Genomic DNA, 63,057 nt, shown 5'->3' on the forward strand with positions numbered 1-63,057 from the left:
TATCACATGCCCTCAGTGTGAACCTGCTCTCATCCGTGAAGAGCAACTTGCATCAATGTTAAATCTGCCAATCTTTGTGTTCTCTGGCAAATGCCAATTGTCCTGCACAATGTTGGGCTGTATGTCACAACACTCACTTGTTGACGTCAGGCTTTTAAACCACTCTCTTGGAGTCTGTTTCTGACAGTTTGAGCAGACACGTGGATGTTAGTAGAATGCTGGAGATCATATTGCAGGGCCCTGGCACTGCTCCTCCTGTATCTCCTGGCACAAAGGAAGAGGTAGCGATACTGCTGCTGGGTTGTTGCCCTCCTACGACCCCCTCCACATCTCCTTTTGGACTAGTCTGTCTCCTGTTATCTGTGTTAGAATTTGTTTAGTTTGTGACTATCTGCCATTTTCTTGTGGAGTTCTGGCTGCTGGTCTTTTTCCTCTGATGCTGGGTTTGTCTTGGGTCAGGTGTTTGTTTCACTCTTTATTAACCAGCACCTGCCTCGCAGTCCTTGCTGGACAACAGTGTTTATCTGCTTGAGCTCTAGCTTGGTGCTTTGCTTTGTCTTCTGTATGTGTTATTTGTGCAGTGCTGGTACCTCTGGTTCTGCTAGTCTTAGTTTCTGTTTTCTATTGGTTTCTGAAGCCTTCTTTTTGTTTTCTATTAGGAGGTGACCCGTTTTTGTACCCAGTCCTTAGTTCTTTTAGGGAACCCCTTCCCCTTATCTATAGGTCTTCGCTTGAGATTAACCTAGGATCGTCGGTGGGTCTATTCGCAAGGAATGGGTCGCCCACTCCATCGTAGGGTTTCAGCCTAGTCATAGTGCAGGGTCAGTTTTCCCTCTTCTACCTTAGCCCTGTGTTGCAGATCCGTAACAATCTGCTCCATGCACTGGACACTGTGGTGACAGACACAGCTACCTTTCTTGCCACATCTTGCATTGATGTGCCATCCTGGATCCGAGGATGTAAAGGCCTGGTAAGAGATCCCGAAGATTGATGTTCTTGTTGCCAAGAAGACTTCAATGTCGTTTGAGGATGCATCATGTCTCAGAGAACCTATGGACAGAAATGAAGACAGCCTGCTGAAGAGAGCTTGGGAGGCCTCAGAAGCTATAATGTCAAATATGATAATAATCTTTATTTTTATATAGCGCTAACATATTCCACAGCTCTTTACAGTTTGAACACAATATCATCGCTGTCCCTGACGGGGCTCACAATCTAAATTCCCTATCAGTATGTATTTGGAATGTGGGAGGAAACCGGAGTGCCCGTAGGAAACCCACACAAACACGGGAAGAATATACAAACTCCTTGCAGATGTTGTCCTTGGTGAGATTTGAACCCAGGACTCCAGCGCTGTAAGGCTGCAGTGCTAACCACTGAAACACCGTGATGCCCCAATATAGCTATTATTTCAGTCACTAGGTCCATGCATCTAAGGAACAATGACCTGGAAGATCATTTGAAAAATAAAACATCTAGGGAGGTTATTTTAGGGTCGCTTACATTAATTAAGTTAGTCAACGACGTTTATGACAGATGCTCCCACAGAACTGGTTGGATTTCCCGCCAGGAATAATGCCTTTCTATTGCAGCCCATTGCTCTATATCGTTAAAGACATGGTCCAGTGATAATCAATCCAAAAATAAGTTCTGCTCCTTCCCCTATCTCAGGGTTACAGGTATTTGGGCCTATGTTGGATGAGATTTTAGAGAAAGCCACAGGTAACAAGAGGGGGTTCCCAGAAGAATGATCCAAGAGGTTTGAGTCCTTTCGTAGGTCTCGCCCCTCCAAACACAAGAGTATAGACCAAAGGGGAAGTCGAGCAGATGGAGCTTCCTGAATGGAGGTATGGGTAGAGGTTCCCCAGTCGACTCAGGTTCAGGAATGGGGAGAACATGGTAGTGGTTCCTTGAAGGCTGGCAGGCAATATCACAGGATCAGTGGATTCTAAGAACCATTTCAGCTGGTTACAAGATAGAGTTTATCCAGTTCCCACAGGAAAGAGTTGTACTATATCACTACATACCTGGTTATTTGATATGACTGCCATTCATATCACATCTTCTGCAGTGAGTTCACGCATTTTTCTCTGAGTTGCTCATTTGTTTATATTTAGGTTTTGTTGTGGTTTTTATTTATAATTGTTTATTTTAATTATGATTTTAACTTACGTTTGTCGTATTGCAGTGGCCAGTCTCTTTTGGCATGAAAGAATTTTGGATGTTTCTTCATCACAGAAAGAAGCGGACACATATTTTAGTATTAATTCTAATGTCAATTACAATTTTATAAATCATTTTTTTGTATTTACACATTGTATTATTCACTGTATCCACAGGCACTTTAACCTCAATTATAATCAATTGTATGTTTGTGTAATTTTTAGTAGGTATATACTCACCCTCGGACCCGCCCTGCTTCTTTCCGGCAGCCTTCCTTCCTAAGAATGAGCGCGTGAAGGGCCTTAGATGACGTCGCGGCTTGTGATTGGTCGTGACCGCCCATGTGACCGCTCACGCGACCAATCACAAGCCGTGACGTCACCGCAGGTCATTCACGCGCTCATTCTTAGGAAGGAAGGCTGCCAGTTAGTACCAGGGCGCGTCCGAGGGTGAGTATATCAATATTTTTTATTTTGATTCTTTATTTTACACTTAAATATGGATTCCGATACCGATTCACGATATCGCAAACATATCGGAACTCGGTATCGGAATTCCGATACCAGATTCAGAAGATCGCCGACCTCATGGCCGACTGTTATGGTTCTCAATGGCAAGAGAACATAGCCCAGACAAACATAAGTACTAGCTCTTGGAAGGATGGAAACTAAACTGACCATGAACTAAACCTGCCGCACAACTAACAGTAGCCGGGTAGCGTTGCCTACGTTTTTATCCCTAGACGCCCAGCGCCGGCCGGAGGACTAACTAATCCTGGCAGAGGAAAATATAGTCCTGGCTCACCTCTAGAGAAATTTCCCCGATAGGCAGACAGAGGCCCCCACATATATTGGCGGTGATTTTAGATGAAATGACAAACGTAGTATGAAAATAAGTTTAGCAAAATTGAGGTCCGCTTACTAGATAGCAGGAAGACAGAAAGGGCACTTTCATGGTCAGCTGAAAACCCTATCAAAATACCATCCTGAAATTACTTTAAGACTCTAGTATTAACTCATAACATCAGAGTGGCAATTTCAGATCACAAGAGCTTTCCAGACACAGAAACGAAACTACAGCTGTGAACTGGAACAAAATGCAAAAACAAACGAGGACTAAAGTCCAACTTAGCTGGGAGTTGTCTAGCAGCAGGAACATGCACAGAAAGGCTTCTGATTACAATGTTGACCGGCATGGAAGTGACAGAGGAGCAAGGTTAAATAGCGACTCCCACATCCTGATGGAAACAGGTGAACAGAGGGGATAATGCACACCAGTTCAATTCCACCAGTGGCCACCGGGGGAGCCCAAAATCCAATTTCACAACAGTACCCCCCCTCAAGGAGGGGGCACCGAACCCTCACCAGAACCACCAGGGCGATCAGGATGAGCCCTATGAAAGGCACGGACCAGATCGGAGGCATGAACATCAGAGGCAGTCACCCAAGAATTATCCTCCTGACCGTATCCCTTCCATTTGACCAGATACTGGAGTTTCCGTCTGGAAACACGGGAGTCCAAGATTTTTTCCACAACGTACTCCAACTCGCCCTCAACCAACACCGGAGCAGGAGGCTCAACGGAAGGCACAACCGGTACCTCATACCTGCGCAACAACGACCGATGAAAAACATTATGAATAGAAAAAGATGCAGGGAGGTCCAAACGGAAGGACACAGGGTTAAGAATCTCCAATATCTTGTACGGCCCGATGAACCGAGGCTTAAACTTAGGAGAAGAAACCCTCATAGGGACAAAACGAGAAGACAACCACACCAAGTCCCCAACACAAAGCCGAGGACCAACCCGACGCCGGCGGTTGGCAAAAAGCTGAGTCTTCTCCTGGGACAACTTCAAATTGTCCACTACCTGCCCCCAAATCTGATGCAACCTCTCCACCACAGCATCCACTCCAGGACAATCCGAAGATTCCACCTGACCAGAAGAAAATCGAGGATGAAACCCCGAATTACAGAAAAAAGGAGACACCAAGGTGGCAGAGCTGGCCCGATTATTGAGGGCAAACTCCGCTAAAGGCAAAAAAGCAACCCAATCATCCTGATCTGCAGACACAAAACACCTCAAATATGTCTCCAAGGTCTGATTCGTCCGCTCGGTCTGGCCATTTGTCTGAGGATGGAAAGCAGACGAGAAAGACAAATCTATGCCCATCCTAGCACAGAATGCTCGCCAAAATCTAGACACGAATTGGGTTCCTCTGTCAGAAACGATATTCTCCGGAATACCATGCAAACGGACCACATTTTGAAAAAACAGAGGAACCAACTCGGAAGAAGAAGGCAACTTAGGCAGGGGAACCAAATGGACCATCTTAGAGAAACGGTCACACACCACCCAGATGACAGACATCTTCTGAGAAACAGGAAGATCCGAAATAAAATCCATCGAGATGTGCGTCCAGGGCCTCTTCGGGATAGGCAAGGGCAACAACAATCCACTAGCCCGAGAACAACAAGGCTTGGCCCGAGCACAAACGTCACAAGACTGCACAAAGCCTCGCACATCTCGAGACAGGGAAGGCCACCAGAAGGACCTTGCCACCAAATCCCTGGTACCAAAGATTCCAGGATGACCTGTCAACGCAGAAGAATGAACCTCAGAAATTACTTTACTGGTCCAATCATCAGGAACAAACAGTCTACCAGGTGGGCAACGATCAGGTCTATCCGCCTGAAACTCCTGCAAGGCCCGCCGCAGGTCTGGAGAAACGGCAGACAATATCACTCCATCCTTAAGGATACCTGTAGGTTCAGAGTTACCAGGGGAGTCAGGCTCAAAACTCCTAGAAAGGGCATCCGCCTTAACATTCTTAGAACCCGGCAGGTAGGACACCACAAAATTAAACCGAGAGAAAAACAACGACCAGCGCGCCTGTCTAGGATTCAGGCGTCTGGCGGACTCAAGATAAATTAGATTTTTGTGGTCAGTCAATACCACCACCTGATGTCTAGCCCCCTCAAGCCAATGACGCCACTCCTCAAAAGCCCACTTCATGGCCAAAAGCTCCCGATTCCCAACATCATAATTCCGCTCGGCGGGCGAAAATTTACGCGAGAAAAAGGCACAAGGTCTCATCACGGAACAATCGGAACTTCTCTGCGACAAAACTGCCCCAGCTCCGATTTCAGAAGCGTCGACCTCAACCTGAAAAGGAAGAGCAACATCAGGCTGACGCAACACAGGGGCGGAAGAAAAGCGGCGCTTAAGCTCCCGAAAGGCCTCCACAGCAGCAGGGGACCAATCAGCAACATCAGCACCCTTCTTAGTCAAATCAGTCAATGGTTTAACAACATCAGAAAAACCAGCAATAAATCGACGATAAAAGTTAGCAAAGCCCAAAAATTTCTGAAGACTCTTAAGAGAAGAGGGTTGCGTCCAATCACAAATAGCCTGAACCTTGACAGGATCCATCTCGATGGAAGAGGGGGAAAAAATATATCCCAAAAAGGAAATCTTTTGAACCCCAAAAACGCACTTAGAACCCTTCACACACAAGGAATTAGACCGCAAAACCTGAAAAACCCTCCTGACCTGCTGGACATGAGAGTCCCAGTCATCCGAAAAAATCAAAATATCATCCAGATACACAATCATAAATTTATCCAAATAATCACGGAAAATGTCATGCATAAAGGACTGAAAGACTGAAGGGGCATTTGAAAGACCAAAAGGCATCACCAAATACTCAAAGTGGCCCTCGGGCGTATTAAATGCGGTCTTCCACTCATCCCCCTGCTTAATTCGCACCAAATTATACGCCCCACGGAGATCTATCTTAGAGAACCACTTGGCCCCCTTTATGCGAGCAAACAAATCAGTCAGCAGTGGCAACGGATATTGATATTTAACCGTGATTTTATTCAAAAGCCGATAATCAATACACTGTCTCAAAGAGCCATCTTTCTTAGCCACAAAGAAAAAACCGGCTCCTAAGGGAGATGACGAAGGACGAATATGTCCCTTTTCCAAGGACTCCTTTATATATTCTCGCATAGCAGCATGTTCAGGCACAGACAGATTAAATAAACGACCCTTAGGGTATTTACTACCCGGAATCAAATCTATGGCACAATCGCACTCCCGGTGCGGAGGTAATGAACCAAGCTTAGGTTCTTCAAAAACGTCACGATATTCAGTCAAGAATTCAGGAATCTCAGAGGGAATAGATGATGAAATGGAAACCACAGGTACGTCCCCATGCGTCCCCTTACATCCCCAGCTTAACACAGACATAGCTTTCCAGTCAAGGACTGGGTTATGAGATTGCAGCCATGGCAATCCAAGCACCAACACATCATGTAGGTTATACAGCACAAGAAAGCGAATAATCTCCTGATGATCCGGATTAATCCGCATAGTTACTTGTGTCCAGTATTGTGGTTTATTACTAGCCAATGGGGTGGAGTCAATCCCCTTCAGGGGTATAGGAGTTTCAAGAGGCTCTAAATCATACCCACAGCGTTTGGCAAAGGACCAATCCATAAGACTCAAAGCGGCGCCAGAGTCGACATAGGCATCCGCGGTAATAGATGATAAAGAACAAATCAGGGTCACAGATAGAATAAACTTAGACTGTAAAGTGCCAATTGAAACAGACTTATCAAGCTTCTTAGTACGCTTAGAGCATGCTGATATAACATGAGTTGAATCACCGCAATAGAAGCACAACCCATTTTTTCGTCTTAAATTCTGCCGTTCACTTCTGGACAGAATTCTATCACATTGCATATTCTCTGGCGTCTTCTCAGTAGACACCGCCAAATGGTGCACAGGTTTGCGCTCCCGCAGACGCCTATCGATCTGGATAGCCATTGTCATGGACTCATTCAGACCCGCAGGCACAGGGAACCCCACCATAACATCCTTAATGGCATCAGAGAGACCCTCTCTGAAATTCGCCGCCAGGGCGCACTCATTCCACTGAGTAAGCACAGCCCATTTACGGAATTTCTGGCAGTATATTTCAGCTTCGTCTTGCCCCTGAGATAGGGACATCAAGGCCTTTTCCGCCTGAAGCTCTAACTGAGGTTCCTCATAAAGCAACCCCAAGGCCAGAAAAAACGCATCCACATTGAGCAACGCAGGATCCCCTGGAGCCAATGCAAAAGCCCAATCCTGAGGGTCGCCCCGGAGCAAGGAAATCACAATCCTGACCTGCTGAGCAGGATCTCCAGCAGAGCGAGATTTCAGGGACAAAAACAACTTGCAATTATTTTTGAAATTTTGAAAGCAAGATCTATTCCCCGAGAAAAATTCAGGCAAAGGAATTCTAGGTTCAGATATAGGAACATGAACAACAAAATCTTGTAAATTTTGAACTTTCGTGGTGAGATTATTCAAACCTGCAGCTAAACTCTGAATATCCATTTTAAACAGGTGAACACAGAGCCATTCCAGGATTAGAAGGAGAGAGAGAGAGAGAAAGGCTGCAATATAGGCAGACTTGCAAGAGATTCAATTACAAGCACACTCAGAACTGAAGGGAAGGGAAAAAAAAAAAAAAAAAAATCTTCAGCAGACTTCTCTTTTCTCTCCTTTCTCTGTCAATAAATTTAACCCTTTTTGGGCCGGTCAAACTGTTATGGTTCTCAATGGCAAGAGAACATAGCCCAGACAAACATAAGTACTAGCTCTTGGAAGGATGGAAACTAAACTGACCATGAACTAAACCTGCCGCACAACTAACAGTAGCCGGGTAGCGTTGCCTACGTTTTTATCCCTAGACGCCCAGCGCCGGCCGGAGGACTAACTAATCCTGGCAGAGGAAAATATAGTCCTGGCTCACCTCTAGAGAAATTTCCCCGATAGGCAGACAGAGGCCCCCACATATATTGGCGGTGATTTTAGATGAAATGACAAACGTAGTATGAAAATAAGTTTAGCAAAATTGAGGTCCGCTTACTAGATAGCAGGAAGACAGAAAGGGCACTTTCATGGTCAGCTGAAAACCCTATCAAAATACCATCCTGAAATTACTTTAAGACTCTAGTATTAACTCATAACATCAGAGTGGCAATTTCAGATCACAAGAGCTTTCCAGACACAGAAACGAAACTACAGCTGTGAACTGGAACAAAATGCAAAAACAAACGAGGACTAAAGTCCAACTTAGCTGGGAGTTGTCTAGCAGCAGGAACATGCACAGAAAGGCTTCTGATTACAATGTTGACCGGCATGGAAGTGACAGAGGAGCAAGGTTAAATAGCGACTCCCACATCCTGATGGAAACAGGTGAACAGAGGGGATAATGCACACCAGTTCAATTCCACCAGTGGCCACCGGGGGAGCCCAAAATCCAATTTCACAACAGCCGACCCCACACAGGGGTCGGGTCGGGTTTCATGAAACCCGACTTTGCCAAAAGTCGGCGACTTCTGAAAATGGCCGACCCGTTTCGCTCAACCCTAGTCACCACTCATCAAGAGAGTACCTCAAGATGTATGCGACCATGTCACTGAATCAATTGCCATCATATGTGGAGCTGCTCTGTGTCGCTTCCGGTTCGAGGATGCGTCATTTCCGGCCTTTGGACCACAAGCCATTATGGGTTTCCGGTCGATGGACCACAGTGGAATGCAAGCATTATTTTCTGAGCATGCTGTGAGATAGCGCTAACTGAGTGGGTTGGGGGACACTTGCTTGGCAACGTGATTAAAGCACTCAGGCACGGTTTCTCACAAAAACAGTCTATTTGGTTTATTTAGGCATCTTAAACCACACCGTAGGTCATGTTACACATCACAGGCCTACACAAAGACCATAGCACTTTAACTCGCCGAACAGTTCATTAACTAACGTCCACAGAACACAGCAAGCAACAACAGATTGCTCCAAAGGCAGCTACTTCTCTGCCCGTAACCCCTTTATCTGAAGTTACCTTACAGGAGCTCCAGCTCCACACACTGACTCCTGTCAGCTGCAGAACTGGGATCACTGTCCTTGTGACCAGGGCACTTTAGATAGTCCAGACCCACAGACGGAACTGTAGCTTCCCCAACACAGTAACCATCACAGGCTCTGCAGGTACGGCCTCTCTGTGCGCTATTCAGGAAGTCCAGTCCCAGGCACTTCTAACACATAGACCATCAGTCCATAGCCTCACCAGGTGCTTCCAGGAATCCAGTCCACTCCAGGACATTCCAACACACAGGCCATCCAGGACTTCACACTCTGACCATTCAGGTCCATACACTCTGAACATGTGACCCAAAACCTGGTCACATTATGTACTGTAACCATCCTCATAGGTGGGAGGTGTTTGGTTAGTCAGTCCCGCCCAGCTCTCCGACTAAACCTACAAGCCTCCCTTTTAACTATACAAATACTTGTGGGACTACAGGTCCCAGAACAACAATATTACTGGCTTACAACGCAGACACCCTCTGCGACACATACCGGCCATTTACAATCATGCCGGGCACTGTTTCATTATCACCATTACAGATACGCCTCCATGCATATCGTGAGGAGCACTTACAGCGCTCCCTGGCTGTAACATGGGTCATCACTATGCACATTCAAATTGAGATACCGTCCTCATACTTCCGCTCAAACAGACTGCAGAGCTTATAACTCCGCCCTCAGGTACGGACCTCCTATCCTCTAACAATGCACATCTATGGAGTCCTAACATAGTGCACCATCTTAACGGGCATTCAAGGATGCTATATAACAATCCTCGTTAATATACGAGGGACCATACTATCATGTGAAGGTACCTAATCACGCATGATTTATAAAACGGGACATCTATAAGGGGCGTAATCGGATGAACAAACACTCAAAAAGAGAACACCCCCATCCATAATTCATCAAATCATACAGGAAAAATGGAAGGATAAGGAAGTATACATTTCTCCTGTTGCCAAGCGAGTATTCCCAAACCCGCTAGTGATCGCGGCATCACAATATATATATATATAGAGAGAGAGAGAGAGAGAGAGAGAACTCATACATGCGGACACAGGCCCAAACCCCCAGGAGATCGGGTCCATGTATAAAAGAATGAAGAAAGAAAGAGGTGACTATTTTTGAGGGGGTTGGTTTAGTAATTCTCTTTTGTTATTCCTTTTTAATATATGTAATTGTATATAGCGTATTGTTTTGTTCCCATTTTGTATCATCTTTGTATATTTTTTGTAAACACAGCCTACCTTTACAGATTAAATACATAAAATGTAATAACTCAATTTCTCTTGCTATGTAAACCGCACCCTTGAAGCTATACGCTACCTGAAATGGGTGTTCAATTGGCCTGTATAAGCGATTGGTGGTGGCAGCTAGTAGTTTCTTTTGGTTATTAAGAAGCTGGCAGTGACCTACATGGGTATGTATATACTTCATATTCCTATGTGTTGGAATCGGAGGTGCATATACTGTACGTTCACTGTGAGTTCTCTTACTAGTGGAAGAAGCCGCGGCCTCTTCTATCACTAGTAAATCAATTAATTGTTCTGATGATTGGATGCAGCGAAGCTGTCTATCCCTGACAAACTGGTGAAGGTGGTGGGATCTGCGTGATGTCTCCAGTGTGTAACCTGCCCATTCTTATCCGTGACACTGGTAATTGTCATTCTTAAGTTTGTCATTGTAAGTTTAAACTACCGGAATACAATATAACCAACCATTATTCCGATGCCTCTACCTTGTACCAGTCATTACACTGGTTACCCATCCACTCCAGAATCCAGTACAAACTTACTACCCTCATTCACAAAGCGCTCCATGGCTCAGCACCACCCTACATCTCCTCCCTGGTCTCAGTCTACCACCCTACCCGTGCTCTCCGTTCTGCTAATGACCTGAGGTTAGCATCCTCAATAATCAGAACCTCCCACTCCCGTCTCCAAGACTTTACACGTGCTGCGCTGTTGTGAACTCTATTCTTGGGCTCCCTCTTGTGGTCACGAGTGGTACTGAGTGAGTGCTGTCTTTGGGCTCCCTCTGGTGGCTCTTTTTGTCATTCTGCGGGTTTGTGGCTTGCTCAGCTGTCTCGTCATCTGCTAGTTGGTTCCCTATTTAGCTCACCTGGACTTTCAGTTGTTGCCTGCTGTCAATGTATTCAGTTCTATTCTGATTTCCCCCTGACTACATTCGTTACCAGTCTCTCCAAGAGAAGCTAAGTTTCTGTTTGTTCATTTTTTGCTCATCTGTGTTTAATGTGTTTCTTGTTTATGATTAGTTCTGTCCAGCTTGCTAATATGTGATTTCCTCGCTTGCTGGTAGCTCTAGGGGGCTGAGTTTCTCCCCTCACACCGTTAGTTGGTGCGGGGGTTCTTGAACTCTCAGCGTGGATATTTTGATATATTTTTTACTGACCGCACAGTTTCCTATCTATCTTCTGCTATCTAGTGATTAGCGGGCCTCATTTGCTAAATCTGTTTCATTTCTACGTTTGTAATTAATTTTGCTACGGTTAATTACCTATTGTTTATGGGCATTATGTATCCATCAATTTCCCCCCCCCCCTCCTCCCTCCTCCCTCCCCCTCTCTCCCCCCCTTTTTTATCCCCGTGATACGATACATGCTGTATACATATCTTACTGGCGTGGACATCCCCAGCTGATGGGGGATTTAAACTAACAACATATGAGGGTTTTACAATAAGCGTTGTGGCGATGTAAGGCTTTGAAGGCATGTACCGTTAAAACGTAGGGTTACAGCCACGTTTTATCAATGAGAGGATTACTAGGACGCACACACTGTCATGTTATGGTGTGCGTCCCACGTCTGGAACGCATGCAATTATCGGCGCACCGGAAGTTGTCGGTCCAATATGGCGCCGGTACTTCCGGCGCTGGATACAAGCGACGGCCTGGTCTGTGTCATCTGAAGGAGCCGGCGTGCGTTCCACGAATATGGAACGCAGCGAGGCGCTTGGAGCGACTGAGCTATGGCGCACATAGGGGGTTTACTTTTACTCCTATTGTTCCAGTATGGTACCGGCATTTCCGGTTATCGGGCGCGCTCAGTGTGAGCGGCGACCGGATGTGGGCTATTCATATTAGCCGATATACGCGCCAGGGATGTGGTGCACAGTCAGGTATGGGGGATGACCGAGGTTTGGTGTACAGGGGGGGGCGTATACTTCTGGGGGATATTGCCCATTACCTTTATAAACAGGTAACAGGTGCCATTTCTGGTTCACTCACCGGTTGTGGCAGACGGCCACACAGAAATCTTTCTGGGACCAGAGGACACATAGCCATTGCTGGTGTCTTCAGAATTATATACCTGAGCAAAATTGAGCTCACGGACTTTTGAAACTCCCCTGATGAATCTCTGCGAGTGGAGAAGAAACGCGTTGGGAGGCGTTACTTTCTAACATACTTGGTGGGGGGTGTCCAGTATAGGGCTCATCTGGGCCTGTCCTTGTAAGGACAGGAGTCAATGCTGGGGCACGACAGGGGAGTAGATAATGGTTCCCCATCCCTGAACACATTGCTCCATATTTTTCTTTATTGCTGGACCCTCCCGGAGACCCCTAATTCATCTATATGGTACTCCAGTCTGCAATTGGTGAGATACAACCAGTTTTTTAACTGCACTGTTATCGACGTGAGCACCTTTGTTTATTATTTGTTTGTTCATTTTAATCATCATGAGTAAAAGTTATGTTTTATATATAGGGGTTACACTCTTCTAGCTGACTACTATTGCTCTCCCTAAGAGTTGTGCAACAGCTTGGGTTCTTCAAGCTGCAGCTGTATTTCTATCTCTTTAGTTTTGTAATGGCTGGTTTTTTGGCGGCAGGGCCTGACACTAATTTGTGGCTGACGGAAGCCAAGGACATTTTTTCGGAAAAAACCTTCGTTCAAAAAAAATATACACCCACCTATAGTACGGTCTTTAAAGATCTTACCAGAACCTATAAAGAGCAGATAGTCTCATGGTGGGAGCTACAAAGCCTTGAGAACTATATAGCCAATAATATTGTCCCTAGGGGGCTCCGGATCTCACTATTACCAGCTTTGCGGTGTAGAACACCACAACTTATGAGCCTGTGGGAAAAAGAGGCTACCTCCAGCTCCCTTAGACCCATGCAAATATTGGTGAGAGAGGAAAAAAACAACCTGGAAAGACTTAATCTTAAACTACAAGAACAAATTGAGACCACTAAGAAATTTAGTGCAGAAAGCGACTTCTCTACTAAAGAGAGTCAGCTACAGAATACAATTGAAAAGTTTCAATATAATCTTAAGGAAAGGAAACACAAACAATATCTGAGAGACTCACAAGACTTTAAAGACAATAAAATATATCAGGTGGTGAGTGAACGACAGGAGAGGGTTGAGAGGGAAACAGACTTCTCGTCCACAGAGACTGACGCATCCGACACGGAGGGCAGGGGTGGACCTTCTAGAGGACGGCAACGAGGGAGGAATAGGGGCTACCAAAGAGGAGGAAGGTATCACTCGACTACACCCAGGCCTGGTTTTTTAGACCGTCCCTACCAACTAAGGAGTCACAATACGTACAGCAGGGATTAGCACCACAGGTCATTAATCTGTCTAGTAGGAGCCTTGACGACATAGAAATGTCAGTTCTATCTAAAGGACTTTCTTATATACCAACTACTGACTTTGCTTTATTTGATATGGTGAAGGATCTGCATCTGTTTGTTAGGAGACTAAGGTGGCACAAACTTTTCAAACAGAAAGATAAAAAAACGGCAGCAGATCTGGGGATTCCGGTTGATATGATACAGGATGTTCAATTACTGGCAGGTCTTGAATCTCTACCTCAGACATCTAGAGGGTTAGGTCCATTCACACAATTGAGGAACCCAAGTAAGAGGATGGCACCAGTGGGGGCAGACGTGTCAGCCATTGATGTATTTCTGAATCTGGCCACTAGGGACATTAAACAGCTGGCTGGCGTTAGAGCAAGGCACAACCTGTGTAAAGCGCAGATTACAGCACTCCATAATTTAGAGACAGATGATACTGTCATCTTTAAGCCCTCGGATAAAGGGGGCAACGTGGTAGTTATGGATGTGGAACAATATAAGGGTATGTGTCTTGCTCTACTGAATGACCGGACCACCTATGCTCGAGTTACGCAGAACCCGACAGCAAAGTGTATGAGAGACCTTGAAAATATCTTACTAAAAGCTAAAGCTGATAACCTTATAAGCCAAGAGGAATATCTCTTTCTCCTCCCTCAGCACCCGATCACGGCCACGTTTTACGCTCTCCCAAAGGTTCACAAAGGCACAATACCCCTGAAGGGGAGACCGATCGTGTCAGGGATAGGCAGTATCTGCCAGAATATCGGTACCTATATTGACCAGATTTTAAGACCATTTGTGACATCCCTCCCTTCGTATATCAGGGACACTATGGACCTGTTACGTAGATTGGAGGGGATTTCTATTGAACCTGGGTCATTTTTGGCAAGCATTGATGTGGAGTCATTGTACTCCTCGATCCCACATGATTGTGGGATGCGGGGGGTACGGTACTTCCTTAGCACTAGGGGACAACAATTTGCTTCTCACAATGAGTTCTTGCTTACCCTTCTTGAGTATGTTCTTAATAACAACTACTTCCTTTTTGATAGGGAGGTCCTCCACCAGCTCAGGGGCACGGCTATGGGTAGCTCTTGTGCACCTAGCTACGCCAACCTGTTCCTGGGCTGGTGGGAGGACACTATCGTATTTTCAGAGGCAAACGAACATTTCACCGTCTATATTGACCTTTGGGTCCGTTATATAGACGATGTATTTGTTTTGTGGAGGGGTACCAGAGAAACCTTCCACGAATTCATGTCAACACTTAACCTTAACAATCTTGGTCTTAGGTTTACATCTGAGCTGGAGGAGAGGAGTCTCCCATTCCTCGATATCTTGATATCCAAAAACAGTTGGGATGGTCTCGATACCACAATCTTTAGAAAACCGACCTCCACTAATTCGGTATTAAGGTGGGATAGCAACCATCCATATTCCCTTAAAAAAGGCATACCCAAGGGCCAATACCTCCGCCTGAGAAGGAACTGTTCTGATGAGGCGGACTTTAGGACTAAAGCGAGGGACCTTAGATCCAGGTTTTTGGAGAGGGGGTACCCTGATCGGGTGCTGAGGGAGACATACCAGCATGCTAGAACCCGGGCCAGAAGTGATTTGTTGACACCATGTGGTAGGGAGAACAATGGTCCCAACGCCATCAGAATGATCTGTGCATATGATAATGGGGCTCCACAAGTGAGAGCGGTCCTAAATAAATATTGGGGCATTCTTGCAATGGATGAGGACCTTAAGGAGGTAGTGGGTACGGCACCCCAGGTAACCTACAGAAAATGTAGAACATTAGGAGACCGACTGGTTCACAGTCATCTTACAACACCGGTTCAATCCACATGGCTGCCCAAGAGACCTTGGGGCTGCTTTAGGTGTGGAGGGTGTGTCGCATGCGAATCAATACAGGTGGCCAAAGAATTCCATAATGCTCGCACACAGAAAATATATACCATCAAGCAATTTATTAATTGTAAGTCTAAAGGTGTGGTCTATCGGGCCGTGTGCATTTGTGGCATCTCTTATATTGGCAAAACTACCCGTGAACTGAGGAGACGGGTAGGGGAACATCTGGGGGACATCCGTAATCAGAGGGATACCCCCATTGCCAGACATGTAAATACCGAGCATGGTGGAGATGTCAAAGCGGTTGCATTTATGGGGATTGATAAAGTGTCTCTACCACCCAGGGGAGGCGACTTTGATAAGATCCTATTGCAAAGAGAGGCAAGATGGATATTCCTGTTGGACACCTGCCAACCGCATGGGCTGAATGAACAGCTAAATTTTGGCTGTTTTTTGTAGGTTCGGTAGCTGCCGTATACCCCTCCTGTTTGCAGTATCCCCCTATATATTAATCCATCTCCCCGAAGCTTACCCCCTCCCTCTTCTACTTGTGTCTAATGCACGGTATAATTTTGTCTATATCCACTATCACTGAGTTGGCATATACTAGTGTGTGGACCTGTCCTTGAAGACAGCCATATCAAACAAAACATTTACATTATATATGGGGCAGTATCACCATTCTGCCTTTTTCCCCTGATGGGAATGAATCTGGCACTGATGGGTCACAAATCTTGTAAATTATACCGTGATCCCCTCCAGTAATCAGGGATGGATATTTTAATTTTGGACAAATGTTAATTAATTTTGCTACGGTTAATTACCTATTGTTTATGGGCATTATGTATCCATCAATTCCCCCCCCCTCCTCCCTCCTCCCTCCCCCTCTCTCCCCCCCTTTTTTATCCCCCTGATACGATACATGCTGTATACATATCTTACTGGCGTGGACATCCCCAGCTGATGGGGGATTTAAACTAACAACATATGAGGGTTTTACAATAAGCGTTGTGGCGATGTAAGGCTTTGAAGGCATGTACCGTTAAAACGTAGGGTTACAGCCACGTTTTATCAATGAGAGGATTACTAGGAAGCACACACTGTCATGTTATGGTGTGCGTCCCACGTCTGGAACGCATGCAATTATCGGCGCACCGGAAGTTGTCGGTCCAATATGGCGCCGGTACTTCCGGCGCTGGATACAAGCGACGGCCTGGTCTGTGTCATCTGAAGGAGCCGGCGTGCGTTCCACGAATATGGAACGCAGCGAGGCGCTTGGAGCGACTGAGCTATGGCGCACATAGGGGGTTTACTTTTACTCCTATTGTTCCAGTATGGTACCGGCATTTCCGGTTATCGGGCGCGCTAAGTGTGAGCGGCGACCGGATGTGGGCTATTCATATTAGCCGATATACGCACCAGGGATGTGGTGCACAGTCAGGTATGGGGGATGACCGAGGTTTGGTGTACAGGGGGGGGCGTATACTTCTGGGGGATATTGCCCATTACCTTTATAAACAGGTAACAGGTGCCATTTCTGGTTCACTCACCGGTTGTGGCAGACGGCCACACAGAAATCTTTCTGGGACCAGAGGACACATAGCCATTGCTGGTGTCTTCAGAATTATATACCTGAGCAAAATTGAGCTCACGGACTTTTGAAACTCCCCTGATGAATCTCTGCGAGTGGAGAAGAAACGCGTTGGGAGGCGTTACTTTCTAACATACTTGGTGGGGGGTGTCCAGTATAGGGCTCATCTGGGCCTGTCCTTGTAAGGACAGGAGTCAATGCTGGGGCACGACAGGGGAGTAGATAACGGTTCCCCATCCCTGAACACATTGCTCCATATTTTTCTTTATTGCTGGACCCTCCCGGAGACCCCTAATTCATCTATATGGTACTCCAGTCTGCAATTGGTGAGATACAACCAGTTTTTTAACTGCACTGTTATCGACGTGAGCACCTTTGTTTATTATTTGTTTGTTCATTTTAATCATCATGAGTAAAAGTTATGTTTTATATATAGGGGTTACACTCTTCTAGCTGACTACTACGTTTGTATTTTCCCCTTATCTCACCGTTATTATTTGTGAGGGGCTTTCTATATCTTTGGGTTATTTTCTCTGAGGCAAGTGAGGTCTTTGCTTTCTCTCTTTAGGGGTAGTTAGTTTCTCAGGCCGTGACGAGACGTCTAGGATTTCAGGTAACGTTCCATGGCTACTTTTAGTGTGTATTGGATAGGATCAGGATTGCGGTCAGTCCAGTTACCACCTCCCTAGAGCTCGTCCTATGTTCAGTTACTTAGCTGGTCAGATCTGTGATCCTCAGCCACTAAGGATCATAACAGTACAGCAGGCCCAAAAAGTGTTTAATGCATCGCAGAAGCGGGATAAGAGAAGTCCGGAGTGCATTTTTTTTTCCTTTGCTGCAGTTTGTCCAGCTTCTCTCTTCCCCTTAATCTCTGGGTGGCTAGGTCCTTCTGGTGGCCTTCCTTGTCGTGGGATGTGCGTTCCTTTGTGCAGTCCTGTGGGATTTGTGCTCGGGCTAAGCCTTGCTGTTCTCGTGCCAGTGGATTGCTTTTGCCTTTGCCTGTCCCGAAGAGGCCTTGGACGCACATTTCCATGGATTTTATTTCGGATCTTCCAGTCTCTCAGAAAATGTCTGTCATTTGGGTGGTGTGTGATCGTTTTTCTAAAATGGTCCATTTGGTGCCCTTGCCTAAGTTGCCTTCCTCCTCTGATTTGGTTCCTTTGTTTTTTTCAGAATGTGGTTCGTTTACACGGCATCCCTGAAAACATTGTGTCTGACAGAGGATCCCAGTTTGTGTCCAGATTTTGGCGGTCCTTCTGTGCTAAGATGGGCATTGATTTGTCTTTTTCATCGGCTTTCCACCCTCAGACGAATGGCCAAACCGAGCGAACCAATCAGACCTTGGAAACTTATTTGAGATGTTTTGTTTCTGCTGATCAGGATGATTGGGTTACTTTTTTACCATTGGCCGAATTTGCCCTTAATAATCGGGCTAGTTCTGCTACTTTGGTTTCGCCGTTTTTTTGTAATTCTGGGTTTCATCCTCGTTTTTCCTCGGGTCAGGTGGAGTCTTCTGACTGTCCTGGGGTGGATTCTGTGGTGGATAGGTTGCAGCAGATTTGGAACCATGTGGTGGACAATTTGAAGTTGTCACAGGAGAAGGCTCAGCGCTTTGCCAACCGCCGTCGCTGTGTGGGTCCCCGACTTCGTGTTGGGGATTTGGTGTGGCTGTCTTCTCGTCATGTTCCTATGAAGGTCTCCTCTCCTAAGTTCAAGCCTCATTTCATCGGTCCTTATAAGATTTTGGAAATCCTTAACCCTGTGTCATTTAGTTTGGACCTCCCAGCATCGTTTACCATTCATAATGTGTTCCATAGGTCTTTGTTGCGGAGGTATGTGGTGCCCGTGGTTCCTTCTGTTGAGCCTCCTGCTCCGGTGCTGGTTGAGGGAGAATTGGAGTATGTGGTGGAGAAGATCTTGGATTCTCGTATTTCTAGACGGAAGCTTCAGTATTTGGTTAAGTGGAAGGGCTATGGTCAGGAGGATAATTCCTGGGTGGTCGCCTCTGATGTTCATGCGGCCGATTTGGTTCATGCCTTCCATGTGGCTCATCCTGATCGCCCTGGGGGTTTTGATGAGGGTTCGGTGACCCCTCCTCAAGGGGGGGTACTGTTGTGAACTCTGTTCTTGGGCTCCCTCTTGTGGTCACGAGTGGTACTGAGTGAGTGCTGTCTTTGGGCTCCCTCTGGTGGCTCTTTTTGTCATTCTGCGGGTCTGTGGCTTGCTCAGCTGTCTCATCATCTGCTAGTTGGTTCCCTATTTAGCTCACCTGGACTTTCAGTTGTTGCCTGCTGTCAATGTATTCAGTGCTATTCTGATTTCCCCCTGACTACATTCGTTACCAGTCTCTCCAAGAGAAGCTAAGTTTCTGTTTGTTCATTTTTTGCTCATCTGTGTTTAATGTGTTTCTTGTTTATGATTAGTTCTTTCCAGCTTGCTAATATGTGATTTCCTCGCTTGCTGGTAGCTCTAGGGGGCTGAGTTTCTCCCCTCACACCGTTAGTTGGTGCGGGGGTTCTTGAACTCTCAGCGTGGATATTTTGATAGGGTTTTTTACTGACCGCACAGTTTCCTATCTATCTTCTGCTATCTAGTGATTAGCGGGCCTCATTTGCTAAATCTGTTTCATTTCTACGTTTGTATTTTCCCCTTATCTCACCGTTATTATTTGTGGGGGGCTTTCTATATCTTTGGGGTATTTTCTCTGAGGCAAGTGAGGTCTTTGCTTTCTCTCTTTAGGGGTAGTTAGTTTCTCAGGCCGTGACGAGACGTCTAGGATTTCAGGTAACGTTCCACGGCTACTTTTAGTGTGTATTGGATAGGATCAGGATTGCGGTCAGTCCAGTTACCACCTCCCTAGAGCTCGTCCTATGTTCAGTTACTTAGCTGGTCAGATCTGTGATCCTCAGCCACTAAGGATCATAACACTGCACCAATTCTTTGGAATGCACTACCCAGGTTCATACGATTAATCCCCACAGTTTTAAGCATGCCCTAAAAACTCATTTGTTCAGACTGGTCTACCGCCTAAAAGCATTAACCTAACTATCCCTGTGTGGCTGTTCAAAAAACTTAAGCCACAATCAGGTTCCTCGCATCATGTTCTCATACGCTTTATGCAGCTAATAGCCCTCTGTGTCTGTACTGTTACGTACTAAGGCTGTTAACTGGTTCATGCAGCTTTACATGAACACCCGAGCCTTACACGATGGCTGGTCAGAACAACGAAAGCAATTGTTACCATCCACCTCTCGTGTCTCCCTTTTTCCTATAGATTATAAGCTTGTGAGCAGGGCCCTCACTCCTCTTGGTATGTTTTGATCTGTGTTTATTGTTATGCAGTAATGTCTATTGTCTGTACAAACCCCTCTATAACGTAAAGTGCTGCGGAATATGTTGGCGCTATATAAATAAAAAAAAATTATTATTAGTAGTAGTATGTTTCTTGCTTGTATTCAAGAGATGAAAACTCTGAAAGCTACACTGCAAATGATGCATGTTTTCAATCTACCTAGTCCTAGTACAGAGAAAAAAAAACAAAAAACACAAAAATTGAGCTTAACTTGAGTTGGTACACATGCAGAGGTTAAACGCATGTTCACATTGGCCACAAAACATTAAAACCTACAAGAGAAAAAAAGTAAGCAAAAACCCTGATATAACTGAGTAAAAATCCCAAAAGTGCATTTAAATAACAGAGTTTTTAGTGATACTGTTTTTTTTTTATCAAAAAATAACACAAAAGCCATCCCACCTCATCAAGGTAACTCTGATCGGGACAGTCCTACACTGTCTAATATTAAAACCTTACCATGTGTCAATGTTGACCTCAGTGTGAATAAGGGAAGACAAAAGGACTGGGCCCAACCAGTGAAACACTAGACTAGTCCCGATCAGACTTACCTTGACAAGGTGGGATGGCTTTTGTGCTATTTTTTGATAAAAAAAAACCAGTATTACTAAAAACTCTGTGTTATTTAAATACACTTTTGTTTTTTTACTTAGTTATATCAGGGTTTTTGCTTACTTTTTTTCTCTTGTAGGTTTTAATGTTTTGTGGCCAATGTGAACATGCGTTTAACCTCTGCATGTGTACCAACTCAAGTTAAGCTCAATTTTTGTGTTTTTTTTCTCCGTATTGTTGCATTCTGTGCAAGCCAGGGTGTGGCCTCCCTGTTTCTGAGCTTGAGATTATATATAAGGCTTCCACAGTCTAGTGTTTCACTGGATGGGCCCAATCCTTTTGTCTGCCTTATTCACACTGAGGTCAACATTGACACATGGTAAGGTTTTAATATTAGACAGTGTAGGACTGTTCCGATCAAAGTTACCTTGACGAGGTGGGATGGCTTTTGTGCTATTTTTTTTTATCAAAAAACAGTATTACTAAAAACTCTGTGTTATTTAAATGCACTTTTGCTTTTTTAGTTAGTTATATCAGGGTTTTTGCTTACTTTTTTCTCTTGTAGGTTCTAGTCCTAGTACAGCTGCCTATCTGATCTTAAGGCTGGGACTATTTGGCAACATGTTGCATAACATGAAGAACATGATTTTGCTTGTGAAACTGCATCTAATGTTAGTCAATAGATCTCAAAGGCAATGTGACAGTGTCAAAAATCCTAAATTAATAGATTTTAGCTTGTATGTTTCTAATTGCATATAACTTTGCTCCCATCATAGTCAGTACAAGTTCTGTGGATGTTGATTACTTTTCAAGTAAGCAAGTCACAGCTTCAAAAATTCACGTGACAACAAGTGGGTGTAAACTTGCACAAATGCTGTTATTCTTTGTGAAAAGAGCTTCTCAGAATTGCAGTTGTGTGACTCATGCCGTCATGTGGTCCAAGTCTTCAGTGCATCTTTTGTTCAGAGGAAATACCATTGAATGCTGCCTCTGGCAGTAATGCATAGTCTTGGCATTGATATTTTGGAGTGATCTCTGTGGATTATTGCAAGTTAAAACAAGCTTATGTTGTGGATCGGAAACACAATGGCCCAAGGGAAATAGGTTGGAAACCTGTGGAAATCACTAAAAAGGATGTCCATACTTAAATCTTTAACGTAATAGGATAAATTATAATTGCCTTTCTGCTCCCTCGACGCTCTTTTTCTTGTCTGGCCAGAGATTCTCACCAGTTTCTGTACTTAACTTTCGTCCATAATAAAATATGACCATTGTAGTCACTTACTGATGGTAGAGGTGGCCAGCACAATTTTGCTGTGGCCAGTGATTTGTCTGCAGCAATAATATGTGGCAATTGTGCCTATTTAGCTTTTCCATTAAAAATATGTTGAGAATTTTTTTTAAATACAATGAAATCCATGTAATAAAAAAATACAAAAAAAAATTGTATCAACCAGTCACTGAGTAGAATTTAGAGGGAAACTATAACTCAACTGGATAGTTATCTGTATTAATCTCCTCCTAATATGGGTCAGATCTTCACCCTGCAGCAAATCTTGTAAAAGTCACAGACAGATGGAGAAATCACATATATGATCAGCTCTAATCCTGCTATCTCCACCGTTCTCATTACACAAGTATAAAACCTATAATACTGGTGGATAAAACAAGACTGAACACAAGACCTTCACAGCCGTCTACACATCATAGGGGAGATCTCATGATACCTTTTCTCCATCTACCTGATCATCCTAAGGAACATTGGGATCTCTCTGGTGTTGTCCTCTTCCTGGATAGAACTGCAGGAAACACATATAGAAACTGAATTCATTCTTTACATACAGATAATTATAGGCCGTGTGTTAGAATCTGTTTTGACCATCTGCCATCTTGATGTGGTCTTCTGGTTGCTGGTCCTTTTCCCCTGGTGCTGGGTTGTCTTGATCAGGTGATTTTATCACCCTTTATTACCCAGCACCTGCCTCTCATTCCTTGCTGGACAACAGTGTTAATCCGCTAGAGTTCTGGCTAGGTGCTTAGATAGCTTTCTGTGTTTGATATTTTGCAGTTCTGGGATCTCTGGTTCTGCTATCTTTTGTTTCTATTTTCAGTTTGTTCCTGCAGCCTTCTCTGTGTTTCCTATTAGGAGATTACCTTTTTTTTTTGTACCCAGTCCTTAGATCTTTTAGGGACCTCCTTCTCCTTATTTATACTGTAGGTCTTCGCTGAGTTTAGACTAGGATCGTCGGTGGGTCTATTGGCAAGGAATGGGTCGCCCACTCCATCGTAGGGTTTCAGCCTAGTCTTAATGCAGGGTCACATTTCCCCCATCTCTCCTAATTCTGTGCTGCAGTTTCGTAACAGTTTGTTCAGCCACACATATAAAAAAAAAAATAAAAAAATTCCCGGATTCTTTCAATATGTGCAGCGACCAGGAACTTGCTCAACGCTTGCAAGGGTTAACTTTGGAAGGAACCAACCTTCAACAGCACATGAGTAATTGCTCTGGAGCATGCCCTGAAGAACCTAAGGTAGGATTGCCTGAGTTTTTTTCTGGTAAACAGCAGGAATTTTTTACGTTTAAAAATGCATGTTTACTATATTTTCGGCTTAGACCCATTCAGGTAGTGAATTACAGCGTGTGGGGATTATTATATCTTTATTGTGAGGTGAACCCCAAATCTGTATGCTCAAAGGGCGGAGGGCACCATCCATGCAAAATAGCACATATAAAATAGGGGGTCAACCCAAGCTTGATTTGACCAGTACAACCAACAAAAGAGAGAAAAGTATCAAGCTATATAGCAGGGACCACCACTAAAATTCAAATGAATATAATTTTATTTGTCAGCAAAAACACAAAAAAACAAAAAAAACAAATAAAATTATATTCATTTGAATTTTAGTGGTGGTCCCTGCTATATAGCTTGATACTTTTCTCTCTTTTGTTGGGTGAACCCCAAATCTGGGCGTTTTCATTACATCCTGAAGATCCTTGTTTGACATCAGTAGAAGCATTTTTTTCTGCTATGGGGTTGTTATGATGATCCTGATCGAGTCACATCAGCTGAGGCAGAGCTCAGACGGCTTAAACAGGGCTCTGTGGATGCTGAGAGGTATTGCACCCTGTTCAGACGATGGCCCGCAGAGGTCAGGTGGAATGACCCAGTGCTCAAGAGTCAGTTTTTAGCAGGTTTGAGTGAAAGAGGTAAAGATTTGCTCATTGCGTATCCTGCACCTGATACTTTGGAAACTGCTATGCAGTTAGCTACCGTATGGATAGAAGATTAAGAGACAGGCGGAGTGAAGAGAAGACTCTTATAATAATGCTGGACCCAGTCTCTCAGGATAGCCCCGTCGACAGCAGGGAACTGAGGGAGAAGAGGTTCGCTGAAGGGCTATGCTTGTATTGTGGTAAGGCTGACCATTTTATTAAGCAATGTGAGGTTCACATAAGGAAAGAAAAAAAAGGTCAGTAGGAGTAACACTCCATTTCATATTGTGTTTTTATGATCAGCAGGAGTTTTTTTTTTCTGGTAATACCACATATCATGGTCATTCCATTGATTTTCAGGTAATGGTGGATTGTGGTTCTGCTCTTAATTTGATTGATCAACAATTCCTAGACAAATATAAGTTTGATTCTGAACCATTGTCATCTCCTATTCCTTTTGTGGCTATTGATAACACTCCTCTGGAACATGCGTGTATTTCTAGGTTCTAGGTTCCCACTTATTGTATAGACTTGTTTGTTCTTGCTAAATTACCTTGCCCAGTCGTCCTGGGTTTACCCTGGTTAAAAATGCACAATCCTTTGCTGGACTGGTCGTCTAGTACTATAAGGTCCTGGGGTCAGGGGTGTTCTGGTAATGTCGCGCCTTGCGCAGGCGTGTACTATGGAGGACCGAGAATGAACTTCAATCCAATATTGCAGCCAGCATGCAGCCAGCGGGTAAGGAAAGGGTGAATCAAACACCCGAAAACCCCGCCAATATGACTGAAAATTGTTCCCTCCAAACTCAGGTGACAGAGTCCCTTTAAACACATGTGATAATTGGTTTTCCAGGTGATTCTAATTAAAGGAAAACTACTTAAAAATGATGTTCCACATTATTAATCAGGTCACAGTTTTCAAGTAACATGGGAAAGAAAAAGGATCTCTCTGCTGCTGAAAAACATCAAATAGTGCAATGCCTTGGTGAAGGGATGAAAACATTAGACATTTTCCAAAAACATAAGCGTGATCATCGTACTGTTAAGAGATTTGTGGCTGTATCTGAGCACAAATGTGTTTGTGCTGATAAAGGCATAATGAGGAAGATTTCTGCCAGGCAAGTTCATCGGATTAAGAGAGCAGCTGCTAAAAAGCCATTACAAAGCAGCAAACAGATATTTGAAGCTGCTGGTGCCTCTGGAGTCCCTCAAACCTCAAGGTGTAGGCTCCTTCAAAGGTTTGCTGTGGTGCATAAACCTACTATTCGGCCACCCTTAAACAGTGTTCACAAGCAGAAATGGTTGTATTGGGCCCACACATACATGAAGACTAATTTCCAAACAGTCTTGTTTACTGATAAGTGTTGAGCAACCCTGGATGGTCCAGATGGATGGAGTAGTGGATGGTTGGTGGATGGCCACCATGTCCCAACAAGGCTGCAACGTCAGCGAGGAGGTGGAGGAGTCATGTTTTGGGCCAGAATCATGGGAAACAGCTGGTAAGGCCCTTTAAGGTTCCTGAAGGTGTGAAAATGACCTCTGCAAAGTATATAGAGTTTCTGACTGACAACTTTCTTCTATGGTCTAAAAAGCAGAAACGTGCCTTCAGGAGCAAAATCATCTTCATGCTGACAATGCCCCATCTCATGCTGCAAAGAATACCTCTGAGTCATGGGCTGCTATGGGCATAAAAGGAGATAAACTCATGGTGTGGCCACCATCTTCCCCTGACCTCAACCCTATAGAGAACCTTTAGATTATCATCAAGCAAAAGATCTATGAGGGTGGGAGGCAGTTCACATCAAAACAGCAGCTCTGGAAGGCTATTCCAACTTCATGCAAAGAAATACAAGCAGAAACTCTCCAAAAACTCACAAGTTCAATGGATGCAAGAATTGCGAAGGTGACATCAAAGAAGGGTCCTCTGTTAACATGTAACTTGGCCTGTTGGGATGTTTTGGCGTTAAATAGCTTTTTTGTTCAGTGAATGTGACCTCCTAATGCTGCAAATTCCACAAATGAGCATTTTCAGTTCTTTAAAACATATCAAATGTTTAGAAATTCTACTGTGCATAATAATTTGGAACAGTGCATTTTGAGTTTTTATTCATTTTGGAGATTATACTGTTATCATTGGGAGGTTTCTTCAATAAAATTCGATGTATAATCTAATGGGTGATGACTTTTATTAGACTGACTGTCATTTGCACCGACCATTTAGGAAAATCTGATAAAAATGTAATTTGCATAATAATTTGGAACATAGTGTAAGTCTTTGCTGAGTTTAGACTAGGATCGTCGGTGGGTCTATTGGCAAGGAATGGGTCGCCCACTCCATCGTAGGGTTTCAGCCTAGTCTTAGTGCAGGGTCAGCTTTCCCCCATCTCTCCTAGTTCTGTGCTGCAATTTCGTAACACCGTGTGTATTTAGTCCTGTGTATTACCTGGTGATGTGAGGGGCTGGGGAACCTCCATCATGACGTCCTTGTACAAATCTTTGTGTCCTTCTGAATACTCCCACTCCTATCTGGAAAAATAGACTGTGACATCCTGACACCTTATAGGAACCTGACACATACAATGATACCATCATCCCTAATCCCTTCATAGCGTTACTGTATAATGTCCCAGCATTCCCAGCAGTGTCACCTCTCCAGTCAGCAGCTCAATCATTTTATAGAGTTCTAGGATCTTCTGGTCATTGATGTCCTCATGTACAGTGGATACAGAAAGTATTCAGACCCTTTACATTTTCACTACTTGTTTCATTGCAGCCATTTGGTAAATTCAAAAAAAGTTAATTTTTTCCACATTAATGTACACTCTGCACCCCATCTTGACTGAACAAAACCCTCATATTTAAGTCACATGCTGTCCATTTCCTTGTGATCCTCCTTGAGATGGTTCTACTCCTTCATTGGAGTCCAGCTTTGTTTAATTAAACCAATAGGACTTGATTTGGAAAGGCAGACAACTGTCTATATAAGACCTCACAGCTCACAGTGCATGTCAGACCAAATGAGAATCATGAGGTCAAAGGAACTGGCCAAGGAGGTCAGAGACAACATTGTGGCAAGGCACAGATCTGGCCAAGTTTACAACAGAATTTCTGCAATACTCAAGGTTCCTAGGAGCACAGTGGCCTCCATAATCCTTAAATGGAAGAAATTTGGGACCACCAGAAGTCTTCCTATACCTTGCCGTCCAGGCAAACTGAGCAATTGTGGGAGAAGAGCCTTGGTGAGAGAGGTAAAGAAGAAGCCGAAGATCACTGTGGCTGTGCTCCAGAGATGTAGTAGGGAGATGGGAGAAAGTTCCACAAAGTCAACTATCACTGCAGCCCTCCACCAGTCAGGCCTTTATGGCAGAGTGGCCTGACGGAAGCCTCTCCTCAGTGAGAGATATGAAAGCCCGCATAGAGTTTGCTAAAAACACATAAAGGACTCCCAGACTGTGAGAAATAAGATTCTCTGGTCTGATGAGACGAAGATAGACCTTTTTGGTGATCACTGATCAGTCTAAGCAGTATGTTTGAAGAAAACCAGGCACTGTTCATCGCCTGCCCAATACAATCCCAACAATGACAAACATGGTGGTGGCAGCATCATGCTATGGGGGTGTTTTTCAGCTGCAGGGACAGGTGGATGACTTATTATCATTGCAGGAAACATGAATGCGGCTAAGTACAGAGATATCCTGGATGAAAACCTCTTCCAGAGTGCTCTGGACCTCAGACTTGGCCGAAGGTTCACCTCCCAACAAGACAATGACCCTAAGCACACAGCTAAAATAACAAAGGAGTGGCTTCAGAACAACTCTGTGACCATTCTTGATTGGCCCAGCCAGAGCCCTGAGCTAAACCCAATTGAGCATCTCTGGAGAGACCTGAAAATGGCTGTCCACCAACGTTCACCATCCAACCTGATGGAACTGGAGAGGATCTGCAAGGAAGAATGGCAGAGGATCCCCAAGTCCAGGTGTGAAAAACTTGTTGCATCATTCCCAAGAAGACTCATGGCTGTAGTAGCTTAAAAGGTGCTTCTACTCAATACTGAGCAAAGGGACTGAATACTTATTACCATGTGAGATTTCAGTTTTCTTTTTTAATAAATTTACAAAAATTTCTACATTTCTTTTTTTTTTTTGTCAAGATGGGGTGCAGAGTGTACATTAACGTGATAAAAATGAACTTTTTTGAATTTACCAAATGGCTGCAATGAAACAAAGAATGAAAAATTTAAAGGGGTCTGAATAATTTCCGTACCCACTTTAACTCTGCTGCGTACACACACATGGCTCTGCTCCGAACACATCGTACAAACATGCCCCTGCATTGTACCCAAATATATCTGCTCCATACACCTCGTACACACAGGGTTGCGCAGTGCGCACACCTTGTACACACATAGCTCCACTCTGTACACCTCATACGCACTCGGCTCCGCTCCATACACCTCATACGCACTCGGCTCTGGTCCATACACCTCGTACGCACTCGGCTCTGCTCCATACATCTCGTACGCACTCGGCTCCGCTCTGTACACCTCGTATGCACTCGGCTCCGCTCCATACATCTCGTACACACGCGGCTCCGCTCTGTACACCTCGTACGCACTCGGCTCCACTCCGTACACCTCCTACACACGTGCCTCCACTCCGTACAACTCGTACGCACTCGGCTCCGCTCCGTACACCCCGTACACACACGGCTCTGCTACATCCACACTGTAAACCCCTCCTGACCCCACACATAAACTTCCTCTCATCCAGCACCATGACAACCAGCAGAGCAGAATCCTGCATACACAGAGCCCCCCCATCATCTGACCCCTGACTCCTCCCCTCCTGTGACCTCATCACAGGCCCTGTGCGCACAGAACAGCCATATATGTGGAGTGCGGCTCTGCAGGTGGAGGTAGGTGCTGGAGATTCCCCATTACTGGGCGTAGGGGACAATAACTCCTTCAGCAGTGTGTAGAAGGCCCAGCTTTAGACTGACACCAGGGCGACTATAGATAGTGGAGCACAGGGATTGGCTGTTACTGCGCCCCCTGCTGTACAGAGGGAACAAATGCAGGACTCAGTACAGCAGCGAGTCCCTGATACGGAGGCCGGAACATCTCAGTGTTTTCCCCACACACACAACGTCCTGTTCTCACTCTGCAGACTGATAACTGTGGGAATAACTGCGGAGGAAACGCTCTGACACCGGCCGCACCGGACAGTATTGTGACGTCAGTGCTCAGTGTGTAGCACAGAATGGAGGCGGCTCAGTCTCTCTCTTTCTCTCTCTTAGGCCGGGGTCACACTTGCGAGTGTGATGCGAGTCTCCCGCATCAATACTCGGGACCAGAGCGTTCAGCTGCAGGTATTTCTATGTAGCCACACACTCTGGTCCCGAGACTCGCATCACACTCGCAAGTGTGACCCCGGCCTTATTCTCTTTTGCATTCTCTCTCGTATTCTCTCTCCTTCTGGTTCACATATAAGGCTAGGTTCACATTGCGTTAGGGCAATCCGTTTAGCGCTAGCGGATTGCGCTAACGCAATGTTTATTTAGGGGCCGCGTTCAGGGGTCGCGTTAACGTCCCCGCTCTCGCAGATCCCCGATCTGCGAGAGTGGGGAACGGACCTCGGGCGCGCCACGGATGCTGCAAGCAGCGTCCGAGGCGCGTCACAGAAGAACGGCACATCACTAGCGCGAGCCGAAAAAGGCACGCGCTAGTGATGTGCTGCAGGCGAAATTTACATTGCTGTCAATGGGTGCGCTAACGGACCCGTTGCACGGCGTTAATTGCGACATTTTCGCCGTGCAACGCTGTCCGTTAGCGATCACCCACTAACGCAATGTGAACCTAGCCTAATGGAGGAGGTTCCCTCTCGGTCTTTCTCGGAAGCAACAGAGGACACAGAAAGATGAATATAGTGAATCCTTTCTTCTCTCTCCTTATCTTCCTGACAGGACTCACTTTCTTTCCTCCCGTCTTCATCTCATTACAGTTCTAGTTTTGGATTTTGAAGTTTTCTTCTTTATGAAGGTTTCCTTTAAGTTCATGTAGAGACACGGGGGGTCAGCAGGTGCCCTGCTCCGCTAGCCTGAAACCTCATGGATCAGGTCTCATCCCACCGAACACCCACTCTCCTTTTACTGTGGGCATAGTGCTACTCAGACTACACAGAATGAGGGTAAAACAGTGTAGCAAAATTTTTTTGAACCACAAAACAGACAACTAACACATAGAACAGTCACAGCAAAATACCCAAGATGGTGCAAAATTACAGTCTCACCCTTCCAGTGTCTCGCCGGGATAAGAGCAGCTGTGACTTCAGAGCTTCCAAGGCTGACTAACCTACCTGTGCCATGCACAGAGAGGAGGTAATGACAAGCTTAGGAAGATGGTAGTCCATTGAGGTACAAGGCCAGTTGTCCTGAGGGTCACAACCTGGCTTCTCCGAACATCTCCATGGAGCCAGGTGACCAGTGGGTCCCATTCCTGGCTTTCCCAAATGTATCAGTGGGTCTCAGGTGAACACTGGGTTTAAATCCTGAATACCCCAAACATATCCAGTGGTTCAGTTATGGTCAATGGAGCAGATCTGTATTCTTCCAGCCTGGGCCGTGGTCCTCTAAGCTGGCATCCTGTAGAGTTTCAAATCTGTGTCCCTCGTGATGGAGCCATGATGTCTCGGCTGCTGTCTTATAAAGAGCCACTGGTTCTTTTAAATCTGTGGATCTCTTGGCTGTCTGGAGGTATATCTGTATCTGCAGGTATCTGTTTCAGAGGCTCATATATCCTCTTTTTTTATTTAACAACTGTCCTTTAAGCCAGCATCCAGACGTGAAGGGGAAGAACGGTGACGAGAGCAACTCTCATTGTTTAATTATTTGATCTATTTGCATAGTTTTTCCTCCTATATTTTGCAAGTTAACAAACTGGCTGGCATGAACAATGTGTAATCAACATATCATCAAACATCATTTGTTCAATGACTCTGTATCACTGTCTTGCAAAGATAGCAGACAATAAGTTGTAGGAGCTGATATAAGATGCAAACATTAGTCATTCATACATTTAGAAATATCAATTTAACCTACAAGAATAGTAAACATTTCAGACTATTGACCAACAAGAAAGAAACACAAATTCAGGTGAATCTCAAGGTTTGGTTGCCGGTTGCTATTAGGGCTTTAAACAATTAAAAGAGTATTTCGTGTCTCCTCTTGTTCTAATACAAACCGATCTCCAAAAACCATTCATTGTGAAGGTGGATGCTTCAGAGGTTGGGGTAGTGGCCATTTTATCACAGAGATCCAAAACTCTGGCTAACCCGTGTCCATGTGGTTTTAAAAAAAAAAAAATTCTCATCTCCGGAATGAAATTATGATGTTGGGAATCGTGAGTTGCTTACTGTTAAATTACTGTTTAAGTTGCTATTAAAAGAATTTGTCCCTTTGGCAGTATCTACCTCATCCCTGCCTCCTCCGGTTTCAGTCGATTGGTGGCTTGGAGTATGAGGTTCAGAGAATTGTGGATTCCCATACAGTCCAAAATTTCCTCCAATACCTCATTAACTGGAGAGGACGCAGACCTGAAGAGAGATCCTGGGTTCCAGCTTGAGATGTGAATGCTGAGCAGTTAGTTAGGGCCTTCTATCTGAGATTTCCTGGGAAATTGTACGCACTCGGTTCCGCTCCGTACACCTCTTACACACGCGGCTCCGCTCTGTACACCTCGTACGCTCTTGGCTCCGTTCTGTACAGCTCGTACGCCCTCGGCTCCGCTCCATACACCTCGTGTACACCTCGTACGCACTCGGCTTCGCTCTGTACACCTCGTACGCACTCGGCTCTGCTCCGTACACCTTGTACGCACACATCTCCACTCCGTACACCTCGTACGCACACATCTCCACTCCGTACACCTCGTACACACACGGCTCTGCTCTGTACACCTCGTACGCACACATCTCCACTCCGTACACCTCGTACACACACGGCTCCGCTCCGTACACCTCGTACACACACGGCTCTGCTCCGTACACCTCGTATACACACGGCTCGGCTACATCCACACTGTAAACCCCTCCTGACCCCACACATAAACTTCCCCTCATCCAGCACCATGACAATCAGCAGAGCAGAGCCCTGCATACACTGAGGCCTCTGATCATGTGACCCCTGACTCCTCCCCTCCTGTGACCTCATCACAGGTCCTGTACGCACAGAACAGCCATATATGTGGTGTGCGGCTCTGCAGGTGGAGGTAGGTGCTGGAGACTCCCTATTACTGGGGACATTAACCCCTTCAGCAGTGTGTAGAAGGCCCAGCTTTAGACTGACACCAGGGTGACAATAGAGGAGCACAGGGATTGGCTGTTACTGCGCCCCCTGCTGTACAGAGGGAACAAATGCAGGACTCAGTAGAGCAGCGAGTCCCTGATACGGAGGCCGGAACATCTCAGTGTTTTCCCCACTCACACAACGTCCTGTTCTCACTGAGCAGACTGATAACTGTGTGCATAACTCAGGAGGAAACGGTCTGACACCGGCCGCACCGGACAGTATTGTGACGTCAGTACTCAGTGTGTAGCACAGAATGGAGGCGGCTCAGTCTCTCTCTTTCTCTCTCTTCTAGACCGGGGTCACACTTGCGAGTGTGATGCGAGTCTCCCGCATCAATACCCGGCACTCGGGACCAGAGCTGTCATGGTTCTCAATGGCAAGAGACCGTAGTAAAGCATACAAAAAGGACTAGCTCTTGGAAGATGGGAACTCGAGCTGACTGTGAGCTAAACCTACCGCACAACTAACAGTGGCCGGGTAGCGTGCCTACGTTTTATCCCTAGACGCCCAGCGCCAGCCGGAGAACTGACTGACCCTAGCAGAGGAAAATACAGACCTGGCTTACCTCTAGAGAAATTTTCCCCAAAAGGCAGACAGTAGCCCCCACATATAATGTCGGTGATTTTAGAGGAAATTGACATACGAAGTATGAAGATAGGTTTAGCAAATTGAGGTCCGCTTACTAGATAGTAGGAAGACAGAAAAGGGAACTACACAGTCAGCTGAAAACCCTTTCAAAACACCATCCTGAAATTACTTTAAGACTCTAATATCAACTCATGACACCAGAGTGGCAATTTCAGCTCACAAGAGCTTCCAGCCTCAGAAATATTCAAACACAGAGAACTGGAACAAAAATGCAAAACAAACTTAGGACTACAAGTCCAACTTAGCTGATAGTAGTCTAGGAGCAGGAACATGCAACAGAAAGGCTTCTGGTAACATTGTTGGCCGGCATAGAAATGACTGAGGAGCAAGGCTAAATAGAAAACTCCCACATCCTGATGGAAACAGGTGAACAGAGGCGATGAAGCACACAAGTTCAGTACCACCAGTGACCACCGGGGGAGCCCAGAAACCAAATTCACAACAGTACCCCCCCCTCAAGGAGGGGGCACCGAACCCTCACCAGAACCACCAGGGCGATCAGGATGAGCCCTATGAAAGGCACGGACCAAATCGGAGGCATGAACATCAGAGGCTGTCACCCAAGAATTATCCTCCTGACCGTAGCCCTTCCACTTGACCAGATACTGAAGTCTCCGTCTGGAAACACGGGAGTCCAAGATCTTCTCGACAACGTACTCCAACTCACCCTCAACCAACACCGGAGCAGGAGGCTCAACGGAAGGCACAACCGGTACCTCATACCTGCGCAACAATGACCGATGGAAGACATTATGAATAGAAAAAGATGCAGGGAGGTCCAAACGAAAGGACACAGGGTTAAGAATCTCCAATATCTTGTACGGGCCGATGAACTGAGGCTTAAACTTAGGAGAAGAAACCTTCATAGGGACAAAACGAGAAGACAACCACACCAAGTCCCCAACACAAAGACGAGGACCAACACGACGACGGCGGTTGGCAAAATGCTGAGTCTTCTCCTGGGACAACTTCAAATTGTCCACCACATGCCCCCAAATCTGATGCAACCTCTCCACCACAGCATCCACTCCAGGACAATCCGAAGACTCCACCTGACCGGAAGAGAAACGAGGATGAAACCCCGAATTACAGAAGAAAGGAGAAACCAAGGTGGCAGAACTAGCCCGATTATTGAGGGCAAACTCCGCCAAGGGCAAAAAGGCAACCCAATCATCCTGATCCGCAGACACAAAACACCTCAAATAAGTCTCCAAGGTCTGATTAGTTCGCTCGGTCTGGCCATTAGTCTGAGGATGGAAAGCAGACGAAAAAGACAAATCAATGCCCATCCTAGCACAGAACGCTCGCCAAAATCTAGACACGAATTGGGTTCCCCTGTCAGACACGATATTCTCCGGAATACCATGCAAGCGAACCACATTTTGAAAAAACAGAGGAACCAGCTCGGATGAGGAAGGCAATTTAGGCAAGGGAACCAAATGGACCATCTTAGAGAAACGGTCACACACCACCCAGATGACAGACATCTTCTGAGAAACAGGGAGATCAGAAATAAAATCCATGGAGATGTGAGTCCAAGGCCTCTTCGGAATAGGCAAAGATAACAACAATCCACTAGCCCGAGAACAACAAGGCTTGGCCCGAGCACAAACATCACAAGACTGCACAAAACCTCGCACATCTCGCGACAGGGAAGGCCACCAGAAGGACCTAGCCACCAAATCCCTGGTACCAAAGATTCCAGGATGACCAGCTAACGCAGAAGAATGGACCTCCGAGATGACTCTACTGGTCCAATCATCCGGAACAAACATTCTACCAGGCGGGCAACGATCAGGTCTATCCGCCTGAAACTCCTGCAAGACCCGTCGCAAGTCTGGGGAAACAGCAGATAATATCACTCCATCCTTAAGGATACCTGTAGGTTCAGAATTACCAGGGGAATCAGGCTCAAAACTCCTAGAAAGGGCATCCGCCTTCACATTTTTAGAACCCGGTAGGTAAGAAACCACAAAATTAAACCGAGAGAAAAATAACGACCAGCGCGCCTGTCTAGGATTCAGGCGCCTGGCAGACTCAAGATAAATCAAATTCCTGTGGTCGGTCAACACCACCACCTGATGTCTAGCCCCCTCAAGCCAATGACGCCACTCCTCAAAAGCCCACTTCATAGCCAAGAGCTCCCGATTACCAATATCATAATTTCGCTCAGCGGGCGAAAATTTACGAGAAAAGAACGCGCAAGGTCTCATCACGGAGCAGTCGGAACTTTTCTGCGACAAAACCGCCCCAGCTCCGATTTCTGAAGCGTCGACCTCAACCTGAAAAGGAAGAGTAACATCAGGCTGACGCAATACAGGGGCGGAAGAAAAGCGGCGCTTAAGCTCCCGAAAGGCCTCCACAGCAGCAGGGGACCAATCAGCAACATCAGCACCCTTCTTAGTCAAATCAGTCAACGGTTTAGCAACATCAGAAAAAACAGTTATAAATCGACGATAAAAATTAGCAAAGCCCAAAAACTTCTGAAGGCTCTTAAGAGAAGAGGGTTGCGTCCAATCACAAATAGCCTGAACCTTGACAGGGTCCATCTCAATGGAAGAGGGGGAAAAAATGTACCCCAAAAACGAAATCTTTTGAACCCCAAAAACGCACTTAGAACCCTTTACACGCAAGGAATTAGAGCGCAAAACCTGAAAAACCCTCCTGACCTGTTGGACATGAGAGTCCCAGTCGTCCGAAAAAATCAAAATATCATCCAGATACACAATCATAAATTTATCCAAATACTCACGGAAAATGTCATGCATAAAAGACTGAAAGACTGAAGGGGCATTTGAAAGACCAAAAGGCATTACTAAATACTCAAAATGGCCCTCAGGCGTATTAAATGCGGTTTTCCACTCATCCCCCTGCTTAATTCGCACTAAATTATACGCCCCACGAAGATCAATCTTAGAGAACCACTTGGCCCCCTTTATTCGAGCAAACAAATCAGTAAGCAGTGGCAAAGGATACTGATATTTAACCGTGATTTTATTCAAAAGCCGATAATCAATACACGGCCTCAAAGAGCCATCTTTTTTAGATACAAAGAAAAAAACGGCTTCTAAGGGAGATGACGAAGGACGAATATGTCCCTTTTCCAAGGACTCCTTAATATATTCCCGCATAGCAGCATGTTCAGGCACAGATAGATTAAATAAACGACCCTTTGGAAACTTACTGCCTGGAATCAGATCTATTGTACAATCGCAATCTCTGTGCGGAGGTAGTGAACCAAGTTTAGGCTCCTCAAAAACGTCACGATAATCAGATAAAAATTCCGGAATCTCAGAGGGAATAGATGACGAAATGGAAACCAAAGGTACGTCCCCATGAGTCCCCTGACATCCCCAGCTTAACACAGACATTGCTTTCCAGTCGAGGACTGGGTTATGAGATTGCAGCCATGGCAATCCAAGCACCAACACATCATGTAGATTATACAACACAAGGAAGCGAATAATCTCCTGGTGATCCGGATTAATACGCATAGTTACTTGTGTCCAGTATTGTGGTTTATTACTAGCCAATGGCGTGGAGTCAATACCCTTCAGAGGTATAGGAACCTCCAGAGGCTCTAAATTAAACCCACAGCGTTTGGCAAAGGACCAATCCATAAGACTCAAAGCGGCGCCAGAGTCGACATAGGCGTCCGCGGTAATAGACGATAAAGAGCAAATCAGGGTCACAGACAGAATAAACTTGGACTGTAAAGTACCAATTGAAACAGACTTATCAACCTTCTTAGTACGTTTAGAGCATGCTGATATAACATGAGTTGAATCGCCACAATAGAAGCATAACCCATTTTTTCGCCTAAAATTCTGTCGTTCGCTTCTGGACAGAATTCTATCACATTGCATAATCTCTGGCGCCTTCTCAGTAGACACCGCCAAATGGTGCACAGGTTTGCGCTCCCGCAAACGCCGATCAATCTGAATAGCCATTGTCATGGACTCATTCAGACCTGCAGGCACAGGGAACCCCACCATAACATCTTTAATGGCATCAGAGAGACCCTCTCTGAAATTCGCCGCCAGGGCGCACTCATTCCACTGAGTAAGCACAGACCACTTACGAAATTTTTGGCAGTATATTTCAGCCTCATCTTGCCCTTGAGACAGGGCCATCAAGGCTTTTTCAGCCTGAATCTCTAAATGAGGTTCCTCATAAAGCAACCCCAAAGCCAGGAAAAACGCATCCACATTGAGCAACGCAGGATCCCCTGGTGCCAAAGCAAATGCCCAATCCTGAGGGTCGCCCCGGAGCAAGGAAATTACAATCCTGACCTGCTGTGCAGGATCTCCAGCGGAACGAGATCTCAGAGACAAAAATAATTTACAATTATGTTTGAAATTCTGGAAGCGAGATCTATCCCCGGAGAAAAATTCAGGCAAAGGTACTCTAGGTTCAGATATAGGAGCATGAATTACAAAATCCTGTAAACTTTGAACCTTCATAGCGAGATTATTCAAACCTGTAGCTAAACTCTGAGGATCCATTTTCATCAGGTGAAATCAGAACCATTCAAGGATTAGAAGGAGAGAGAGACGAAGGCTGCAGTAAGCAGAGATGCTAGTGAATCAACTAATGAGCAAACTCAGGAAAAAATAAAAAATAAAAAAATTCTCTGCAGACTTCTTTTCTCTCCTTTCTTCTGCCAATTATTTTAACCCTTGGCCGGCCAAACTGTCGTGGTTCTCAATGGCAAGAGACCGTAGTAAAGCATACAAAAAGGACTAGCTCTTGGAAGATGGGAACTCGAGCTGACTGTGAGCTAAACCTACCGCACAACTAACAGTGGCCGGGTAGCGTGCCTACGTTTTATCCCTAGACGCCCAGCGCCAGCCGGAGAACTGACTGACCCTAGCAGAGGAAAATACAGACCTGGCTTACCTCTAGAGAAATTTTCCCCAAAAGGCAGACAGTAGCCCCCACATATAATGTCGGTGATTTTAGAGGAAATTGACATACGAAGTATGAAGATAGGTTTAGCAAATTGAGGTCCGCTTACTAGATAGTAGGAAGACAGAAAAGGGAACTACACAGTCAGCTGAAAACCCTTTCAAAACACCATCCTGAAATTACTTTAAGACTCTAATATCAACTCATGACACCAGAGTGGCAATTTCAGCTCACAAGAGCTTCCAGCCTCAGAAATATTCAAACACAGAGAACTGGAACAAAAATGCAAAACAAACTTAGGACTACAAGTCCAACTTAGCTGATAGTAGTCTAGGAGCAGGAACATGCAACAGAAAGGCTTCTGGTAACATTGTTGGCCGGCATAGAAATGACTGAGGAGCAAGGCTAAATAGAAAACTCCCACATCCTGATGGAAACAGGTGAACAGAGGCGATGAAGCACACAAGTTCAGTACCACCAGTGACCACCGGGGGAGCCCAGAAACCAAATTCACAACACAGAGCGTTCAGCTGCAGGTATTTGTATGTAGCCACACACTCTGGTCCCGAGACTCGCATCACACTCGCAAGTGTGACCCCTGTTGTGAACTATATTTCTTTGCTCCCTCTTGTGGTCATTAGCGGTATGGCACTTGGAGTGTCTTTCCCCAGGTTGGCACTCACCTGCTTCGTTTGGCCTGGGTGTGCCTATATAAACTTCCTGGATACTCTGTATTGTGCCTGGATTCGTTGTTATCAGACCATGTCTGTTTTCTCCTGTCTCCTGGTCTCCTGATTTTGCAAGATAAGCTAAGTCCTGCTTTCTTATTTTTGTGCATTTGAATTTTCCTTATTTTGTTCCAGCTTTGTTTAAAATGTGATTCCTGATTTTGCTGGAAGCTCTAGGGGGGCTGTTATTCTCCCCCCACACCGTTAGTCGGTGCGGGGGTTCTTGGATATTCAGTGTGGATATTTTGTAGGGTTTTTTGCTGACCGTATAAGTTATCTTTCTATTTTCTGCTATTAGTCAGTGGGCCTCTCTTTGCTAAATCTAGTTTATTCTTACGTTTGTCATTTCTTCTTACCTCACCGTTATTATTTGTGGGGGGCTTGTATTAACTTTGGGGTCTTTCCTCTTGAGGCAAGAGAGGTCTTATTTTCTCTGAAAGGGTTAGTTAGTTCTCCGGCTGGCGCGAGACGTCTAGAACCAACGTAGGTACGTTCCCCGGCTGCTGCTAGTTGTTTGTGTTAGGATCAGGTATACGGTCAGCCTAGTTACCACTTCCCTATGAGCTGGTTTTTTGTGTTTGCAGACTTAGCTGGTACTCCTGAGATCCTCTGCCATTAGGATCATAACAGTATTCCAGGCCGAATAAGTGCATTGCTGAAGCGGGATTATTAGAAAAGAAGTCTGAGGTTTTTTTTTTGTTTGTTTTTTTTCTTCCTCCCCTTTATCTCTGAGTGGCTTGAAGCTCTGCTGCAGACATGAATGTTCAGACTCTGATTACTAGTGTGGATCAGCTTGCTGCACGTGTGCAGGGCATTCAGGATTTTGTTATTAACAGTCCTATGTCAGAACCTAAGATACCTATTCCTGAGCTGTTCTCTGGAGATCGATTTAAATTTGGGAATTTTAGGAATAATTGTAAATTGTTTCTATCTTTGAGACCTCGTTCGTCTGGAGACTCAGCTCAACAAGTTAAAATTGTTATCTCCTTCTTGCGTGGCGACCCTCAGGATTGGGCTTTCTCATTGGCGCCAGGAGATCCGGCATTGGCAAATATTGATGCGTTTTTTCTGGCGCTCGGATTGCTTTATGAGGAGCCCAATCTTGAAATACAGGCAGAAAAAGCATTGCTGGCTATCTCTCAGGGCCAGGATGAAGCTGAGGTGTACTGCCAAAAATTTCGGAAATGGTCCGTGCTTACTCAATGGAATGAGTGTGCTCTGGCCGCAAATTTTAGAAATGGCCTTTCTGAAGCCATTAAGAATGTGATGGTGGGTTTTCCCATTCCTACAAGTCTGAATGATTCTATGGCTCTGGCCATCCAGGTTGATCGGCGTTTGCGGGAGCGCAAAACTGCTAATCCTCTGGCGGTGTTGTCTGAACGGACGCCTGACTCAATGCAATGTGATAGAATCCTGACTAGAACCGAATGGCAAAATCATAGGCGTCAGAATGGGTTGTGTTCTTACTGTGGTGATTCTACACATGTTATCTCGGCATGCTCTAAACGGCCATCAAAGGTTGTTAGTCCTGTCGCCATTGGTAATTTGCAGCCTAAGTTCATTTTGTCTGTGACTTTGATTTGCTCATTATCTTCCTACCCTGTTATGGCATTTGTGAATTCAGGTGCTGCCCTGAGTCTTATGGATTTATCGTTTGCCAAGCGCTGTGGTTTTGTCCTAGAGCCTTTAGAAAATCCTATTCCTCTTAGAGGAATTGATGCTACGCCATTGGCGGAGAATAAGCCGCAGTATTGGACACAAGTGACCATGTGCATGTCTCCTGAACATCGGGAGGTGATTTGTTTTCTTGTTTTGCATAAAATGCAGGATTTGGTCGTTCTGGGTCTGCCATGGTTACAGATCCATAATCCAGTTTTGGATTGGAAGGCAATGTCCGTGTCAAGTTGGGGTTGTCAGGGAATTCATTGCGATTCCTCGTCGGTGTCTATTGCTTCTTCTACTCCTTCTGAAGTCCCTGAGTACTTGTTGGACTATCAGGATGTATTCAGTGAGTCCAGGTCCAGTGCCCTTCCTCCTCATAGGGACTGTGACTGCGCTATAGATTTGATTCCTGGTAGTAAATTTCCTAAGGGACGACTATTTAATCTGTCTGTACCTGAGCATGCCGCGATGCGTGCTTATATTAAGGAGTCTTTGGAGAAGGGACATATTCGTCCATCCTCTTCCCCTCTTGGTGCGGGATTCTTTTTTGTGGCCAAGAAAGACGGGTCTTTGAGACCGTGTATAGACTAGGCTTTTGAATAAAATCACTGTCAAATTTCAGTATCCTTTGCCACTATTGTCGGACTTGTTTGCCCGGATTAAGGGTGCCAAGTGGTTCACCAAGATAGATCTTCGCGGTGCGTACAACCTTGTGCGCATTAAGCAGGGAGATGAATGGAAAACTGCGTTCAATACGCCCGAAGGTCATTTTGAGTACTTGGTGATGCCTTTTGGGCTTTCTAATGCCCCCTCAGTGTTTCAGTCCTTTATGCATGACATTTTCCGGAAGTATCTGGATAAATTTATGATTGTTTATCTGGATGATATTCTGGTTTTCTCTGATGATTGGGATTCTCATGTAAAGCAGGTCAGGATGGTGTTTCAGGTTTTGCATGATAATGCTTTGTTTGTGAAGGGCTCAAAGTGTCTCTTTGGAGTGCAGAAGGTTTCCTTTTTGGGTTTTATTTTCGCCCCTTCTACTGTGGAGATGGACCCAGTCAAGGTCCGAGCTATTCATGATTGGACTCAACCCACGTCCGTTAAGAGTCTTCAGAAGTTCTTGGGTTTTGCTAATTTCTACCGTCGTTTTATTGCTAATTTTTCTAGCGTTGTAAAACCTTTGACGGATATGACCAAGAAAGGTTCTGATGTTGCTAATTGGGCTCCTGCGGCCGTGGAGGCCTTCCGGGAGTTGAAGCGCCGGTTTACTTCGGCGCCTGTTTTGTGCCAGCCTGATGTCTCACTTCCCTTTCAGGTTGAAGTAGACGCTTCTGAGATCGGTGCAGGGGCTGTTTTGTCGCAGAAAGGCTCTGGTTGCTCTGTTATGAGACCATGTGCTTTTTTTTCTAGGAAGTTTTCGCCTGCTGAGCGGAACTATGATGTTGGTAATCGGGAGTTGTTGGCTATGAAGTGGGCATTTGAGGAGTGGCGTCATTGGCTCGAGGGAGCTAAGCATCGTGTGGTGGTCTTGACTGATCACAAAAATCTGATGTACCTCGAGTCCGCTAAGCGCCTGAATCCTAGACAGGCTCGTTGGTCGTTGTTTTTCTCCCATTTTGACTTTGTGGTCTCGTACCTGCCTGGTTCAAAGAATGTGAAGGCTGATGCTCTTTCTAGGAGTTTTGTGCCTGACTCTCCTGGAGTCTCAGAGCCAGCGGGTATTCTTAAAGAGGGAGTAATCTTGTCGGCCATTTCTCCTGATTTGCGACGTGTGTTGCAGAGATTTCAGGCTGGTAGACCTGACTCTTGCCCACCTGACAGACTGTTTGTTCCTGATAAGTGGACCAGTAGAGTTATTTCCGAGGTTCATTCCTCAGTGTTGGCAGGGCATCCTGGGATTTTTGGTACCAGAGATTTGGTGGCTAGGTCCTTTTGGTGGCCGTCCCTGTCGCGGGATGTGCGATCTTTTGTGCAGTCCTGTGGGATTTGTGCTCGGGCTAAGCCTTGCTGTTCTCGTGCCAGCGGGTTACTTTTGCCCTTGCCCATCCCGAAGAGGCCTTGGACGCACATTTCCATGGATTTCATTTCAGATCTTCCGGTGTTTCAAGGAATGTCTGTCATCTGGGTGGTCTGTGATCGTTTTTCCAAGATGGTCCATTTGGTGCCCTTGCCTAAGTTGCCTTCCTCTTCCGATTTGGTTTCTTTGTTCCTTCAGAATGAGGTTCGTTTGCACGGCATTCCTGAGAATATCGTGTCTGACAGAGGATCCCAGTTTGTGTCCAGATTCTGGCGATCCTTTTGTGCTAGGATGGGCATCGATTTGTCATTTTCATCTGCCTTTCATCCTCAAACTAATGTCCAAACGGAGCGAACTAATCAGACGCTGGAGGCTTATTTGAGATGTTTTGTTTCTGCGGATCAGGATGATTGGGTGACCTTCCTGCCATTGGCTGAGTTTGCCCTTAATAATCGGGCAAGTTCCGCTACTTTGGTTTCGCCATTTTTCTGCAACTCTGGTTTTCATCCGCGGTTTTCCTCGGGTCATGTTGAACCTTCTGACTGTCCTGGGGTGGATTCCGTGGTGGATAGGTTGCAGCGGATTTGGAATCTTGTGGTGGACAACTTGAATTTGTCACAGGAGAAGGCTCAGCGCTTTGCCAACCGCCGCCGCGTTGTGGGTCCCCGACTTCGTGTTGGGGATTTGGTTTGGTTGTCTTCTCGGTATGTCCCTCTGAAGGTTTCCTCTCCTAAGTTTAAGCCTCGCTTTATTGGTCCTTATAAAATTTTGGAAGTCCTTAATCCGGTGTCGTTTCGTTTGGATCTTCCGGTGTCGTTTGCCATTCACAATGTGTTCCATAGGTCTTTGTTACGGCGGTACGTGGTGCCTATGTGTTGTGAATTTGCTTTTTGCTCCCTCTAGTGGTTACTAGTTTTTTGACTCTGGTTTTTCTGTCATTCCTTTTATCCGCACCTGGGTCGTTAGTTAGGGGTGTTGCTATATAAGCTCCCTGGACCTTCAGTTCAATGCCTGGCAACGTAGTTATCAGAGCTAGTCTGCTGTGCTCTTGTCTACTGATCCTGGTTCCAGTTATATCAGCTAAGTCTGCCTTTTGCTTTTTGCTATTTGTTTTGGTTTTGTATTTTTGTCCAGCTTGTTCCAAATCTATATCCTGACCTTTGCTGGAAGCTCTAGGGGGCTGGTGTTCTCCCCCCGGACCGTTAGACGGTTCGGGGGTTCTTGAATTTCCAGTGTGGATTTTGATAGGGTTTTTGTTGACCATATAAGTTACCTTTCTTTATTCTGCTATCAGTAAGCGGGCCTCTCTGTGCTAAACCTGGTTCATTTCTGTGTTTGTCATTTCCTCTTACCTCACCGTCATTATTTGTGGGGGGCTTCTATCCAGCTTTGGGGTCCCCTTCTCTGGAGGCAAGAAAGGTCTTTGTTTTCCTCTACTAGGGGTAGCTAGATTCTCCGGCTGGCGCGTGTCATCTAGAATCAACGTAGGAATGATCCCCGGCTACTTCTAGTGTGGCGTTAGGAGTAGATATATGGTCAACCCAGTTACCACTGCCCTATGAGCTGGATTTTTGTATTCTGCAGACTTCCACGTTCCTCTGAGACCCTCGCCATTGGGGTCATAACAGTTTGCCAGGCCAGTATTAAATGTTTAATGCATTGCAGAAGAGGGATTATAAGAAAGAAGATTCTGAGTTTTTTTTTTTTTTTTTCTTTCTTCTTCCCCTTTACCTCAGAGTGGCTATGCTTGCTGCAGACATGAATGTCCAGACCTTGATTACAAGTGTGGACCAGCTGGCTACTCGTGTGCAGGGCATACAAGACTATGTTATCAGAAATCCTAGGTCAGAACCTAAAATACCGATTCCTGAACTGTTTTCCGGAGACAGGTTTAAGTTTAGGAATTTCGTGAATAATTGTAAATTGTTTTTGTCCCTGAGACCCTGTTCATCTGGAGATTCTGCTCAGCAAGTAAAAATTGTTATTTCGTTCTTACGGGGCGACCCTCAGGATTGGGCTTTTTCGCTGGCGCCAGGAGATCCGGCATTGGCTGATCTTGATGCGTTTTTTCTGGCGCTTGGTTTACTTTATGAGGAACCCAATCTTGAGATTCAGGCAGAAAAGGCCTTGCTGGCTATGTCTCAGGGGCAGGACGAGGCTGAAGTATATTGCCAAAAATTTCGGAAATGGTCCGTGCTGACACATTGGAACGAGTGTGCACTGACCGCTAATTTTAGAAATGGCCTTTCTGAAGCCATTAAGAATGTTATGGTGGGTTTTCCCATTCCCACAGGTCTGAATGATACTATGGCACTGGCTATTCAAATTGACCGGCGGTTGCGGGAGCGCAAAACCGCAAATTCCCTCATGGTGTTGTCTGAACAGACACCTAATTCGGTGCAATGTGATAGAAAAACCGCAAATTCCCTCATGGTGTTGTCTGAACAGACACCTGATTTAATGCAATGTGATAGAATCCTGACTAGAAATGAGCGGAAAATTCATAGACGCCGGAATGGCTTGTGCTACTACTGTGGTGATTCTACACATGTTATCTCAGCATGCTCTAAACGTATAGCTAAGGTTGTTAGTCCTGTCACCGTTGGTAATTTGCAACCTAAATTTATTCTGTCTGTAACTTTGATTTGCTCACTGTCATCTTATCCTGTCATGGCGTTTGTAGATTCAGGTGCTGCCCTGAGTCTCATGGATCTCTCATTTGCTAAGCGCTGTGGTTTTAATCTTGAACCATTAGAAAATCCTATTCCTCTTAGGGGTATTGATGCTACACCATTGGCAGCAAATAAACCGCAGTATTGGACACAGGTTACCATGTGCATGACTCCTGAACACCGCGAGGTGATACGTTTCCTGGTTTTACATAAAATGCATGATTTGGTTGTTTTAGGGCTGCCATGGTTACAGACCCATAATCCAGTCCTGGACTGGAAGGCTATGTCAGTCTCAAGTTGGGGCTGTCGTGGTATTCATGGGGATTCCCTGCCTGTGTCTATTGCTTCTTCTACGCCTTCGGAAGTTCCGGAGTATTTGTCTGATTATCAGGATGTCTTCAGTGAGTCTGAGTCCAGTGCACTGCCTCCTCATAGGGACTGTGACTGTGCTATAGATTTGATCCCAGGCAGTAAATTTCCTAAGGGAAGACTGTTTAATCTGTCGGTACCTGAACATACCGCTATGCGTTCATATATCAAGGAGTCTCTGGAGAAAGGACATATTCGTCCGTCTTCTTCCCCTCTTGGTGCGGGATTCTTTTTTGTGGCAAAAAAGGACGGATCTTTGAGACCTTGTATTGATTATCGGCTTTTAAATAAGATCACTGTCAAATTTCAGTATCCTTTACCGCTGTTGTCTGACTTGTTTGCCCGGATTAAGGGTGCCAAGTGGTTCACCAAGATAGACCTTCGTGGTGCGTACAACCTTGTGCGCATTAAGCAAGGTGATGAATGGAAAACCGCATTCAATACGCCCGAAGGTCATTTTGAGTACTTGGTGATGCCTTTTGGGCTCTCCAATGCGCCTTCAGTTTTTCAGTCCTTTATGCATGACATTTTCCGGAAGTATCTGGATAAATTTTTGATTGTTTATCTGGATGATATTTTGTTTTTTTCTGATAATTGGGATTCGCATGTGGAGCAGGTCAGGTTGGTCTTTAAAATTTTGCGTGAAAATTCTTTGTTTGTCAAGGGCTCAAAGTGTCTCTTTGGTGTACAGAAGGTTCCCTTTTTGGGGTTCATTTTTTCCCCTTCTGCTGTGGAGATGGACCCAGTCAAGGTCCGAGCTATTCTTGATTGGACTCAGCCCTCGTCAGTTAAGAGTCTTCAGAAGTTCTTGGGCTTCGCTAACTTCTACCGTCGTTTTATCGCTAATTTTTCTAGCATTGTGAAACCTTTGACGGATATGACCAAGAAGGGCTCCGATGTGGCTAACTGGGCTCCTGCTGCCGTGGAGGCTTTCCAGGAGTTGAAACGCCGGTTTACTTCGGCGCCTGTTTTGTGCCAGCCTGACGTCTCACTTCCCTTTCAGGTTGAGGTGGATGCTTCGGAGATTGGGGCAGGGGCCGTTTTGTCGCAGAGAGGCCCTGGTTGCTCTGTTATGAAACCTTGTGCCTTTTTCTCTAGGAAGTTTTCGCCTGCCGAGCGAAATTATGATGTGGGCAATCGGGAGTTGTTGGCTATGAAATGGGCATTTGAGGAGTGGCGTCATTGGCTCGAGGGTGCTAAGCATCGTGTGGTGGTCTTGACTGATCACAAAAATCTGATGTATCTCGAGTCTGCTAAACGCCTTAATCCGAGACAGGCCCGCTGGTCATTGTTTTTCTCCCGCTTTGATTTTGTTGTCTCGTATTTACCAGGTTCAAAGAATGTGAAGGCCGATGCTCTTTCTAGGAGCTTTGTGCCTGATGCTCCTGGAGTCGCTGATCCTGTTGGTATTCTTAAAGATGGAGTTATCTTGTCAGCTATTTCTCCGGATCTGCGACGTGTGTTGCAGAGATTTCAGGCTGATAGGCCTGAGTCTTGTCCACCTGACAGACTGTTTGTCCCGGATAAGTGGACCAGCAGAGTCATTTCCGAGGTTCATTCCTCGGTGTTGGCAGGTCACCCGGGAATTTTTGGCACCAGAGATCTGGTGGCCAGGTCCTTTTGGTGGCCTTCCTTGTCAAGGGATGTGCGGTCATTTGTGCAGTCCTGTGGGACTTGTGCTCGAGCTAAGCCTTGCTGTTCTCGTGCCAGCGGTTTGCTCTTGCCCTTGCCTGTCCCGAAGAGACCTTGGACACATATCTCCATGGATTTCATTTCTGATCTTCCGCTATCTCAGGGCATGTCCGTTATCTGGGTGATATGTGATCGCTTCTCCAAGATGGTCCATTTGGTTCCTTTGCCTAAGCTGCCTTCCTCTTCCGATCTGGTTCCTGTGTTTTTCCAGAACGTGGTTCGTTTGCACGGCATCCCTGAGAATATTGTGTCTGACAGAGGATCCCAGTTCGTTTCCAGGTTCTGGCGATCCTTTTGTAGTAGGATGGGCATTGATTTGTCGTTTTCGTCTGCTTTCCATCCTCAGACTAATGGACAGACGGAGCGAACCAATCAGACTTTGGAGGCTTATTTGAGGTGTTTTGTCTCTGCTGATCAGGACGATTGGGTGACATTCTTGCCGTTGGCTGAGTTTGCCCTTAATAATCGGGCTAGTTCCGCCACCTTGGTTTCGCCTTTTTTCTGCAACTCTGGTTTCCATCCTCGCTTTTCTTCGGGTCATGTGGAGCCTTCTGACTGTCCTGGGGTGGATTCTGTGGTGGATAGGTTGCAGCGGATCTGGAGTCATGTGGTGGACAACTTGAAGTTGTCACAGGAGAAGGCTCAGCGCTTTGCCAACCGCCGCCGCGGTGTTGGTCCCCGACTACGCGTTGGGGATTTGGTGTGGCTTTCTTCCCGCTTTGTTCCTATGAAGGTCTCCTCTCCCAAATTTAAACCTCGTTTTATTGGGCCTTACAAGATATTGGAAATCCTTAATCCTGTATCTTTTCGTCTGGATCTTCCTGTGTCGTTTGCTATTCACAATGTATTTCATAGGTCCTTGTTGCGGCGGTACATTGTGCCTGTAGTTCCTTCTGGTGAGCCTCCTGCTCCGGTGTTGGTTGAGGGCGAGTTGGAGTACGTGGTGGAGAAGATCTTGGATTCTCGCCTCTCCAGGCGGAGGCTTCAGTACCTGGTCAAGTGGAAGGGCTATGGTCAGGAGGATAATTCCTGGGTGGTCGCCTCTGATGTTCATGCGGCCGATTTAGTTCGTGCCTTTCATGCCGCTCATCCTGATCGCCCTGGTGGTCGTGGTGAGGGTTCGGTGACCCCTCACTAAGGGGGGGGTACTGTTGTGAATTTGCTTTTTGCTCCCTCTAGTGGATACTAGTTTTTTGACTCTGGTTTTTCTGTCATTCCTTTTATCCGCACCTGGGTCGTTAGTTAGGGGTGTTGCTATATAAGCTCCCTGGACCTTCAGTTCAATGCCTGGCAACGTAGTTATCAGAGCTAGTCTGCTGTGCTCTTGTCTACTGATCCTGGTTCCAGTTATATCAGCTAAGTCTGCCTTTTGCTTTTTGCTATTTGTTTTGGTTTTGTATTTTTGTCCAGCTTGTTCCAAATCTATATCCTGACCTTTGCTGGAAGCTCTAGGGGGCTGGTGTTCTCCCCCCGGACCGTTAGACGGTTCGGGGGTTCTTGAATTTCCAGTGTGGATTTTGATAGGGTTTTTGTTGACCATATAAGTTACCTTTCTTTATTCTGCTATCAGTAAGCGGGCCTCTCTGTGCTAAACCTGGTTCATTTCTGTGTTTGTCATTTCCTCTTACCTCACCGTCATTATTTGTGGGGGGCTTCTATCCAGCTTTGGGGTCCCCTTCTCTGGAGGCAAGAAAGGTCTTTGTTTTCCTCTACTAGGGGTAGCTAGATTCTCCGGCTGGCGCGTGTCATCTAGAATCAACGTAGGAATGATCCCCGGCTACTTCTAGTGTGGCGTTAGGAGTAGATATATGGTCAACCCAGTTACCACTGCCCTATGAGCTGGATTTTTGTATTCTGCAGACTTCCACGTTCCTCTGAGACCCTCGCCATTGGGGTCATAACACCTATGGTTCCTGCTGCTGAGCCTCCTGCTCCGGTGTTGGTTGAGGGCGAGTTGGAGTATGTGGTGGAGAAGATCTTGGACTCTCGTCTCTCTAGATGGAGGCTTCAGTATCTGGTCAAATGGAAGGGCTATGGTCAGGAGGACAATTCCTGGGTGGTCGCCTCTGATGTTCATGCGGCCGATTTGGTTCGTGCCTTTCACGCTGCTCATCCTGATCGCCCTGGTGGTCTTGGTGAGGGTTCGGTGACCCCTCCTTAAAGGGGGGGTACTGTTGTGAACTATATTTCTTTGCTCCCTCTTGTGGTCATTAGCGGTATGGCACTTGGAGTGTCTTTCCCCAGGTTGGCACCCACCTGATTCGTTTGGCCTTGGGTGTGCCTATATAAACTTCCTGGATACTTTGTATTGTGCCTGGAATCGTTGTTATCAGACCATGTCTGTTTTCTCCTGTCTCCTGGTCTCCTGATTTTGCAAGATAAGCTAAGTCCTGCTTTCTTATTTCTGTGCATTTGAATTTTCCTTATTTTGTTCCAGCTTTGTTTAAAATGTGATTCCTGATTTTGCTGGAAGCTCAAGGGGGGCTGTTATTCTCCCCCCACACCGTTAGTCGGTGCGGGGGTTCTTGGATACTCTGCGTGGATATTTTGTAGGGTTTTTTGCTGACCGTATAAGTTATCTTTCTATTTTCTGCTATTAGTCAGTGGGCCTCTCTTTGCTAAATCTAGATTATTCTTACGTTTGTCATTTCTTCTTACCTCACCGTTATTATTTGTGGGGGGCTTGTATTAACTTTGGGGTCTTTCCACTTGAGGCAAGAGAGGTCTTATTTTCTCTGAAAGGGTTAGTTAGTTCTCCGGCTGGCGCGAGACGTCTAGAACCAACGTAGGTACGTTCCCCGGCTGCTGCTAGTTGTTTGTGTTAGGATCAGGTATACGGTCAGCCTAGTTACCACTTCCCTATGAGCTGGTTTTTTGTGTTTGCAGACTTAGCTGGTACTCCTGAGATCCTCTGCCATTAGGATCATAACAGACCCCGGCCTTATTCTCTTTTGCATTCTCTCTCGTATTCTCTCTCCTTCTGGTTCACATATAATGGAGGAGGTTCCCTCTCGGTCTTTCTCGGAAGCAACAGAGGACACAGAAAGATGAATATAGTGAATCCTTTCTTCTCTCTCCTTATCTTCCTGACAGGACTCACTTTCTTTCCTCCCATCTTCATCTCATTACAGTTCTAGTTTTGGATTTTGAAGTTTTCTTCTCTATGAAGGTTTTCTTTAAGTTCATGTAGAGACACGGGGGGTCAGCAGGTGCCCTGCTCCGCTAGCCTGAAACCTTATGGATCAGGTCTCATCCCACCGAACACGCACTCTCCTTTTACCGTGGGCATAGTGCTACTCAGACAACACAGAATGAGGGTAAAACAGTGTAGCAATATTTTTTTGAACCACAAAACAGAGAACTAACACATAGAACAGTCACAGCAAAATACCCAAGATGGTGCAAAATTACAGTCTCACCCTTCCAGTGTCTCGCCTGGATAAGAGCAGCTGTGACTTCAGAGCTTCCAAGGCTGACTAACCTACCTGTGGCATGCACAGAGAGGAAGTAATGACAAGCTTAAGAAGATGGTAGTCCATTGAGGTACAAGGCCAGTTGTCCAGAGGGAAACAACCTGGCTTCTCCGAACATTTGCATGGAGCCAGGCGACCAGTGGGTCCCATTCCTGGCTTTCCCAAATGTATCCATGGGTCTCAGGTGAACACTGGGTTTAAATCCAGAGTACCCCAAACATGTCCATCGGTTCAGTAATGGTCAATGGAGCAGAACTGTATTCTTCCAGTCGGGGCCGTGGTCCTCTAAATTGGCATCCTGTAGAGCAGTGTTCCCCAACTCCGGTCCTCGAGCCACCAATAGGTCATGTTTTCAGGATTTCCTTAGTATTGCCCAGGTGATAATTGCATCACCTGTGAAATACTAAGGAAATCCTGAAAACATGACCTGTTGGTGGCTCTTGAGGACTGGAGTTGGGAAAAACTGCTGTAGAATGACAAATCTGTCTCTCGTGATGAAGCCATGATGTCTTGGCTGCTGTCTTATAAAGAGCCTTGGGTTCTTTTAAATCCGTGGCTCTCTTGGCTGTCTGGAGGTATCTGTTTCAGAGGCTCATATATCCTCTTTTTTTATTCAACAACTGTCCTTTAAGCCAGCATCCAGACGTAAAGGGGTAGAACGGTGACGAGAGCAACTCTCATTGTTTAATTATTTAATCTATTTGCATAGTTTTTCCTCTATTTTGCAAGTTAACAAACTGGCTGGCATGAACAATGTGTAATCAACATATCATCAAACATCATTGTTCAATGACCCTTTATCACTGTCTTGCAAAGATAGCAGACAATAAGTTGTAGGAGCTGATATAAGATGCAAACATTAGTCATTCATACATTTAGAAATATCAATTTAACCTACAAGAATAGTAAACATTTCAAACTATTGACCAACGAGAAAGAAACACAAATTCAGGTGAATCTCAAGGTTTGGTTGCCGGTTGCTATTAGGGCTTTAAGCAATTAAAAGAGTATTTCATGTCTCCTCCTGTTCTAATCCAAACCAATCTCCAAAAACCATTCATTGTGAAGGTGGATGCTTCAGAGGTTGGTGTAGTGGCCATTTTATCATAGAGATCCAAAACTCTGGCTAACCTGTGTCCATATACTTTAAAAAAAAAAATTCTCATCTCCGGAATGAAATTATGATGTTGGGAATCGTGAGTTGCTTACTGTTAAATTACTGTTTAAGTTTCTATTAAAAGAATTTGTCCCTTTGGCAGTACCTACCTCATCCCTGCCTCCTTTGGTTTCAGTCGATTGGTGGCTTGGAGTATGAGGTTCAGAGAATTGTGGATTCCTATACAGTCCAAAATTTCCTCCAATACCTCATTAACTGGAGAGGACGCAGACCTGAAGAGAGATCCTGGGTTCCAGCTTGAGATGTGAATGCTGAGCAGTTAGTTAGGGCCTTCTATCTGAGATTTCCTGGGAAACCTGGGGGGTCCGGTGGCCCCCTTTTGAGGAGGGGGTGCTGTCACGATACCACTCCTCAATATGTCTTTGACGCAGTTATTGACAGCGTAGCTGTCCAATATGGTGCAGGGGTGTGCTGAAGCTGTCAGTACTTTGACAGCTCAGTCGTTCACTCTCGTGCTGGCCAGCTTGAGACTGTCAGTAATTTGACAGCCCTATACAACAACAGTCGCACACAAGGAAAAGATTTTCAGATTTTTGTTTAAGTTGAAAAGTGTGGTTTTCTTTATTACAAACACTAAACTGAAGATATCACCACAGTGTTTCAAGGTAGGTAACGTTTCGACCCACAGGGTCTTTCTCAAACCTTACATAAAGTGGGAGAAACAGGGCGAAGGGCACAAATCCCTGGAGGGGTGTGGGAGTCCCGTTAGGGGCTATAGCGGTGACACCGCCGCAGACACCAGCAGTTCCTTTGCTATAGCCCCTAACGGGACTCCCACACCCCTCCAGGGATTTGTGCCCTTCGCCCTGTTTCTACCACTTTAAGTAAGGTTTGAGAAAGACCCTGTGCGTCGAAACGTTACCTACCTTGAAACACTGCGGTGATATCTTCAGTTTGGTGTTTGTAATAAAGAAAACCACGCTTTTCAACTTAAGCAAAAATCTGAAAATCTTTTCCTTGTGTGCGACTGTTGTTGTATAGGACTATATTCTGGAGTATCCCTCCACGTTCAGTCTGCACTACCATTAGTGAGAGTGCACGTCTTTTTCTTTACGATAGTAATTTGACAGCTTCGTTGTTCAGTCTGGTACAGGGGCGTGCTGAGCTTAGGTGTTTTCATTGACAGCTCAGCTGACCAATCTGCGACTGGGAGGTTCTGGATTGCCTTCAGGTATTCCCTATCCCAGGTCATTGCCCAGCTACTTAGCTGGGCTGTCAGACCCAGGTCTCTGTCAGACGTACATTCAGCTCTGTGTGGTTTCTCTCCTTGCCTTGTATTCTGCTCTTGGATTTTTTTGCTGCCTGACCTTGGACCTCATTCTGACCATCCATTTTGCCGGTTCCCCTTTCTCTGACCCTCTTTCTTCCCGGTATTGTGACCTCAGACTGTTACCTGACTGCGCCTCTGTTTATTCCCTCTGTTTGCGACGTACCCTCCTGTTTTTTTACCTCGGGCTCCTTGACTAATCTGACTCTCTGCTTGTACACAAGAAGTGACTCATTGTCACACTAAAGCTTTAGTTTGTGTCAGCATTTTCTGAGACCATAACTTTTTTTATTATTATTATTTTTCAATAGTTGGAGCTGTATCAAGGATTATTTTTTTGTTTGTTTGCTGAGTAGCTTTACTGGTACCATTTTGGGGTATATATGACATTTTGAACACTTTACATTGCAGTTTGCAATTGTGCAGTGACCCCCAAAAATGTCAATTGTGTTGTTTCAACCTTTTGTGTTTTTGGAGCTTACCATATAGGTCAGGCACCAATTCCTGATAATTGGTTTTACTACATACTGTAATTTTTCAGTATGTAGTAAAAACGCAATCTTCTGTGATAATGAATCGGACAGTGATATAAAGTTTCCAGTAATTGTAATATTTCATGGGTTTCTTTATTATTTTACATTGGCTCATTGTCTCCCCTTTTAGGTCCCTACAATATCGGATCCTCTCAGTGGAGATCTTCTATAAAAGATAATTTTTGCTGATTGACCCTTCAAAGATGGATACGGATAGGGCCAAGATGGTGGAGAAGATATTACACCTCACCATAGAGATCCTCTTCCGGCTTACTGGAGAGGTGAGAAGAGTGATGTAATATGACGTCATCAGAATCTATCTATGGGAATAACAGATGGACAGAACTAGATAGGTAAGGACTCTGGAAATATCTGTAGTGAGATTTATTAATGTGTGTCTCCATAACTAGGATTACACAATAGTGAAGAAGACCTCTAATGAGTCCTGGGGAAGATCCCTGAAAACAGGCCCCCCACCTCACCCCCTGATGCATGAGGACATCAATTACCAGAAGATCCTAGAAATCACCTGCAAGATGATTGAGCTGTTGACTTTAGAGGTGAAACTGCTGGTAATGCTTGGACAGAGTATACAGTAATGCTATTAAGGGATTGGGGAGATGACTGTATCTTTGTATGTGTCAGGTTCCTATAAGGTGCCAGGACATCGCTGTCTACTTCTCCATGGAGGAGTGGGAGTATTTAGAAGAACACAAAGATCTGTACAAGGACGTGATGATTGAGGTTCCCCAGCCCCTTACATCACCAGGTAATAGGACTAAATATTCACTGCCTATATCTATATGTAAAGTATGAATTCAGTCCCTGTATCTGTTTCCTCCAGTTCTATCCAGTAAGAGGACAACACCAGAGAGATGTCCTAGTCATCTTCCACAGAACTGTAAACCAGAAAATCCCAATGATCTTCAGGATTATCAGGTAGGTGGAGAGAAAGTGTCATGAGGTCCCCCCCATTTGATGTGTAGATGGCTGTGAAGGTCTTGTGTTCAGTCTTGTTTTAGCCACCAGTATATTATGTTTTATACTTGTGTAATAAGAATGGTGGAGATGGCAGCATGAATTAATCCTGATGATAGACCTTAGATGTTCTCTGGATCTCCTCACAATTTTCTGGCTGTGGGCACTGTTGTTTGGAGTAAGGAACCAACAGGTTGGTTCCATAACTACCGCTGTTGTGATATTTCTGGTCATAATTGTAAATTATGCTGTGGCTTATACACTATTTCAGGATGAATTTCTGGACAATATTAACACTACAGAGACATATGTGAGTGGTGATGATTGGTATAAAGTGGAGATTCCTACAGATAACTACCCAGGTGAGTTGTAGTCTCTATATATGTATATATTTTTAGTGGGGGTTTAGTTTTCTGGTTTGTTATATCGTGGCCCAAACTGTTCCATTTCTATGTATCTGTAACAACTCATGCTGGCATCACAGCATGGCCTCTCATCTCTTACACTATATTACCCACTGCTCCAGGTCATGATGTGGTTTCTGTTTCTTGCCAGCTCCATATTCTGTGCCTCTGCTCACTGCATGCTTCCTGGCTGTGTGCATAGGGGGCCGGCGCCTGAACTCTCTGGTTCTTATAGGAATCAGGTGCACCAGTCTAATCTGTTCCTGACCAATTACCTAGAGGCCTCCAGTATTTAGTGCAGCTCTACCCAGTGGATTGGGCCAGTGCAATGTGTTAGCTCAGTTTGTGTTTAGCTTCTGAGTTGCCAGGCCTTGCTCTGTGTTACTCCGTCTCTAGAGGCTTTTCTCTTGCCTTGCCTTGATCTTGCTTGTTTGCCCACCAGGAGGCTGTATATCCTGGTCCCTGTCTCTTTGTTCTTTTTCCTTGTCTTGTTCCATTATCTTGTCTGTACTTAGGGTACCGTCACACATTGAAATTTCCATCGCTACGACGTTACGATTCGTGACGTTCTAGCGATATCGTTACGATATCGCAGTGTCTGACACGCAGCAGCGATCAGGGATCCTGCTGAGAATCGTACGTCGTAGCAGATCGTATGGAACTTTCTTTCGTCGCTTGATCACCCGCTGACATCGCTGGATCGTTGTGTGTGACAGCGATCCAGCGATGTCTTCGCTTGTAACCAGGGTAAACATCGGGTAACTAAGCGCAGGGCCGCGCTTAGTAACCCGATGTTTACCCTGGTTACAAGCGTAAACGTAAAAAAACAAACCGTACATGCTCACCCGTCGGTGTCCTTCAGGTCCCTTGCCGTCTGCTTCCTGCTCTGAGTGCCGGCCGGAAAGTGAGAGCAGATCACAGCGGTGCTGCGATCTGCTCTCACTGTACGGCTGCACTCAGAGCAGGAAGCAGACGGCAAGGGACCTGAAGGACACCGACGGGTGAGTATGTACTGTTTGTTTTTTTACGTTTACGCTGGTAACCAGGGTAAACATCGGGTTACTAAGCGCGGCCCTGCGCTTAGTTACCCGATGTTTACCCTGGTTACCCGGGGACTTCGGCATCGCTCCAGCGCCGTGATTGCAACGTGTGACCGCAGTCTACGACGCTGGAGCGATATTCATACGATCGCTGCGACGTCACGGATCGTGCCGTCGCAGCGATGAAAATTTCAATGTGTGACGGTACCCTTAGTCCTATCTCTGTCTCTTTGTCTGTGGCCCCCGTCCCCGCTGTGTCTTTCCTTGTGTTCTCAGTCTGCTTATGCTCCGCACTCTTGCGGCTCTGCCTGCTCTGAACCCTTGTGACTTTGCCAGGGCTACGCTCTCTTGCAGCTTTGCCTCTGCTCCGCACTCCTGCAGTTCTGCTCCGTTCTACTCTGCTCTGCTGCTGCTGAGACCTCTTGCTGCAGCTCCTCTCCGCATTCCTTGCGGTTCCGCTCTGCTTAGCTTTTGCTGCTGCAGAAACTTCTTGCTGCAGCTCCTCTCCGCATTCCTCGCAGTTCCGCTCTGCTTAGTTTCTGTTGCTGCTCCATCTCCTGCTGCTCTACCATTCCTATTCGCAGCCTTGCGGTTCTCTTCCTGTGTGAACAGGTCCCAAACCTGTTCCTTCACACTCCATTCCTTCCTGCTTGTTTCCATACCTGCATCTCCTGTGTGAACAGGTCCCAACCTGTTCCTTCATACTTCATTCCTTCCTGCTTGTTTCTTTACCTTCACCTCCTGTGTGAACAGGTCCCTACCTGTTCCTTCATACACCACACCAACCTGCCCTGTGTCTCTGCCGTTGCCTGCCAGCCCTGTGTCTCTGCCATGTCTGCCAGCCCTGTGTCTCTGCCGTGCCTGCCAGCCTTGTGTCTCTGCCAGCTCTGTGTCTCAGCCGTGCCAGCCTACTCGTCTGAGTTTCATCTGTGCTCATCTGCTAGTCCTGCCTGATGCCCGCACCAATCCTGGTGTTCCTGTTTCTCAAGTGGGATCAGCAGCCACAGCTTGACACCACCCTGGAGTAGCACCTGGCAGCTGCCTGCCCCACAAGCCTGACCTCACCATCAGAGGCTCAAGTGAAGACCAAGGCAGCTGTCATAGTCACGCTCCTTCCAGGGTAGTCTGGTTTGTGGCACAGTGGGGCCACAAACCCCCCGAGCTCACGCCCAAAAGTCAGGGAGTGAGCGTGACAGTATCTTTTGAAAATCTTTAATCAAATGATAAAAACAGCATCAGTATCAGTAATATCAACTAGATTTGAGCAAAGTAGATTTTTGGGTTGATAGCAAGGAGCCCACTAAAATAAGTTACTGATTCGTTGTAATCCGCACGGTTCCCAAAACATTTTTAATTTTTTTACAAATAAATATAGTTGCCACTGGCTTCTGAAATAAGCCATTAGTTCATCTTTATCATCATCATTTTTGGTGCTAGCAAGAAGAGAAATGTAGCAATCCCTTTACTATCAACGCTCCCACCCCCTCAAAATAAATATTTAGTCAAAAGACCACAGCTAAAATTTTCATGAGCTGTTGCTTTTTCATTAGCCTTGGTGCTTCCCCATTACTTATTCACTTTACATACCCCAACCTGTTGTTACTCCACATAAAGGAGTAATCAACAATTTTTGATGGCTAAAATAGACCAAACCATTGCTTCTTTGACTTTCAAATATCAGAGCTGTTTCTCCCCCAAAAAGGGATAATTTTTCAACCACTGTTTGTTAAAAAGCCATGGCTTCTTCCATATAATCATGATGTGTTTAAACACTGAAACAGCAGGCATCTGTCTCCCAAAAGCGCTAATTTTTGGAAAAAAAAATTTAATTTTTAAAATGTCCGCAGCATGGTTAAACAGACTGTTAGTTACCATCCATTTCCAAATGTTGAGGTCACCTTAGGATCGCTAACCCTGTCTTTGCATTAAAGAGCTAGGAGTGGGTTGGATGCTGTCCTAGGAGACAACAGAATGTCCTACAACATGTCTTTTTCAGGGCAATATGTGGCATTGTAGTACTTTATATTTGCCATGTGTCAAATTTCTTGACAAATTTGATCAAGCCGATAAATTCAAATTCCAAATAATTTGTTCATCTTTAATGTATACATTTTTCATTTCTTGGCAGAAGACTGTACTAGGACGTCACATGGACATCGGAATTTTTCTGTTTTTAAAGCTGATAATGTTATCAAACCAGAAATATATGAAGAGCATACCAGTTTCCTACATATATCACCAGCGTTTCACAGCAAACATGTATCATCTAAACTTTTTCAACATGGCCTATATTCTGATTCATCACGGACTTTTAAAAAAAGTAACGAAAAAATAGATGCACCACATCTAAAAGCTTATACAGGTGAAAAAACATTTTCATGTTCAGAATGTGGGAAATGTTTTGGGATTAAATCAAAACTCGTTAGACATCGGAGAAGTCACACAGGGGACAAGCCATTTTCGTGTTCAGAATGTGGGAAATGTTTTAATGACAAACCAAATCTTGCTGCACATCAGAGAATTCATACAGGGGAGAAGCCTTTTTCATGTTTAGAATGCGGAAAATGTTTTACCTACAAATCGGATCTTATTATACATGAGAGAAATCACACAGGGGAAAAGCCGTTTTCGTGCTCAGAATGTGGGAAGTGTTATAGTGTTAAATCAAGACTTGTTAGTCATCAGAGAAGCCACACTGGGGAAAAACCATTTACATGTTCTGAATGTGGGAAATGCTTTAATCGGAAACCTAATCTTGCTGCACATCAGTTAATTCACACAGGAGAAAAGCCATTTTCATGTCTAGAATGTGGAAAATGTTTTACATACAAATCGGATCTTGTTAGACATCAGAGAAGTCACACAGGGGAGAAGCCATTTTCATGTGCTGAATGTGGGAAAGGTTTTAATGACAAACCAAATCTTACTGCACATCAGAGAATTCACACAGGGGAGAAGCCATTTTCATGTAGAGAATGTGGGAAATGTTTTACTTATAAAGCAGAACTTGCTACACATGAGAGAGCTCACACAGGTGCAAGGCCATTTTCATGTTCAGAATGTGGGAAATGTTATAGCATTAAATCAAGACTTGTTAGACATCAATCAACGCATAGAGGGGAGAAGCCATTTTCATGCTTAGAATGTGGGAAAAGCTTTAACCAAAAGTCAAATCTTTCTGCACATCAGAGAATTCACACAGGTGAGAAACCATTTCCATGTCCAGAATGTGGGAAATGTTTTACCCACAAAGCAGATGTTGTTAAACATAAGAGAATTCATACAGGGGATAAACCATATTTATGTTCAGAATGTGGGAAGTGTTATAGCATGAAATCAAGACTTGTTAGACATTTGACAACTCACACAGGTAAGAAACCATTTTCATGTTTAGTATGTGGGAAATGCTTTAATCAGAAAGCAAATCTTTCTGCTCATGAGAGAATTCACACAGGAGAGAAACCATATTCATGTTCAGAATGTGGAAAATGTTTTATCTATAAAGCAAATCTTGTTAAACATGAGAGAAGTCACACAAGGGAGAAGCAATTTTCATGTTGATAATGAGGAAAATGCTTTACAAAGAAGTATATCTTTAAAAAAAATAAAAAAATCAATCAGCCTTTTTAATTTATTTTTTTATAATTCTATTGTCAAATTGTAAAAGAATAGTTACTTATACAGTGGGGGAAATAAGTATTTGATCCCTTGCTAATTTTGTAAGTTTTCCAACTGACAAAGACATGAACAGTCTATAATATTAAGGGTTGGTTAATTTTAAGATTGAGAGATAGGATATCAAAAATAAAATCCAGAAAATCACATTGTATAAATTATATAAATTTATTTGCATTTTGCAGTGAGAAATAAGTATTTGATCTCTCTGGCAAACAAGACAATACTTGGTGGCAAAACACTTGTTGGAAAGCACAGCAGTCTGACGTTTTTTGTAGTTCATGATGAGGTTTGCGCACATGTCTGGAGGAATTTTCATCCGCTCCTCTTTGCAGATCATCTCTAAATCGTTAAGATTTTGAGGCTGTCGCTCAGGATTTTACGGTACATGACTCCATCCATTCTCCCATTGATACAGTGAAGTAGTCCTGTGCCTTTAGCAGGGATACACCCCCAAAACATAATGTTTCCACCTCCATGCATGACAGTGGGGACGGTGTTCTTTGGGTCATAGGCAGCATTTCTCTTCCTCCAAACACGGCTAGTTGAGATAATGCCAAATAGCTTAATTTTTCTCTCATCCGACCACAGCACCTTCTCCCAAGCACTCACAGAATCATCCAGGTGTTCATTGGCAAACTTCAGACAGGCCTGCACATGTGCTTCCTTGAGCAGGGGAACCTTGCAGGCACTGCAGGATTTTAAACCTTTATGGCGTAATGTGTTTTCTTGGTGACAGTGGTCCTAGCTGCCTTTACATCATTAACAAGTTCCCCCAGTGTAGTTTTAGGCTGATCTCTCACCTTCTTCATGATCAAGGAGACTCCACGAGGTGAGATTTTGCATGGTGCCCCAGATCGATGTCTATTGACAGTCATCTTGTATTTCTTCCATTTTCTTACTATTGCACCAACAGTTGTCTCCTCACCCAGCGTCTTACGTATGGTTTTGTAGCCCATTCCAGCTTTGTGCAGGTCTATGATCTTGCCCCTGACATCCTTATAAAGCTCTTTGGTCTTGCCCATCTTGTAGAGAGGTTAGAGTCTGACTGATTATTTGAGTCTGTGAACAGGAGTCTTTTATAAAGGTGACTATGTAAGACAGTTGTCTTTAATGCAGGTAACGAGTTGATTAGGAGGGTCTAACTGGTCTGTAGGAGCCAGAACTCTTAATGGTTGGTAACGGATCAAATACTTATTTCTCACTGCAAAATGCAAATACACTTATATAATTTATACAATGTGATTTTCTGGATTTTATTTTATATTCTATCTCTCAATGTTAAAATTAGTCTACCCTTAAAATTATAGACTGTTCATGTCCTTGTCAACTGGCTAACTTACAAAATCATCAAGCGATGAAACACTTATTTCCCCCACTGTAAGTTACAGTCAAAGTTAAAGAGACACATCTAAATGTAAAAGAGAATGCAATTTGTTTCACTAAATGATGAAGAATGGGAAATGTATCCATCTACCAATTAACATAAAAATATAACCCAGAAAACAATATTTCACCATGTATATAGAACACTTTATATGTATATAAACTCTACAGCTGCATATAAAAAGGACGACTGGCACTTCTCTGATATATAGGGACAGTTGACTAGTAAATCATCTAACTCCCCAACTTGTCACATCTAATAATTAGGTTGTCCTATTAATTTGATGAGACCAACTGCCCCCTGGAAGGTTAACTCTTCCACTGTCCTGATCAAGTACAGCAGCATACACCCAACACCTGATGTCAGATCATCTTTAATAGATGTTGGATAATGCCTTTACTACGTTTAAAGATTCGTACACATGTGCTTTGATTGCTAATATTTTTCTATTTTGTATGGTTTTTTTTGTATGCTAAGATATTGTCTTAGAACCTATAGAGTTGTGGTAGAGCTGGTAGGCATTTAATAAAGAAACTAGATGTTTCCATCCAGCTAACGCTCGGCATTCTCATTGCTATCTAATTAACGCTGCTGGTGATTAAACTAAAGTAAATAATGACAACATTCAATAGCGCTTACGCAGGTGGTAAATTAACTTAAAATGAAGTTAATAACAATAGTGTGGTGATGTGTTGGGGGTGGGATTATGTGTGGTGATGTGGTGGGGGCGGGATTATGTGTGGTGATGAGTTGGGCGGGATTATGTGTGGTGATATGGTGGGGGCGGGATTATGTGTGGTAATGGGGTGGGGGCGGGATTATGTGTGGTGATGTGGTGGGGGTGGAGCTACTTTGAAGTGGGCGGGATTAGCGAGTAATCACTATGCCTCTGATATATATATAGATAGTGAAGTGAGAATTACACTGTGGCTCTCAGATTTCTTTACATTTTTTTTTTTAAATGATCTTTTTATAGGAAAAAACATGTATTACACATCTACGATATTGTGATGTCATTTGAGAGGTAGAATTAATGTGCATTGTATAGTTAACTAGTTTTATTGTTATCTGTAGAGGAAACAGTGAAATTGGATCCAGGAACCTCTCCTCATTCTACTTTCTAAGGGACGGGATTGGGGTTCTCCCTCTACTGTAGAATTTGCAACATAATCCTCTTTATATGTGGCATATTGTGATATCAGGTCTTATTTTTCCTTTACCAATTATCCTTTGTGTCAAAGTAAAAGCAAAGTTTAGTTATGATTTAAGTGTTTCCACTTTATTGGAGCAAGTGCGATTCTAGGTAAATTTGTAATTGGTCAGAAATACAATCCAGTTTACAAAAAATAACAACCTGAAGGGATGAACTCTCCATTTCCATTGTCAAGAGGATAGAGAATTTCAGTTCTGGCCACAATGAGAAATGATCAGATACAAAACACAGTAAATAATAACCCATTGTAGAGGAAACAAACATTTCTCTGAAGAGTAAAAGATATAGTCAAAACTGTTGAAGGTACACCTGTGCAGCGAGTCGTAAAAGAAGGTGTAGATGCAGGGCCGGCTTTAGGTTCTTGTGGGCCCCGGGTGAAAGAGTCTCAGTGGACCCCTTTAACACCTACCACGATTCATGATTTACAGATGAGGCAGAGAAATATAGGTATGGTACAATGCCAAAGATTTCACTTACTACATACATTACATGAGTGATTTCAATTGAAAATTCTACAATAGCTCAGAAACCAGACAGTATAGTCCTCCACACAGTAGCACCACATAGTGCTCCATACAGAATAATGAGCCCCATAACAGTTGTGGCCAAAAGTAT

General features: G+C 44.9%; 1 protein-coding gene across 2 annotated transcripts; it reads left to right on the forward strand.

Annotated features, from left to right (window-relative positions):
• The first annotated feature begins 29,134 nt into the window (after positions 1-29,134).
• Positions 29,135-59,939, forward strand: LOC143766272 (uncharacterized). 2 transcript variants are annotated; one of them, XM_077253817.1, is made up of 7 exons: positions 29,135-29,170; positions 53,876-54,026; positions 54,156-54,305; positions 54,391-54,514; positions 54,590-54,684; positions 54,995-55,085; positions 58,296-59,939. In XM_077253817.1, exons 2-7 carry the CDS (start codon positions 53,949-53,951, stop codon positions 59,726-59,728), a joined length of 1,971 nt encoding a protein of 656 aa, XP_077109932.1. In that variant the 5' UTR covers positions 29,135-29,170; positions 53,876-53,948; the 3' UTR covers positions 59,729-59,939. The 2 variants fall into 2 exon arrangements, with proteins under 2 accessions (XP_077109932.1, XP_077109933.1); XM_077253818.1 differs by lacking the exon at positions 29,135-29,170 and adding an exon at positions 32,477-32,519.
• Positions 59,940-63,057: the final 3,118 nt, after the last annotated feature.

Source organism: Ranitomeya variabilis, chromosome 4, assembly GCF_051348905.1.
Source record: "Ranitomeya variabilis isolate aRanVar5 chromosome 4, aRanVar5.hap1, whole genome shotgun sequence".
Lineage (NCBI taxonomy): Eukaryota > Metazoa > Chordata > Amphibia > Anura > Dendrobatidae > Ranitomeya > Ranitomeya variabilis.

What these genes read in the sequence shown, in the direction of transcription:
- LOC143766272 (XM_077253817.1), top strand. Translation starts at nt 53,949, where the DNA reads ATGGATACGGATAGGGCCAAGATGGTGGAGAAGATATTACACCTCACC. An exon ending in ATGATCTTCAGGATTATCAG is followed by an intron (nt 54,685 to 54,994) that starts GTAGGTGGAGAG and finishes ACACTATTTCAG; the next exon opens with GATGAATTTCTGGACAATAT. An exon ending in TCCTACAGATAACTACCCAG is followed by an intron (nt 55,086 to 58,295) that starts GTGAGTTGTAGT and finishes ATTTCTTGGCAG; the next exon opens with AAGACTGTACTAGGACGTCA.